At 41.6% G+C, this 72,089-nt stretch overlaps 1 protein-coding gene and 1 pseudogene across 1 annotated transcript; both read left to right on the forward strand.

The window, feature by feature from the left end:
• The first annotated feature begins 12,955 nt into the window (after positions 1–12,955).
• HRH3 (histamine receptor H3) lies at positions 12,956–54,121 on the forward strand. The gene is made up of 3 exons (XM_070744287.1): positions 12,956–13,193; positions 42,828–42,994; positions 53,273–54,121. The coding sequence occupies exons 1-3, from the start codon at positions 12,956–12,958 to the stop codon at positions 54,119–54,121; spliced, it is 1,254 nt and encodes a 417-aa protein (XP_070600388.1).
• On the forward strand, positions 45,216–51,896 carry LOC139163434 (serotonin N-acetyltransferase pseudogene; annotated as a pseudogene).
• Positions 54,122–72,089: the final 17,968 nt, after the last annotated feature.

Genomic DNA, 72,089 nt, shown 5'->3' on the forward strand with positions numbered 1-72,089 from the left:
TGAGTTCCATGCATCAACTACTTGGTAACTAAAGTCGTATTTCCTGCAGTCGAGTTTTGAGCGGTTTACATTCAGTTTATATCTGTTGTGTGCTTGTTTATTGTTCTGGTTGAAGCTGAGGTAGTCGTTGACGGGAAGGACGTTGTAGCAGATGATTTTATGGGCTATGCTTAGATCGTGCTTAAGGAGACATAGCTCAAAGCTTTCTAAATTTTATTATTATAAGCCTAGGATTGGCTGCATTCTTTCAAGGGGTTCAAGGTCATCCTATGCCCACCCACCTGGGCAGAAGCGGAGGAAGGACTTGCCATGCTGGCAGAATCTGAGTGGGCAATGTGTCAGGTTTGTGGGTGGGGGAATACAGGATGCGAATTTTCAACTGGGTAGGAAACTCAGATTCAGGTTTCCCAGTGTAGGTGCCAGAATGGCTCCAGCAATAAATTGGAACTTTCAGGAGTACTTTGACTTGGACTTTGATTTAGTTTGGATGCTACCTGGAACCTTGACAAACAGCAACCCCAAGGATTCAGATATTTCTTTACCCAGTAAAGGTAGTTCTTGACTTAGGATGACAATTCCGCCCAGAATTTCAATGGCTCGGTCAGACAGTGGTTAAGTGAATTTTATTCATTTTACGACAGTCCTTGCCACTGTTTGTTCTGCCTGACTGGGCTCAGGCAATTCGTAACAGTCCAAGGAAAAGAAATCAAACACACACGTGCTCTTCAAATCAGCAAACTTGTATTAAACAAACAAAAAAGGGTTAACCAAAACAGTCCTTAGTGTCAGGAAATAATGATAGTGCAAGGCGTAATTCAGCCAAATACAAAACACAGGAATAAGCAAACAAAGACAACCTGCATGAAGCAGAAACGTTTCAGGAGTCCTTTGAATCTTTAGAGCAAACAGCAAGTCCCAGAGGTTTCACCTCCCACGTGCCTGAAAAGGCTGGGTTGAAAACTCCAACGGCACGGAACAGAAACTTCAGAGCAGGAACCACAAAGTAACACAGATAAACAGCCACAGTTTGCCTTGTGCCTCTGTTCCCTTTTATACCTTTAGCCCTCATTAAGGGAACCACACCCAGCCCTCAGTATAAGAACCACACCCAGCCCAGGTGCTACTCTGATCACCTGTAATAATCCTTCAAGTGAGCCCTCCTTTGCATGGCTCTTCGGCTACGCATGTCTATGAATTGGTCTGCAGGGGAATCCAAGGAAGAGAGACTGTCTGAGTGACTGCATGCCAAATCCCCTGGGCTGTTTGCTGGGTCCTGCGTGCTGTCTGCCAACTCCTCTGAACCAGTGGCCTCATCCTCATGGCTGTCTGTCACGTCTTCCTGGCTGTCAGACAGGCTTTCGCACTCACTTTGTGCCACATCTCTCCCATCTGTGGGAGCAACGGCTGGCCCAAGCCCAAACACAACACTGTTGCTAAGTGAATCACTACAGTCGTTAAGTTAATAATGGTTGTCGAGTGAATCTGGTTTTCGCATTGGCTTTGCTTGTTGGTAGGTTGCAAAAAAAGAGGATCCCTTGACCTCAGGACATTGCAACAGTTGTAAATATGAATCAGTTGTTGAGTTTCTGAATTTTGGTCATGTGATCATGGGGATGCTGCAATGGTCATAGGTGCAAAAAATAGCCATAAGTCAATTTTTCACTGCCACTCTCACTTTGAAAGGTTACAAAAATTTGGAGCTCAATTGTGGTCGTAAGTTAGGACTAACCTGTAGTGTCCTAGCGCATTATTTTTTCTTCGTCCCTTCTCACGAACTGCTTCAGAGCTTATTAAACATGCCTCTTTTATAAGAGTTAGGACTCTGTCCATAACTGTTGGGTTGGCAATATATTGGCTGCAGGTGTTGCAGACACCACAAGAGGGAGCTAGAGTTTATAGCTTATTTCTCTTGAGTTACCCTCTCTGTTTCTTTGTATGGCTACTCACTGTTAGGTTAGCTCTGCAATCTCTCTGTATTTAGTTATGTATTACAGCCAAAATGTGTTTCGGCTTTATATCTTTGTTTGCTGATTATGACAAAGGAAACCGGTAAGAAAGACTATGCACTGTACTTATATAATATTTTGATTGTTATTCTGACTTTTTATGTGTATGACTTTAGACTGTTTATCTGAAGATGTTATTTCTTAAAGTAGACTTTAATTCAAGCTAGTACATCTGTATGTGGGTGAGTAGTTATTCATAACTAATCTCAATCTAAATGTTTCTGAGTGTGCACAACCTTGGTAAACAAGGATTGCAGTGCTCATATATTAACAATAAGCATTTTGTAAATTTTTTTAATGGAAAATTATTCAGATCAAACTCCTAATAATTAACACATCAGGCCCCCCCCTTTTCATATGTTTTCATATGTTTGGTGCAGCATCCAAATAAACTGGTTTGTTAAACATAACCCCCCCAAGATGAGATAACCATAGTGCTCCTTTTAGGAAAGAGAAGAAGAAAAGAAGATGAAAAAAAGAAAAGAAATAAGATTGAAGTGGAGCTGGCTGACGAGAATAGCGGGCGAGAAAAAGAGAAAGCTTAAGAAAGAAGTTGAGCCACCGGTATAATAATGCTCGGCTAAATGAGCTAATTCAGGCTGCATTAAGAGACACATAATTTCAAAATCACAAGATGTAATAACTCCCTTCTCTTCGATGTTCATGAGGCTGCATTTGATAGAGAGGGTTTTGTTCCAGAAAAAAACACCGACAGCTGAGCTCTTTCGGAAAATAGCTCCTTTGAAGGATAAATTTCTTCCAATTCGGATGCTATTAATTCAATTCTGTCCTTTTCCTAAAGAAATATTATCTTAATATATATTGTATTTTTCGGAGTATAAAAGGCACCTTAACTTTAGGGGAGGAAACAAGGGGAAAAAATTCTTCCTCTGCCTCCCAGCAATTTGTTTCCCAACCAGCCTCACAGATGATATACACTGTTTGCTATGTATTTCTGTGCATGTCTGCCTGACCCATAGAAATAGCAAAGAATTGGAGAAATGTACATTAAGGCAGTATATTAATGCCAGAAAGTTTTCTTAAAAGTAGCCACACTAACTTCTCCCAATTATTTAAATAGATCTACTCCAAACATAACTAAATCAAGGTTTAACTCATCTGTCTTATCTTAATACTAAGCCAGGACACTGTTACATTTTGGATTATACAGTGCTCAAAAAACAAAGGAAACACTTAAAAAACAGAATATAACTTCAAGTAAATCAAACTTCCGTGAAATCAAACTGTCCACTTAGAAAGCAACACTGATTGACAGTCAATTTCACACATTGTTGTGCAAATGGAACAGTTGTGCAAATGAAATATTCAATGAGAATATTTCATTCAATATCTATATATTCAATATATTCAATATTTCATTCATATCTAGGATACGTTATTTGAGTGTTCCCTTTATTTTTTTGAGCAGTATATTTTTACAGATCTTTAAAATTGATGTGGCTTTCTGGAAGTAGTGTATAGTTATTCTCTGCTATTTAAAATAAGATGCAATAGCACTGGGCTTCTTCAGATCAAGCATTTATTTTAAAAAGCTTCTTCATTTTGTTGTCCAGAACAATAATAAAGCAGTCTTTTAAAAATAAGTCTAATAATTTGAACATTCTACAGACATTTTATAGTTGTTGACTTACCTCCTTCAGCAGAAGTTCAGCAAAAAAATAAAAATCTGCCTTTCTCTCCCAGCAATTTGCCTCTTTGCAGCTAGTTTCAATTTCAATTTATCAGGTGGCCTCAAATCAGCTGAGGGTTGGGAAGCTGATAATGACTTGCTTGGCTTAACAGGCTTTGTTCTGTTTGCTGCAAGGAGGCAAATTGCTGGGAGGCAGAGGCCAAAGGGGTGTGTGTGACTGGGTGGACCTACATTTGGTATATAAAATGCACCCAAGTTTTCACCCTCTTTTGGGGAGTAAAAAAGTGCATCTTATACTCCAAAAATTATGATAACTTCTAAGAAAGGAGACCGTCTTTTGTGCATCATAATACAGAATCTTGCTTTCTAGAAGTTCAGAAAAAATCATCTAGAAGTTAACATAAGAAGACAATTGAACAGATCATACAGCCTGTTAGTTTAGCTATGCCAATGCAACTAAAGATGTAAAACATGATTTGTGGGCTTGATATTGGGGCAACACAATGCACAACTAACAACAGAGAAAACTAAAAGTAACCAACATGTAGCATTAGCTAATGGTTGGAAAATGAGAGCATCTGGAGAAGGTAATGCATATTGTTCATGGTTAAAGGAGAGTTTACCAATGTTTTATATATCCATAAACTAGTATAGAATCTGCTATGTGTTAGGGTTCTGGTGAATGCAGGATATGTAGTAACATTTGAGGGAGATAAATGTAAAATTGAAAAACAAGGAAGAGATGTTACTGCAAAGTTAGAAAATAGTTTGTTTGTGCTTAATGGCAATCCATTAAGTAAGTCTAGCTCAGTTTTATGTCAACAAAAAGCTACATGATAATTGTATCCATTTACTCTGTAGGCGTATTAGACATGTGAATTTTAAAGTTTTGCAGAAAACTGTTAAGTTGCCTAATGGTGTCAAATTAAAAGATTGTATAAAATATTTAAATTGCAATGTTTGTAATGTGGAAAAGAGCAAGGTAACTCCTGCAAATAGATTCAATGGATTTAAAACCAAAGAACCTTTAGAGGTATATTTGCTGATATCATTGGTCCTAAAAAAAACCTAGTTTAGATGGAGCCTGTTATATACTGTACTTAGCATAGTTGATCATTATTCTAGATTTGGTTTCTGTTGTTTGATAAATCTAAAGCAGAAACGTGTAAACATTTTTCTAATTGGTTTTTCTCTGTGTATGTCCTTGATAACTCATGGATTCTGCACGCTCCTTAACAATCCTTATAGAAATGACTTGTGATTCAATGTTAGTGCCTTATTTTACTGTAACAGAAAGAGTCAGAAGTCAATGCTTCTTTTTTTCTTATTTTTTCCTCACTTCTCCTTTCCTTCCTACTTCCCTACTGCTTTTCTATTTACTTTATATTTTGTGCTTTACAATATTTTACAATGCAATAAAAAAAATTGATTGAACAGTTGCAATCTCTCAGGATCATGTGACCACCATTTGCAACCTTTGATCAGAATCCTTCTTTGATTCCCAAAACAATTCTCCTTCGTGGTTGGAGATGGCTCAAAAGCTAGGGGTTCTGAAATCATATCTCTTATTTTAATAGCTGTTGAAGGCAGTAGCAAGGAGAAGTTTGCACAATTACATCTTGTGCACCAGTTGCAGACAGTTCTGGAAATAGAAATGTTCTTGTTCAATCATGCCCTTGTTATCTCAGAACTGGACTATGGCAATTTGTTCTTTATAGGGCAACCTTTGTGGACTCTTTGCAAGCTTGAGGTGGTGGATTTTTTTTAATTTTTATTATTATTATTATTATTATTATTATTATTATTATTATTATTATTATTATTATGTTCTGTCGAGCTCTCTGGTAAAATCCTCCCGAATTCACAGATACAAATTTCAGACACACACACGTTTGAAAATTCAAAACAGTGTTCTTTATACCGAAAATTCAAATAAACGAAGCACTCTTTCTGTATAGCAAAGAGCACTCGTCTCCAAACAAACTGGTAATTTGTACAAGTCCCTTATCAGTTCTGAGATACTTAGCTTGCAGCTGTGAGGCAATTCGCAGTCCTCCTTCTTTCACAAAGTGAAACACACTTTGCCCTGGTTTAGTTTCAAAGCGGGGAAAAATCAGCACACAAAGGTCGAATTCAGCAAGGCAGGCACGAAACACAAGGATCAGATAATCCTCCACAATGGCCAAACCCAGAGGCTGCTATTTATAGCAGCCTCACAAATTACCACAGCCCCACCCAACCACAGGTGGCCTCATTTTGTTTGATAATAATCTCTCAGTTGTTGCTGCCTATGCATCGCTCTCCGCATGCGTGGCTGTATCATTAACTCTTGTTCCGAATCCAAGGAGGAGCTAGATAATTGATCTCCTTCTGAGCTGTCTGCCACACTCTCCTCCTCCCTGTCACTCATGTCTTCTTGGTCAGAGGAGCCTTCATCAGCAGATTCCACCGGGAGCAAAACAGGCCACACAGCGTGTGGATGTCTCCCCCACATCCACAGTCCTTGGGGCAGGAGCTGGGCCAGAGCTAACCACAACATTATTATTATTATTATTATTATTATTATTATTATTATTATTATTTAGATTTGTATGCCGCCCCTCTCCGAAGACTCGGTATGCCTCAGTATAGCTATGGGAGTACCTATGTTCTGTTGTGAGTGGTCCTCAACCAACTTGGTGTTAGTGGGGGGTAAGAAGTTGACCTCTAGGTCTCTCCCTTGTGGGGTGCCTCAGGGGTCGGTCCTCTCCCCCCTGCTATTTAATATCTACATGAAACCGCTGGGTGATATCATCCAAGGGCATGGGGTGAGGTATCATCAATACGCCGATGATACCCAGTTATACATCTCCACCCCATGTCCAGCCAACGAAGCAGTGGAAGTGATGTGCCGGTGCCTGGAGGATGTTGGGGCCTGGATGAGTGTCAACAAACTCAAACTCAACCCAGACAAGACGGAGTGGCTGTGGGTCTTGCCTCATAAGGACAATTCCATCTGTCCCTCCATTACCCTGGGGGGAGAATCACTGACCCCCTCATGGGGGTCAGGCATGGGGGAATTGAGATCCTCTTTCCCCGTAGGCCTTTACAATTCTATGCATGGTATGTATGTATGTATGTTTGGTTTTTATATTAATGGGTTTTTAATCGTTTTTAGTATTAGATTACTATTGTACACTGTTTTATTGTTGCTGTTAGCCGCCCCGAGTCTCCGGAGAGGGGCAGCATACAAATCCAATAAATAAATGAATGAATGAATGAATGAATGAATGAATGAATGCATGCATGCATGCATGCATACATACATACATACATACATACATACATACATATATACATACATAAACAAACAAACAAACAAACAAACAAACAAACTCTGGTAATGATAGATCCTGAGGAGGATGAGCCAGGCCCATCTTGGCAATCTGGGCCAGTGGTTTTGCCAGTTGATGCAGAGAGTGAGAGGGAAGGAGAAATAGACCAGGATGAACCTGAAAAGACCACCAGAGGTGGCAGATATGGCAATGACAGTAGGGTCTGACTTAGAGGAAGAGGAAGACTATGAGCCTTTGTTAGATGTCTGCTTTAGAAGACTAAGAAAACGAATGCATGAATTTGGCCTGTATAAATGATGCTTTCTATATAAAAAGGTTGCTTTAAAATATCAGTGAATGGATTCTGCATAGGTCCAGGATAGATTATGTTCATTCATATAACATCATAATTGGGAGAGCTGCAATTGGTTAGCAGTCAAGTTTTAGAATGCTACGTGGTTTAATGCTTTAACTGTCTTTGAGGTCACCTTCTCTGAGTTGAATCAGACTGTCAACACCAAATTGAACCCAGCAGAAGTCATTTTCCTAGTTCATCATTGGGAGTGGGGAATGAGCTGGGAAATGCCTTACTAGACACAACATAGATCTTTGTCATGGGAAACAAAGATGATCTCCCAGGGGACAGACGAAGGAGAAGAAGAGTGCCTGAGGAACCCACCAATTAACCAAGTTGGCCAATGTAATTCAGTGATACTTGGGGAAGGGATTATTACTGGTTTTAATTATGCTGAAACTGAAGGAAAGATTCAGAGTTGGTTTTCCACTGTGTGTCAATATTATGTACCCAATAAAAAGGTTATTTGAAGAAGCAAGTGGCAAGTAGAGTCCTGATTTGCTTGGGTTCATTAGCAGGAACCTTGACACAGCCCTTCTAAGATCGGGCCCCAGGGGAAGAGCCTTCTCTGTGGCGGCACCGGCTCTCTGGAACCAACTCCCCCCGGAGATTAGAACTGCCCCTACTCTTCCTGCCTTCCGTAAACTTCTTAAGACCCACCTTTGCCGTCAGGCATGGGGAAATTAAACATCTCCCCTGGGCACGTTTAATTTACATAGAAACATAGAAACATAGAAGTCTGACGGCAGAAAAAGACCTCATGGTCCATCTAGTCTGCCCTTATACTATTTTCTGTATTTTATCTTAGGATGGATATATGTTTATCCCAGGCATGTTTAAATTCAGTTACTGTGGATTTATCTACCACATCTGCTGGAAGTTTGTTCCAAGGATCTACTACTCTTTCAGTAAAATAATATTTTCTCATGTTGCTTTTGATCTTTCCCCCAACTAACTTCAGATTGTGTCCCCTTGTTCTTGTGTTCACTTTCCTATTAAAAACACTTCCCTCCTGGACCTTATTTAACCCTTTAATATATTTAAATGTTTCGATCATGTCCCCCCTTTTCCTTCTGTCCTCCAGACTATACAGATTGAGTTCATTAAGTCTTTCCTGATACGTTTTATGCTTAAGACCTTCCACCATTCTTGTAGCCCTTCTTTGGACCCGTTCAATTTTGTCAATATCTTTTTGTAGGTGAGGTCTCCAGAACTGAACACAGTATTCCAAATGTGGTCTCACCAGCATTTATACATGGTATGCTTGTGTGTGTGTCTGTTAGTATATGGGGTTTTTCTTAAATCTTTAAATATTTTAATTAATTGGATTATCATGATTGTTTCACTTGTTGTGAGCCGCCCTGAGTCTTCGGAGAGGGGCGGCATACAAATCCAAATAATAAATAAATAAAATAAATAAATAAGCTCAGAGAACGGACTGTTACCAAAACTTATAACTTGAATTATGAATATTCTCAACAATTTCTATGTATATAACAGCATTCTTTAAATCCTGGAGTGAATGTCGTAGAAGACCATTTCTCCATTTTTCTGGAGTTCAGAATATCAAAAAATAGGTTTATGGCAGACCTCGGGGGTTGCAATGTTTTAATGGTATTCACTTTGATATTATGTTTAATGTAGTTAAGTTTTTGTAATGTGTAGGATAAAGAGGATAAAAAGTACATATTATTAGCATTTTTTTCTCTGAATTTTAACAAATCAAAGAGATATCATTAATTCACAACAGTCACAATTCAAAGTGTTGGTTATGACCCATAAATCCCTTCATGGCACCGGACCAGAATATCTCCGGGACCGCCTTCTGCCGCACGAATCCCAGCAACCGGTCAGGTCCCACAGAGTTGGCCTTCTCCGGGTCCCATCGACTAAACAATGTCGTCTAGCGGGACCCAGGGGAAGAGCCTTCTCTGTGGTGGCTCCGACCCTCTGCAATCAGCTCCCTCCAGAGATTAGAACTGCCCCTACCCTCCTTATCTTTCGTAAACTCCTCAAAACCCACCTCTGTTGTCAAGCGTGGGGGAACTGAGACATCTCCCCCTGCCTATGTAGTTTTAGTGCATGATATGACTGTATGTATGTTTTTTATATTGGGGTTCCTTGTTTTTAGATTTTTTAAATGTACAATTGCTATTTTAGATTTTAAATTATTAGATTTGTCAATACATATTGTTCTTTATCACTGTTGTGAGCCGCCCCGAGTTTGCGGAGAGGGACGGCATACAAATCTAATTTAAAAAAAATAATAATAATAATAATAATGATAATAATAATAATAATAATAATAATAATAATAATAATATTTTAGGCATTGATTCTGTGTGTTTTACTGCTTTACTGTACGTTGGAAGAAATATAAAGAAAATTTTATTCCCCCCTCCAAAAAAAAGGGGGTTTGGAGAGATAGATAGATAGATAGATAGATAGATAGATAGATAGATAGATAGATAGATAGATAGATAGATAGATACTGTAGATGGATGGATGGATGGATGGATGGATGGATGGATGGAGTACACACAGTTTTTTGAGCTTCATTACTGAAATCTAATAGACTTTTTTCAGTAATATTTTGTTCCATATTTAAGAATACAGTAAAATAAAAAAACTAAACCGGATCTACTTTCTCCATCGAAGTATAATCTGATACACACTTAATCCTACTTACTGAATTCAGACAGTTGAACTACAAATGGCCCATGTTCAAAAATGCATTACACACACATATGGTAACCACTAACCAAGCTTAGCATGTTGCAGGAATGAATCTACTACCTCTTTACCCGATGTAGATAAACACGCAATGGGCTTTGGATACTATAAGTGCTATATATAAATCAAATGGCTGAGGCTTCATGATGTTTCAACAGTGATCACTCATAAGTGCCTTTCCTGACAGAACAATCAATCAATGGAATGACTTGTCTCCAGAGGTTGTGGGTGCTCCGTCACAGAAGGTTTCCAAGAAGAGACTGGACAGCCATTGGTCTCAAACGTTACAGGCTTTCCTGCTTGACCAGAGAGTGGGATCAGAAGACCTCCAAGGTCCCTTCCAACTCTTATTGCTATTTTGCACATATACAACCACACATAAGCAGACTGTGTTGACACAAATCACTATTTGAGGTCATGAAAGGAGACATTGGCACAATGTCTTAAACATGGTTAGCGTTACTTCTTTTAAGTTCCTTTTGGCTAAGCATATCATCAAACCCAGGCCATTAAATTGCTTATGGCTTATTCAATTATCTGTATAATTTCATTCAGAAACTGATATTAACCATTCACAGTGTGTGTGTGTGTGTGTGTGTTTGTTTATATTTCTATGCCTCCCAATTCTCTAGGGACTCACAACAAAAAGAAACATGAATCAATATAAAAACATTTCAATTTAAAATAATTGCAGACACCATGGATTGCAATATAGTCATCAATTTGTTCATTTACAGTGTCCCTTTTCTTTTTGTCATTAAACCATTCATTCTTTTCTATGTTCATCTTTTCTTCCTTATTTATTTATTTATTTGTTTGTTTAATTGTTTGTTTGTTGGACTTGTATGCCACCCCTCTCCGTGGACTTGGGGTGACTTGCAACATATCAATAACCAAACAGTATACAATAATACAGGTAAATCCAATTAATATAAACAGTTAATTTAAAACATTATAAAAAGGCTAAACATTAAAATCAGTCATACAATCACAACTGTAAGCATACTAAACATTCAATGGCCAGAGGCTGGGATCTGATGTCCCCAAGCGTGATAGCATAAATAGGTTTTCAGGTTCTTAAGAAAGGCAAGGAGGGTGGGGGCAGTAAGAATATCTGGGGGGAGCTGATTCCAGAGGGCTGGGCCCCCCCCAGAGAAGGCTCTTCTCCTGGGCCCCGCCATCATCTTATCTTCTTGTTCTTTGTTCTCATCATTACAGATGATATTAAGCTCCGGTTTGTCCTTAAAGTCATTGTTGCCCTTTGGCTCTTTTTCTCTTTCCTTTACTGAATGTACTGAATGAGATTACAAGACCTTATTTCCTCCAATCATTTTTTCCCCCTGACTGGGCCTATTGATCATTCATCCACCTTATCCTAAAGCAAACAGACGGGTCCCACTGGTTGACTCGCTCCTACTGCCTGCTTGAGCCCCATTGGGAGATGCTTGAAAGGCAGAGATAAGGGAGTATCTGGGAAGGAGAGGGACAGCATATAAATCCAATAAATAAATAAATAGATGATAGATAGATAGATAGATAGATAGATAGATAGATAGATAGACAGACAGACAGACAGACAGACAGACAGATAGATATGGATGGATGGATGGATGCATAGATAGATAGATAAAATCTCTTCTTTTCACTTAAAGTAATAGGTTGACTTAACATATTAATAATGTATTCTTTTTTCTGTAATGCAATTTGACTTCTTGAACAAGCGGGGTACTGTATTTGCAACCCCAATTTTATGTTAAATGTGTGTCTGTCAATTTTAAGAAAATCAATAAAGTTTATTAAAAAAAGATAGATAGATAGATAGATAGATATGGATGGATGGATGCATAGATAGATAAATAAATAGATAGATAGATAGATAGATAGATGATAGATAGATAGATAGATAGATAGATAGATAGATAGATAGATAGATAGATAGATAGGCAGGCAGGCAGGCAGGCAGGCAGGCAGGCAGGCAGGCAGGCAGGCAGATAGATATGGATGGATGGATGGATGGATGGATGCATAGATAGATAGATAGATAGATAGATAGATAGATAGATAGATAGATAGATAGATAGATATGGATGGATGGATGCATAGATAGATAGATAGATAGATAGATAGATAGATAGATAGATAGATAGATAGATAGATAGATAGATAGATAGATAGAAGAGGAGCAGTGGCTGGCTCTGAAGCTGGCTGAGAAGGCAATGACTGCTCAACTTGACATGGTCCGAAATCACAGCCTAACCCCACCCTCTTAGATTTACTTCGCAATTATTTTCTCCCCGGGCTGAGAAGCAACTTGGCTCCACCCTTTGGAGAAAACTCTTCTCTTTGGCCCGGAGTCAGTCACTTCCGACGCTGAGCAAAGCAGGTGCTGCCAATAGCGGAGTCAGCCCCCACTCACACCCCCTCCGCGTCCTTCCCCGCCGTTCTCTTTCTTTTCCCTTTTCAGGAGAAGAAGTAGGAGGAAGGAGGAAGGAAAGGCTGAGTTTCATGGGGGGGGGGGACTCATAACCTTACAATCTCACGGGGAGAAAGAATAAGAAAGCAAGGGAAAGAAGACTTTTAAAAACCCAACTCGGTTTTAAAAAAATTGCTATTATTTAATTGAAAACTCGAGAAAGAAAACCAACCGCTTAGGATCGACGCTACTTAGCCTGATCTGCTTGAGACTCGGAAAGGAAAGAACCGGCTTAAGGGCGCAATGCCGAAGCGGCTCTCTCCGACTCCCTCCGTCCGCGAGAAGGCAAGTCCCGCTGGGTAGAGCCGTTTCAGTGCCCCTCGGAGTTGGTCGGCTCCAATAAATGCCAATAATCTAGAACCCAAAAGTCCCTGACGATGGCGCCGCGACTTCGTCCGGGCGTTTGAGTCGCGTGGTGCTGAAATGGACAGCGCCCGAGCTCCGAACGATTCGGAGAGCTCGGAGAAAGCGCCCGGAGAAGACCTCTCCGGCCACTTCTCCACCACCTGGACCATCGCCTTGGCGGTGCTGATGGCTTCGCTGATCGTGGCCACCGTGGTGGGCAACGCGTTGGTGATGCTGGCCTTCGTGGTGGACTCCAGCTTGAGGACGCAGAACAATTATTTCCTCCTAAACCTGGCCATCTCCGATTTCCTAGTAGGTAAAGTACTTCGCCTGGTTTCCGCTTCTCTTCCATATACTGTATTGAAAAGCAGAGGGACTGTGGTCAGGTTTAAAGCGTTTTGGAACCTTCGGGGTATATTGGGTTGGGTGGCCCTTCGGCTTTAACATACAACCCCCAGTGTGAGATTTTAGTGTCTGTTCCACCATCATTCTGAGCTTTGTAACAGGTTTTCAACTGGTGGTGTAGGGTTTCCTGCCTAAGCAGGGGATTGGACTAGAAGACCTCCAAGGTCCCTTCCAACTCTGTTATTCCATTCTAATTTTAATTCTAATTCTAATTCTAATAATTCTAATTCAGAATAGAATAGAATAGAATAGAATTCTTTATTGGCCAAGTGTGACTGGACACACAAGGAATTTGTCTATGGTGCATATATTCCATTCCATTCCAGAATAGAATAGAATAGAATAGAATTCTATCTATGGCCAAGTGTGATTGGACACAAAATGAATTTGGTTTTGGTGCATATGCTCTATTCTATTCTATTCCATCTCCTTTGGGGTATCAAGTTGCTAGTCCCCAATTCACCTCCTGGCTGAGTCTTCACTCTGATATACCTGGGGTAGACTCCCAAATCCACCCATATTTGTACCACTGTCCATCTTCAAAGGAGAACATTTGCAGCTCAGGACTGAAACGAGGGGTCCTTGATGCTCTTTGAATTTGGTTTTCTTGATGACTTTTCATTACCCAAGTACTTATGGTGTTACATAGCTTATTATCTATCTATCTATCTATCTATCTATCTATCTATCTATCTATCTATCTATCTATCTATCTATCTATCTATCTATCATCTATCTATCATCTATCTATCTTCTATCTATCTATCTATCTATCTATCTATCATCTATCTATCTATCATCTATCTATCATCTATCTATCTATCTATCTATCTATCTATCTATCTATCTATCTATCTTTATAAGCCTGGGTATAAATTTCTAAGTTTGGGTAATGAAACATCAGAATAACAGAATAAGAGTTGGAAGGGACCTTGGAGGTCTTCTAGTCCAACCTGCTGCTCAAGGAGGAAACCCTGTACTATTTCAGACAAATGGTTGTCCAATCTCTTCTTTAAAACCTCCAGTGTTGAGGCACCCACTACTTCTGGAGGCAAGTCATTCCACTGGTTAATTGTTCTTATGGTTCAGGAAATTTCTCCTTAGTTCCAGGTAGCTCATCTCCTTGATTAATCTGCAAGAAAACAACCATGCTCGGAGAGGATTAAGGACTCTCCACTATTGCTATTTTGCTATTCTGTTGCCTGTGAAATTCCTGAAGAATTTCACGAAAGCTTGACAGCGGGCTGTCATTTATAAGACATTTAACTACGCCCTGCCGATGATTTCTCTGGGCTCAAGGCACACATTCAGCAGGAAGAGGAAAGGAAGAAATATTTCAATATTTGTGCACTGTAAATATTAATGGGTTGTTTGTTAGATTTACAGCAGTTCTTTGCTTCTGAAACAAGGTAATTCACTGTCTCCTCCAATATTTTGCCCCCGTTGAGAGAAAGAATGGGATGAACTGGCCCAGAGTGATTTGGGTATATTAGATTTTCTAATCTAGTGATCCACTGGTTAATTGGATCCAGTTAATCCAGTGATCGACTGGTTAACACAGCCTTTGTTAAAATGGTGAGAGGCTGCAGATGTATTTCTTTGCAGCATCTTTAAAAAGTACAGATTTGGGAAGTTGAAGCTTCAGGTTATAATCCATTTAGATGTATGTAGTAATATTTATTTATTTGTTTATTATTTATGTATTAAATTCACATGCTGTCCACTTCCCCAAAAGTCGACTCTGGTCAGCTTAAACAATATGCTTAAATCTTAAGAAATAAGGACAGCTGCTCATACATTTCAGAGCTGTGAAAATCCTGCCAGCTGTATAAAACATTTTAAAAGTATTGTTAATGATGTTGGAGACTTCCCAAATTGAGGCTGGAGTAGAAAACCTCAAAAGGTTCATTTTTCAACCTGTAATTTAGTGATGTCAATGGGTGGTAAACCACAGCTTTCATCAGCCCAAATCCAATTTGGCTACTGGCTATGTAGATTTTGAATTTCTACCAAATACACTTGGATGACATTGAAGTAAGAAGGTCTATGCTGATTTTTTAAAAAGGCAATCAAATCACAAAATCACCTCCCCTTCTAACAAATAACCTCTGGGCAGAAGTTGAACTTATAACTAATTGAAAATATAACTGGACATTTTTCTTTACCATAGAAACAGTGCTACATAAACATAGAAACATAGAAGACTGACGGCAGAAAAAGACCTCATGGTCCATCTAGTCTGCCCTTATACTATTTCCTGTATTTTATCTTACAATGGATATATGTTTATCCCAGGCATGTTTAAATTCAGTTACTGTGGATTTACCAACCACGTCTGCTGGAAGTTTGTTCTAAGGATCTACTACTCTTTCAGTAAAATAATATTTTCTCATGTTGCCTTTGATCTTTCCCCCAACTAACTTCAGATTGTGTCCCCTTGTTCTTGTGTTCACTTTCCTATTAAAAACACTTCCCTCCTGAACCTTATTTAACCCTTTAACATATTTAAATGTTTCGATCATGTCCCCCCTTTTCCTTCTGTCCTCCAGACTATACAGATTGAGTTCATTAAGTCTTTCCTGGTACGTTTTATGCTTAAGACCTTCCACCATTCTTGTAGCCCGTCTTTGGACCCGTTCAATTTTGTCAATATCTTTTTGTAGGTGAGGTCTCCAGAACTGAACACAGTACTCCAAATGTGGTCTCACCAGCGCTCTATATAAGGAGATCACAACCTCCCTCTTCCTGCTTGTTATACCTCTAGCTATGCAGCCAAGCATCCTACTTGCTTTTCCTACCGCCCGACCACACTGCTCACCCATTTTGAGACTGCCAGAAATCACTACCCCTAAATCCTTCTCTTCTGAAGTTTTTGCTAACACAGAACTGCCAATACAATACTCAGATTGAGGATTCCTTTTCCCCAAGTGCATTATTTTGCATTTGGAAACATTAAACTGCAGTTTCTATTGCTTTGACCATTTATCTAGTAAAGCTAAACCATTTACCATATTACAGACCCCTCCAGGAATATCAACCCTATTGCACACTTTAGAGTCATCGGCAAATAGGCAAACCTTCCCTACCAAACCTTCCCCTATGTCACTCACAAACATATTAAAAAGAATAGGACCCAGAACAGACCCTTGTGGCACACCGCTTGTAACCTGTCTTTGCTCAGAATACTCGCCATTAACAATAACTCTCTGATGTCTACGCTTCAGCCAGTAAAATTTTACTTTTTGATCACTTCACAGCTGGATTCAATTTAACAATTTAAACTTAAAATTATGTATTGCTTGAGGCACAAAACCCTAAATGAATTGACTTAAAAAAGAAAGTCCTTATACTTAAAGAACTCATTTTCAAATTGTAGCAGACCTACTTAAACCCAGCGTTCTTTTTACCCTGCAGGTGGGCCCTTCTCGGTTATGAAATATGTTTGCATCTATAAAGACATGTTTGATTTACATAGAGATGAAAAATTGGGAAAGGACAAACCCAAAGACAGATGTATGAATTGGGCTTGGGAAAAAGCAAGGGGAAAGTTGAATCCATATCACAAGATATGCCTACTGGATCTCCGACTCTATTCTTAAGTTTCACTAAGGGGATGCAGGTAGAATAAAAGAACAATACCCTGTTTCCCCTAAAAGAAGTCACCCCCGAAAGTAAGACATATGAGAGGTTTCGTAGAATTGCCTAATATAAGGCATCCCCCGAAAGTAAGACGTAGGAGATGTTTCGTTTCGCAGCATTCCCAAACAGAACATATATAACACTGCTGTCCCATAAATTGCATCCCAAAACACTGCATCAATCAGATTTAAAACACATCCAACGCGGCAGTAGTACGTAATGGTACGGTAGTAGTAAGAAATTCTTGATAGGATTCAAAGTTTTCTGGTTATGCTGGTTTGTGATGACAACTACTATAAAGTGTTCTGTCGAGCTCTCTGGTAGAATCCTCCCAAAAATGCCCAGATACAATTTCAGACACACACATGTTTGAAAATTCAAAACAATGTTCTTTATACAGAAAAATGCAAATAAACGAAGCACTCTTTTTGTATAGCAAAGAGCACTTGTCTCCAAACAAATTGGTAATTTGTACAAGTCCCTTATCAGTTCTGTGATACTTAGCTTGCAGCTGTGAGGCAATTCACAGTCCTTATTCTTTCACAAAGTGAAACACACTTTGCTCTGGTTTAGTTTCAAAGCGGGGAAAAATCAGCACACAAAGACCAAAGTCAGCAAAGCAGGCATGAAACACAACCATCAGATAATCCTCCACAATGGCCAAACCCACAGGTTGCTATTTATAGCAGCATCACTAATTACCACAGCCCCACCCAACCACAGGTGGCCTCATTTTCTTTGATAATAATCTCTCAGTTGTTGTTGCCTATGCATCGCTTTCCGCATGCGTGGCTGTATCATTAACTCTTGTTCTGAATTCAAGGAGGAGCTAGATAATTGATCTCCTTCTGAGCTGTCTGCCACACTCTCCTCCTCCCTGTCACTCATGTCTTCTTGGTCAGAGGAGCCTTCATCAGCAGATTCCACCAGGGGCAAAACAGGCCTGCAGCATGTTGATGTCTCCCCCACATCCACAGTCCTTGGGGCAGGAGCTGGGCCAGAGCTAACCACAACATAAAGTATATGATAAATGTTCTTTTTTGTTGTTGTTCAGCAATAAACATGAATTCTTCTTTTCTGGGAAATTTTTAAATTTTTTTCTCCACACCAATCACACATGCAATATAATATACCATCAATCTTAAAATACAATACAATAATAAAATTTTTGAATTGGGTATTCATAATCCGTCCGTTGCTACCTCCTGTACTTTTGACATCTGGATAAAAAAATAATCATTCAAATTTCTTATATGCTTTTAAAAAGCTATTAACTAATACAATTTCTTTTAGCTGCTTCTTTTCTTATTACACCTGATCATTTAGGCTGTAATGCTTCAATCTCCTCATTATATTCTTAATATCAATTTTATATATATTTCTTACTTTTATTGTAATTGTCCTTTTAAAAAGAAAAGAAAGAAACCAGAATTCCCAATCATAACAACTAAGTCTTAAATTTTATCTAACTGTTACAGGGATCTAACATATATCAATTCAAAAGGGGAGAAAAATACAAATAATTTGTCCTAAATATCCCAATTAGCCAGATTAATAATAATTCCTTTTAGTAAGTAAATAATTTTTTAAAAAAAAAAAATTAAAAAGAAGAATATCCTACGAAAATAGACTAACAATCCTGGGTCTAGAAAGTCTAGAACTACGGCACCTAAAACACGATTTAAGTATTATCCACAAGAACATATGCTGCAACGTCCTACCGGTCAATGACTACTTCAGCTTCAACCGCAACCACACAAGAGCACGCAACAGATTCAAACTTAATACGAACCGCTCCAAACTTGACTGTAAAAAATATGACTTTAACAATCGTGTTGTCGAAGCGTGGAACTCATTACCGGACTCAATAGTGTCAACCCCTAACCCCCAACATTTCTCCCTTAGACTCTCCACAATTGACCTCTCCAGGTTCCTAAGAGGTCAGTAAGGGGCGTACATAAGTGCACTACTGTGCCTTTCGTCCCCTGTCCAATTGTCTTTCCTTTATCTCATATATCATATATATTTTCTTCCTTTCATATATCTTCTCTTCTATTTTCACTTTTATCCTTATATATATTACTTCATGTTTATTTTCTTCCTATGTATTTGTGTATTGGACAAATGAATAAATAGATAGATAGATATTATTATTATTATTTATTGGATTTGTATGCCGCCCCTCTCCGCAGACAGACAGACAGACAGACAGACAGACAGATAAATAAATAAATAAATAAATAAATAAGAATGTGAATGTGACTTCTTCTTCATTGAAAAAAAATAAGACATCCCCTGAAAATAAGACGTAGCACATCTTTGGGAGCAAAAATTAATATAAGACACTGTCTTATTTTGGGGAAAACAGGGTAGTTGAAAGGGATCTTGTAGTCAAACTCCCTGCTCAGGCAGGAACCCCAATACCATTTCAGACAAATGGATTTCTAAAAAATCTCCAGTGATGGGGCACCTACAACTTCTGGAGGCAAGTCATTCCACTGACTAATTGTTCTAATAGTCAGGAAATTTCTCCGTATTTCTAGATGACTTCTCTCCTTGATTAGTTTCCACCCATTGTTTCTCATTCTGCCTTTCAGATATATTGGTGAATAGTTTGACTCCCTCTTTTCATTGCAACCCCTTAGATATTATAAGATTGCTATCATGTCATCCCCTAGTCCTTCTTTTAATTAAACTAGACTTTTTCTTTTTTCTATTTTCATTTTCCCAGCTGTGGAAGGCTGGAAGTATGCTCCGGTTTCATATTCTTTACTGCATTTTATAGAAAGATAGAACATAAAGTTGGAAATAACATTAGAGACGATCTAAACTCTTATGTACTACAGAAAACCACTACGACAGCATTCCTAAAGAATGACCACCTAATCTTTATTCTTTAACAAAGAAGAGTCTATTACCTTCTGATACAGTTCATTCTGTTGTTTTTATTAGCATTCGCCTTCCTTGATATCCAATTAAAATCTTTTTTGCCCTGTAATATCTGCTAGAAGAAATCTAAACAACTCTCCTTTTCTACATGATAGCCATTCAAATTCTCAAAGACCGCATTATATCTCTTTTACTTTCCCCTCTTCTCCAGATAAACATATCCAATGGCTCCAACCGTTCATCATAAATTCACCACTCTGAGCTTATTCCATTTGGTTGCTTCTCTCTGGGTATTTTCCTCAATGTCCTTCTCCATATATAAACAAATACATGCATGCATGCATGCATGCATGCATGCATACATACTGTGAATGGTTAATATCAGTTTCTGAATGAAATTGCTCATAGAAACATAGAAGATTGACGGCAGAAAAAGACCTCATGGTCCATCTAGTTTGCCCTTATATTATTTCCTGTATTTTATCTTAGGGTGGATCTATGTTTATCCCAGGCATGTTTAAATTCAGTTACTGTGGATTTACCAACCACGTCTGCTGGAAGCATCTACTACTCTTTCAGTAAAATAATAGAATGCCAAGCATTCTACTTGTTTTCCCTACTGCCTGACTGCACTGTTCACCCATTTTGAGACTGTCAGAAATCACTACCCCTAAATCCTCCTCTTCACTTATTTATATTGTATCATCTATAGATTTAGTATTTTCTATTCCTCCAGTCGAGTCATTGATCAATATATTGAAAAGAAGAGGGTTGGGATAAGTTTGTATTCATGTAACATGCCTAACCAGACCTATCTATCTATCTATCTATCTATCTATCTATCTATCTATCTATCTATCTATCTATCTATCTATTTGTCATACAAATATAGTATTGTATTGTAGTGTGTTTAACATAATATAAATATAAAGTAGAGATAGACTGTAACTTCTTGCTTATATAGAAACATAGAAACATAGAAAACTGACGGCCGAAAAAGACCTCATGGTCCATCTACTCTGCCCTTATACTATTTCCTGTATTTTATCTTACAATGGATATATGTTTATCCCAGGCATGTTTAAATTCAGTTACTGTGGATTTACCAACCACATCTGCTAGAAGTTTGTTCCAAGAATCTACTACTCTTTCAGTGAAATAATATTTTCTCACGTTGCTTTTGGTCTTTTCCCCAACTAACTTCAGATTGTGTCCCCTTGTTCTTGTGTTCACTTTCCTATTAAAAACACTTCCCTCCTGAACCTTATTTAACCCTTTAACATATTTAAATGTTTCGATCATGTCCCCCCTTTTCCTTCTGTCCTCCAGACTATACAGATTGAGTTCATTAAGTCTTTCCTGATACGTTTTATGCTTAAGACTTTCCACCATTCTTGTAGCCCGTCTTTGGACCCATTCAATATCCTAAGATTTTTATTAATATTGCTTCTTCATTGCTTATTTGGCCCCTATGACAATCATTAAGTGTTGTACCACATGATTCTTGACAAATGTATATTTTATTTTATGTACGCTGAGAGCATATGCACCAAGACAAATTCCTTGTGTGTCCAATCACACTTGGCCAATAAAAATTCTATTCTATTCTATTCTATTCTAGAAAAGATAAAAATACATAAGGACAGGAACGGTAGGCACAAAGGTGCACTTATGCACGCCCCTTACAGACCTCTTAGAAAAGGCGAGAGGTCTATTGTAGACAACCTAAGGTTGAAGATTTTGGGATTAGGGGAAGAAATAACAGAGTCTGGTAGTGAATTCCAGGCATTGACCACTCTATTGCTGAAATCATATTTTCTGCAGTCTAGTTTGGAGCAATTTACATTTAGTTTGTATCTATTGCATGCTCTTGTGTTGTTGTTGTTAAAGGTGAAGTAGTTGCCAACAGGGAGTACATTGTGATGTATGATTTTATGAACAACAGTTAAATCAGTTCGGAGGCGGCATAGCTGTAAATTTTCTAAACATAGTAATTGAAGTCTGGAGGAGTAAGGTAATTTGTTGCGTGAGGAGAAGTGGAGGACTTTTCTTGTGAAGTATTTCTGGACTCCTTCAATTGTATTAATTGTATTAATGTCTGTTATGCAGTGAGGATTCCATACAGATTCCATACACAACAATAATGTTGTGTTTTACCTTTGTGTTTAATTTGGTTGATATTCCAATTTCCTACCATTTGGGTGTAGGCTTAAGACGTAGCATGATCCGTTCTGCTTAATTTGCCCAGGTTCGCCTGGTGCACCAGTTGCGGTCCTATTTGGACAGGGAGTCATTGCTCACAGTCACTCATGCCCTCATCACTTCAAGGTTTGATTACTGCAACGCTCTCTACATGGGGCTACCTTTGAAAAGTGTTCGGAAAGTTCAGATCGTATAGAACACGGCTGCGAGAGCCATTGTGGGGCTTCCCAGATTCGCCCACGTGTCTACAACACTCCGCAGTCTGCATTGGCTGCCGATCAATTTCCGGTCACAATTCAAAGTGTTGGTTATCACCTTTAAAGCCCTACATGGCATTGGACCAGAGTACCTCCGGAACCGCCTGCTACTGCACGAATCCCAGCGACCGATAGGGTCCCACAGAGTTGGCCTTCTCCGGGTCCCGTCGACTAAACAATGTCATCTGGCGGGCCCCAGGGGAAGAGCCTTCTCTGTGGTGGCCCCAGCCTTCTGGAATCAACTCCCCCCGGAGATTAGAATTGTTCCCACCCTCCTTGTCTTTTGTAAACTACTCAAGACCCACCTATACCGCCAGGCATGGAGGATTTGAGACATCTTTCCCCCAGGCTCCTTATAATTTATGTTTGGTATGTATGTGTTGTCTGGTTTTAATATGATAGGGTTTTAGTTATTTCTTTTAATATTAGATTTGTGCCACTATAATATTGTTTTTATCACTGTTGTGAGCCGCCCCGAGTCTTCGGAGAGGGGCGACATACAAATCTAATAAATTATTGTTGTTGTTGTTGTTGTTATTATTATTATTATTATTATTATTATTATTATTATTATTATTAATGGTTCAGTGATTTGAGCATGCCTTATAAATGCAGCCATAGGATGGAGGCATTTCATGCTTTGAGATGAACACTTTCATCCATGAGAATGCACCATTGTTAGAGCTTGCCAGGTGCGGCGGCAAAATTGCTCCCTTCTTTCTAAAAATGGTATGTTTTCAAAATACTTACGATGGGCTCCTATGGGTACGGTCAGGTGTGCTGACCCGGTAGAAAATTTTTGAATTTTTTTCTTTTTTTACCTTGTGGATTCTGGAAAGGTTTTTCTCATCGCAGTAAATGAGATTGAATATGTATAATTTTCGAAGAGCTGTGTATGTGTATGTGCATATGTATATTTTTGTATTTATAATGCATATTTTTGTATGCCTGTGTGTAATATGTATGTACACATATGGCATATATACATAGATTTAAATAGTATGTTTTGGATGTTCAGTAATAGTAAATAGATAGGGAAATTGTATCGCTTTGAGGCGAGAAGAGGCCAGGCACACTAACCCTAACCCAAACGCTTGATGTGAGTGATGTCATTTTGGCCACCTTTAAGCCAGTCACTTATTATTATTATCATTATTATTATTATTATTATTATTATTATTATTATTATTATTATTATTAATTAGATTTGTATGCTGCCCCTCTCCGTAGACTCAGGGCGGCTCACAACAGTAATAAAAACAATACATAATGACAAATCTAATAATTAGAATCTAAGATAGCAATTATACATATAAAAATCTAAAAGATTTTTTACATAACCTTTAAGACAACCCCAATCACATGATTGTCAAGCCACTACCACCTGGTCACATGACCAACAAGCCACACCTAAAAAATAAGCCACGCCCACAGTGTGGTAGTAAAAATTTTTTGCAGCCCATCACTGGGTAAGAAATACTACTAAATATTGTTTCCCTTAATGGACTACCACTCAATTAAATCTGCTTTCCTTAAAAAGTTAGTCAACAGTTAATGAACATTTTGACTATTAGTTAGATTTCTTATACTCTGGATTTCTTCTGCTTTGGATAATGCATCATGCAACTCCATCCTGGAACAACTTCCTTTTCTTCAAGACACAAATGTTCCATGTTCTTCATTCTTTTTCTGCAACAACAACAGCAATGACGATGACAACAACAACAACAACAACAACAACAATTTAAATCTTCCATTGATGAAACAACCATCTTCATTGCTGCTTTCCCCTCAAAATGTCTTCTAGTACTTCATGTACTAGAAGACATTTTGGGGAAAACAGAATATCCTACGAAAATAGACTAACAATCCTAGGCCTAGAAAGCCTAGAACTATGACGCCTAAAACACAATCTGAGTATTGCCCACAAGATCATATGCTGCAATGTCTTACCAGTCAATGACTACTTCAGCTTCAATCGCAACAACACAAGAGCACGCAACATATTCAAACTTAATACGAACCGCGCCAAACTTGACTGTAAAAAATATGATTTCAACAATCGAGTTATCGAAGCTTGGAACTCATTACAGGACTCAATTGTGTCAACCCCTAACCCCCAACATTTCTCCCTCAGACTCTCCACGATTGACCTCTCCAGGTTCCTAAGAGGCCAGTAAGGGGCGTACATAAGTGCACTGGTGTGCCTTTCATCCCCTGTCCAATTGTCTTTCCTTTCTCTCACCTATCTTATATATAGAAACATAGAAACATAGAAGTCTGACGGCAGAAAAAGACCTCATGGTCCATCTAGTCTGCCCTTATACTATTTTCTGTATTTTATCTTAGGATGGATATATGTTTATCCCAGGCATGTTTAAATTGAGTTACTGTGGATTTATGTACCATGTCTGCTGGAAGTTTGTTCCAAGGATCTACAGTGATCCCCCGTTTATTGCGTCCCCAACCATTGCGAACAGGGTACTTCGCAATTTTTCAACCCGGAAGTCAAAATACCATCTACGCATGCGTGCCCGTTTTTTCTATGGGCACGCATGCGTAGATGGCAACCGGGACATCAGCTGCTGGGCGGCTTCCCTGGGTCTTCCACCTCTTGCTGGCGTCAGCGAGGAGTTTCCCCACCGCCCACGCAAACTCCTCGCTGCCGCCCGCCCTTCGCCCGCCCACGCCGTTCATTCTCGCCGCTTTTGAGCTGAGTCCGGAAGCGAATTCGCTCCCGGACTCAGCTCGAAAGCGCCGAGAGCCAGCGTGGACAAGCCGTTCCTTGGCGCTGGCTATCGGCGCTTTTGAGCTGAGTCCGGGAGCGAATTCGCTCCCAGACTCAGCTCGAAAGCGCCGAGAGCCAGCGTGGACAAGCCGTTCCTTGGCGCTGGCTATCGGCGCTTTTGAGCTGAGTCCGGGAGCGAATTCGCTCCCGGACTCAGCTCGAAAGCGCCGAGAGCCAGCGTGGACAAGCCGTTCCTTGGCGCTGGCTCTCGGCGCTTTTGAGCTGAGTCCGGGAGCGAATTCGCTCCCGGACTCAGCTCGAAAGCGCCGAGAGCCAGCGTGGACAAGCCGTTCCTTGGCGCTGGCTATCGGCGCTTTTGAGCTGAGTCCGGGAGCGAATTCGCTCCCGGACTCAGCTCGAAAGCGCCGAGAGCCAGCGCCCCCCGGACCCCCAACCCGGGTTTGGGGGGCTGCTAGGAAGCCCTCCATGCCGGCGGCAAACAGCCGCGCCGCCCCCAATCTTCGGCTCCTCGCTAGCGCTGTGGGAGTAAAAACACCATCTGCACATGCGCAGATGGTGTTTTTACTTCCGCAGCGCTACTTTGCGAAAACCCGCTCGTTGTGGGGGGTCCTGGAACGGAACCCTCGCAACGAGCGGGGGATCACTGTACTACTCTTTCAGTAAAATAATATTTTCTCATGTTGCTTTTGATCTTTCCCCCAACTAACTTCAGATTGTGTCCCCTTGTTCTTGTGTTCACTTTCCTATTCTCTTCCTTTCATATATCCTCTCCTCTAAGTTCACTTTTACCCTCTTTTATATTATCACGTCTATTTTCTTCCTATGGATTTATGTATTGGACAAATGAATAAATAAAATAAATAAATAAAATAGGCTGAAGAGATCATGACAACATCCTGTGCTATCAAGATCCATTTGGCCGATATCAGTTTTATAGTGTGAAATCTCTAAACAAAAACCCCCAATGTTCATTTTGACAGTCTCAGGATGGAAGTAGAGGGGAGGATTAAGCAAAATAGATCTCTCTGCAGAGTTATTTTTAAATGCTGGACTGGAACAATATTATCCAAGAATATGGATACTAAAAGGGTGCAAAGCTGAAAGGGGGATGGTCAAATTATTTAGAAGCATCAGGGGTCTTTCCAAATTATTGCTCAGGTATAATAAGCCTTACAAAACAATATTTTAATCACACTGAAATTAAAAATGTAAATTCAAGAACTATGCTACGCATGTTTCTCTGAAAATAAGAGCCTGTCGTATATTTTTTTAAAATCCTAAAATAAGTATTTGGTCTTATTGCCATGCACTCAAAAGCCCAATTGGGCTTATTATCAGGGGATATCTTATTTTGGGAGGGAAACAGGGTACTTTGTAGCAGTAATTTGCTTTTATCTTGGGCTCATGTAATACTATAAGAGGTTGATTCCAGAAATCTCAATGCTTGGATTCTTTTCAGCCTGTCATGTAGATTTTGGCATTATATAATATTCTTTTCTGCATGATTCCTGCATATATGAAAGAGCCATCAGTAAAAAAAGCTTTTAGATGACTGCCTAAAAGGTATATAATTGGTTTTTGCTGCATAGCTGGGCATAGGTAGGTTGTATGGATATCATTAGAAATTAAGGAATTCAGATATTATAAAATATTCTCTACCTAAAAGCGTCTGCGCTATACGCAGATTTTCTTTTTTCTTTTCACATTTTCTTTCTTTCTTCATACTTTTATTCCCAACAATCATCCCTTTTCCAACACTTTAAAACTACAGGACATGAAATTGATTTTGACAGTACCAAATTAATTTCCGAAACAGAACACTACAGCAAAAGAATAATCATGAAAGCCATCGAGATAGAAAAACATCCCCAAAATATGAACAAGCGGGATGATACCTCCCGCTTACCAGACATCTGGAAACCAGCCCTCAAACATATCCCAGCCATAGAAACCAGACTCAGAACACACATTGCAAAACAATCAAGTAGCCTGCAAGTTCCGAATGCAAGCCTTCCTACTTCTAGCCCAGCACCTTCACCATTCCAATAGAAGAGAGTATCTGTAGCTCAGGGTTAAGCTGTGGGATCCCTGATGCTCTCTGACCTTGGTTGTTTGTTTGGAGATGTTTCTTTACCCAACAATATTACACTTTTCTAAGAGGTCTGTAAAGGACGTGCATAAGTGCACCATTGTGCCTACCGTTCCTGTCCAACTGTCCTATTATCGTCTTCTTTTATCTAATAGATGCTTGATGAAATAAACAAACAAACAAACAAATAATAAAACCCAAACAAACAAACAAACAAACAAACAAACAAAAACCAGGTAAGAAGAGCAGCAGCATTGATGATGTTACTCATAGGGGAAGGTTTGGTAGGGAAGGTTTGCCTATTTGCCAATGACTTTAAAGTATGCAATAGGGTTGATATTCCTGGAGGCGTCTGTAATAGGGTTGATATTCCTGGAGGCGTCTGCAATAGGGTTGATATTCCTGAAGGCGTCTGTAATATGGTAAATGATTTAGCTTTACTAGATAAATGGTCAAAGCAATGAAAACTACAGTTTAATGTTTCCAAATGTAAAATAATGCACTAGGGGAAAAGGAATGCTCAATCTGAGTATTGTATTGGCAGTTCTGTGTTAGCAAAAACTTCAGAAGAAAAGGATTTAGGGGTAGTGATTTCTGACAGTCTCAAAATGGGTGAACAGTGCAGTCAGGTGGTAGGGAAAGCAAGTAGAATGCTTGGCTGCATAGCTAGAGGTATAACAAGCAGGAAGAGGGAGATTATGATCCCGCTATATAGGGTGCTGGTGAGACCACATTTGGAATACTGTGTTCAGTTCTGGTGACCTCACCTACAAAAAGATATTGACAAAATTGAATGGGTCCAAAGACGGGCTACAAGAATGGTGGAAGGTCTTAAGCATAAAACGTATCAAGAAAGACTTAATTAACTCAATCTGTATAATCTGGAGGATAGAAGGAAAAGGGGGGACATGATCGAAACATTTAAATATGTTAAAGGGTTAAATAAGGTCCAGGAGGGAAGTGTTTTTAATAGAAAAGTGAACACAAGAACAAGGGGACACAATCTGAAGTTAGTTGGGGGAAAGATCAAAAGCAACATGAGAAAATATTATTTTACTGAAAGAGTAGTGGATCCTTGGAACAAACTTCCAGCAGACATGGTGGATAAATCCACAGTAACTGAATTTAAACATGCCTGGGATAAACATATATCCATCCTAAGATAGAATACAGAAAATAGTATAAGGGCAGACTAGATGGACCATGAGGTCTTTTTCTGCCGTCAGACTTCTATGTTTCTATGTTTCTACTCCAGCAAGGTAACATCAAAGTACATCCAAATAACATCAAGAAGTTGGGAGCTTTGTCACTGGAAGCTTTCAAGAAGAGACTGCTATCTGTCAGAAATGGTGTAGGGCAAGGATAGGCAAAGTTGGCTCTTCTATGACATGTGGACTTCAACTCCCAGGATTCCCGAGCTAGCATGGACTGCCTCAGGAATACTGGGAGTTGAAGTTCACAAATCATAAAAGAGACAACTTTGTCTGCCCCTGGTGTAGGGTCTCCTGCATGGCTGGGTGGTGGGGTTAGACTAGATGATCTACAAGGTCCCTTCCAATTGTGTTAATCTGTTGGGTTTTTTTAAAGTAAGTGAAGAATAGAGATAGCACTTAGACTTATATACCCCTTTACAGTGCTTTACAGCCCTCTCTAACTGGTTTACAGAGTCAGCCTATTTCCCCCAACTCTCTGAGTCCTCATTTTACCGACCTCGGAAGGATGGAAGGCTGAGTCAACCTTGAGCTTGGTGAGATTGGAACTAGCAAATTGCAGGCAGCCAACTGGCAGCAGAAGTATTTCCGGTCACAATTCAAAGTGTTGGTTATGACCTTTAAAGCCCTTCATGGCACTGGACCAGAATATCTCCGAGACCGCCTCCTGCTGCACCAATCCCAGCGACCGATTAGGTCCCACAGAGTGGGCCTTCTCCGGGTCCCGTCAACTAAACAATGTCGGTTGGCGGGCCCCAGGGGAAGAGCCTTCTCTGTGGCGGCACCGACTCTCTGGAACCAACTCCCCCCAGAGATTAGAACTGCCCCTACTCTTCCTGCCTTCCGTAAACTCCTTAAAACCCACCTTTGCCATCAGGCATGGGGGAATTGAAACACCTCCCCCGGGCATGTTCAATTTATATATGGTATGCTTGTGTGTGTGTCTGTTAGTATATGGGGCTCTTTTTTAATCTTAAATATTTTAAAGTTATTTGGATTATTTATGATTTGTTCTATCGTGTTGTGAGCCGCCCCGAGTCTTCGGAGAGGGGCGGCATACAAATCTAAATAATAAATAAATAAATAAATAAAATAAAGTAGCCTGCAGTACTGATTACTAACCACTATACCACTGTAGCGCAAGAAATTAGCGATTTCATTCTTGAAACCAGGACACCCATGCTAATGGTGTGATCTTATCTAGTGTTATTTACCAAACCGGCGTGGCGCCATCTCCTTGCCTCTATGTTCCTTCCAGGATGGTGCAGTGGTTAGAGTGCAGCCCTGCAGGCTACTTCAGCTAGCTGTAGTTCAGCAGTTCAAATCTCACCAGAGGCTCAAGGTTGACTCAGACTTCGATCCTTCCGAGGTGGCCAAAATGAGGACCCAGATTGTTGGGGGCAAAGGCTGATTCTGTAAACCTCTTAGATAGAGCTGTAAAAGCACTATGAAGCTGTACATAAGTCTAAATACTATTGCTATAGTTTATCTATCTATCTATCTATCTATCTATCTATCTATCTATCTATCTATCTATCTATCTATTTATTAGATGTGTATGCTGCCCCTCTCCATAGACTCAGGGCGGCTAACAACAATAATAAGACAATATAAACAAATCTAATATGTAAGTTTAAGTTAAATTAAAAACCCCTAATTTAAGAAACCAATCATACATACAGACATACCAAGCATAAATTTTATAAGCCTAGGGGGAAGGGAATATCTCAATTCCCCCGGCTTGACGACAGAGGTGGGTTTTAAGGAGCTTACGAAAGGCAAGGAGGGTGGGGGCAATTCTGATCTCTAGTCGCTGGGATTTGTGTGGCAGAAGGCAGTCCTGGAGATATTCTGGTCCGAAGCGGTCCCAGAGATATCTTGTTCTTTAATTCAGTCAGTTGGCCTTTGTTTCCTATGTCATCAAAACATTAAGCAGCCTCTTTTCTGAAAGTCTAACAACAACAACATAAACCCTTTGGTCCTTTGGAATTGTCACATTTTATTCCTTCTTAAATTTTTATTTATTTATTTTTATTTATTTATTGGATTTGTATGCCGCCCCTCTCCGTAGACTCGGGGCGGCTAACAACAGTGGTAAAAACAACATGCGACAATCCAATACTAAAACAGCTAAAAACCCTTATTTTAAAAACCAATCATACATACAAACATACCATACATAAATTGTAGAAGCCTAGGGGGAAAGAATATCTCAGTTCCCCCATGCCTGATGACAGAGGTGGGTTTTAAGGAGCTTGCGAAAGGGAAGAAGGGTGGGAGCTATTCTAATCTCTGGGGGGAGTTGGTTCCAGAGGGCCGAGGCCGCCACAGAGAAGGCTCTTCCCCTGGGTCCCGGCAAACGACATTGTTTAGTCGACGGGACTCGGAGAAGGCCCACTCTGTGGTGACCTAACTGGTCGCTGGGATTTATGCGGCAGAAGGCGGTCCCGGAGATAATCTGGTCCGGTGCCATGAAGGGCTTTATAGGTCATAACCAACACTTTGAATTGTGACCGGAAACTGATCGGCAACCAATGCAGATTCATGCAGATTTAAAGATTCATGCAGATTTCTTTTTAATGTCTCATGGCAAAGTTGTGTCCAAATGCTTGTTCATGTTGTTTTCAGATCTACTCTGTTGTGTATCTTTTTCTGTAACATCCTCTGGGAACAGACAGTTCCCAGGAAGGCTCATTGATTGAAAGTCCTAATGTAGTTGCTCGAAAATATTTCTTGAGTGCCATTATAGCAAAATCAACAGCACTTAGACTTACATTTGTTTTTGAAAAAGTTGTTTATTTTTAACACTCTCCAGATATACCGTAAACCATATCAAACTTTACATCATTATACGATAATATCCAATTAACAATTAACAAACATCCTAATTTAGCACCTTTTATAATCTTATGTCTGTCTTCCCATAATACAGTACCTCCTGTTGCAGTTAGCTCTGGCCCAGCTCCTGCCCCAAGGACTGTGGATGTGGGGGAGACATCCACATGCCGCAGGCCTGTTTTGCCCCCGGTGGAATCTGCTGATGAAGGCTCCTCTGACCAAGAAGACATGAGTGACAGGGAGGAGGAGAGTGTGGCAGACAGCTCAGAAGGAGATCAATTATCTAGCTCCTCCTTGGATTCAGAACAAGAGTTAATGATACAGCCACGCATGCGGAGAGCGATGCATAGGCAACAACAACTGAGAGATTATTATCAAAGAAAATGAGGCCACCTGTGGTTGGGTGGGGCTGTGGTAATTAGTGAGGCTGCTATAAATAGCAGCTTGTGGGTTTGGCCATTGTGGAGGATTATCTGATCCTTGTGTTTCGTGACTGCTTTACTGACTTTGACCTTTTGTGTGCTGATTTTCCCCCGCTTTGAAACTAAACCAAAGTGTTTCACTTTGTGAAAGAGGAAGGACTGTGAATTGCCTCACAGCTGCAAGCTAAGTATCACAGAACTGATAAGGGACTTGTACAAATTACCAGTTTGTTTGGAGACAAGTGCTCTTTGCTATACCAAAAGAGGGCTTAGTTTAAGTGACTTTTCCTTATGAAGAACATTGTTTTGAATTTTCAAACGTGTGTGTAGGAAATTTGTACCTGTGAATTTTTGGGAGAAGTTTACCAGAGAGCCGGACAGAACACCTCCCTTCCCTCTACCTCTCTCTCTTTCCTCTACCATCTTTCTCCTTCTCTCCCTCCTCTCTACTTCCCTCTTCTAGCCTCTTCCTCTTCTCCTATCTACACTCTTCCTTCTCCTCTCCTCTACTTCTTCTTCCCTCTTTTTCCTTCCCTGAGTAAGCCCATTTATAATCCACCTTGTGGTTAACAGAAAGCTCATCTCTCTAAGTTTACTTGTATTAAACTTGTATTTTTTTCTACATCTACATTTGTATACATTGAAATTTCAATTCCCCCTAGGCTTATAGAATTTATACATGGTATGCTTGTATGTATGAATGGTTCTTTAAATTGGGGTTTTTAAGATTATTTTTAATATTAGATTTGTTTTCGTTGTTTTTTCATTGTTGTTAGCCACCCCGAGTCTTCGGAGAGGGGCGGCATACAAATCTAATAAATAAATAAATAAATAAATAAATAAATAAATAAATAAATAAATAAATAAATAAATAAATAAATAAATAAATAAATAAATAAATAAATAAATAAATAAATAAATAAATAAATAAATAAATAAATAAATAAATAATATTTTTCTAGATATACAAAACGGTGCGAAGACGGGTGGCATATTGGTTTATAGATTCGGTGTCGAGCTGGCTCATTCTGGAGAATTGATGCCGGAAAACGATGGCCGGCTTGGTAGGTTTGAAGTGGGTGAGCTTGGTCTTCAAGGCGTCCCAAGTTACGGAGTTTGCCGGAAACGGGTCTGTCAGAGTCTGGGCGAGATCGTATATTTCTGAGCCGCAATAATTCAGGAAAATGGCTCTCTTCGTGTCGCTGTCGGCATCCTTCATGCCCGCAGCTTCTAGGAAGATGTCGAATTTTGATATGTAGTTGTCCCATGTGGATTTTTCTGGGTCGAAGAAGTCAGGAGCTCTTCCGACAGGCAGGTTGTCCATGGTGGAGATCGGAGGTTTGACCGTCCGACGTCGCCAGTGAAAAGTCTGAGGCAGCTCGTTTTTAAACGGTTCCTTTATTTGTTCAGCTCTTATCGGAAAGTGACTTCAGCCAGGAACGCGTCTGGCTTTTACACAGCGCCAGACGCTCCTTTTATACTTTTTGACTTCCCGCCGAAACCCAACTGTCAGCGTCTTAGCCAATCAGAGGCGCTTAACAAAATTCAACTATTTACATTGCTTAAATGCATACTCAACAATAAACATTTGGAGCACCGGAGAAGTTTAATCTTAATTGGTAATCAATTCTTTCCATCAAATTTGATTACCCCGAAGTGAAGCAAAGGAGGAATACTTCAAAGGAAATTGGATGGATGCCAGCAGATACTTTTCAGTTATACCTTTTCTATGTTTTTCAGCCTGGGAAATATCTTTCCATCCAACTTTCTGATTAAACAAAATCTTTTACTACATTCATGGTGTCCTTCTGAATCCTAATTCGTTCTCTCCGCTTGTCCCCAAGCTGGTTATCAGATTTCAGAACCCAACGGCTGGTGCAGATGGATTTTTATTTTAAGACTACTGTCTCTAGCGTTATAATAAGCCTTGAAATCTGGGATACATCTTTATAAAGGGGAAATTTGTTATGTTCCTAACATCTCTTTGCTCTTTTTCAAATGGCATCCGTCTGGGGATTTGAAAGGTTGAGGAAGGCAATCAAAGAGTTGAAATGCTGGCTCCCTTCCCAGTTATGGGGTCCTTAGTGCTTTCTGAGTTTTCCTGGTTTTTTTTACAAAAAGTTCATTACCCAACCAATGCAATGCTCTCAGCATGGGGCTACCTTTGAAGAGGGTTCAGAAACTACAAATTGTGCAAAATGCAGCTGCGTGAGCAGTCGCGGGCCTTCCTAGGCATGCCCTTGTTTCTCCAACACTCCGCAGATTGTATTGGCTGCCGATTGGTTTGTGGACACAATTCAAAGTGTTGGTTATGACCTATAAAGCTCTACATGGCAATGGACCAGACTACTCCCAGGACCGCCTCCTGCCGCACGAGTCCCAGCGACCGGTTAGATCCCACAGAGTCGGCCTTCTCCAGGTCCCGTCAACTACACCAGTGTTTCCCAACCTTGGCAACTGGAAGATATTTGGACTTCAACTCCCAGCAAATGCTGGCTGGGGAATTCTGGGAGTTGACGTCCAGATATTTTCCAGTTGCCAAGGTTGGGAAACACTGAACTAGACAATGTCACTGTTCTGTCTGGGTCACTCCAGAAGCCAATACCAACCCAAAAAGAGAATCCAGACACACTGGTAAAAGGCAAAGGCAGTTTATATAATTCAAGGAAAACACAGGTAACAGAAAATGTCCTTACAAACAGGAAAAACGCTGGAACTTCAAATATATACACGAAGGGAATAGTCCATGAAGCAATACCAGATTCTTGCTGCCAAGAAGAAGCTGTAGATAGCAAACAGATGCCTCTCACGAGTCTTCCAGACTGCGAGGCCACAAGCCAAGATCAGAGACGCTGAGAATCAAAACAGGTCACCGCAACTCCAATTGATAACACTCCACATGGCTTCAAGGCCTTGCTTGCCTTTTAAACCCTGCTGATGAGGACCACACCCAAACCCAGCTGTTTCTAATTCAATGGTGAAAATATTTCTTTAACTGCTCCTTTCGTTGCTGTGAACGTCTCTGTCTCATGTCAATGACAGCTTATGCGTCATCACCTAATGACTCCAAGCTACTGGCTGGAGAGAGCCCCCCCCCCGGGGCTCTCATGCTGTTCTCCTTCATCCCATTCCTGACTCTCCTCTCCCCCGTCCGACTGTTCAGCCCCCTCCTCTGCGCTGTCATCCTCCTCCAGGCATGGAGCCAGCAGAGACACAGCAGGTCCCTGAGCAGCGTCAGGCTGAATCACAACAGTCACTTGGCAGGAAAAGATTCAGAAGGTGAGACTATGAAAGAAAGTCTAGACAGTTATATATCTATAGGAACCAGTATACAACTCTAATCATTTGACCCTAAATCTAGCTCAAGTTAAGAGATTTAAAGGGTCACAAAAAGGAAGGATGGATAAACAGAGAGATAAAGAGATGGAGAGATAGAGATGATAATGCTAGAGATAAATAGAGAGAGAGGAGAGACAAGGGAGGGAGGGAGGGAGAGAGAGAGAGAGAGAGGTAATTTTCATTCCATTCAGCTCCATCTAATCTGACTCTCTTTTCCAACCTCGGCATGCATGTATTTTTATGTCGATGACTGTTTTTATGTTTCTAGTAGCTGTTCATTGCCTTCCAGGAAAAAAAAAATAAGGTTTATGATTTTGCTCCAGCCACTTTAGGAAACCTCTACTAATACATCTATTCACAAATGGCAGCCTGTCACTCATCACCTAATGCTTCAATGTTATCCTATTTTTTTCTTAACAATTGTTAGGAAGCAACAGACTCTCAACTGATTGAGAATAGAAATCAAAAGTATAGGGGGGGGAGCCTACTTTGTTTTCACTGAGCAAATTTTTTTACTACCACGCTGTGGGTGTGGCTTATTTTGTGGGTGTGGCTTGCTGACCATGTGACCGGGGGTGGCTTGAAGGTCATGTGACTGGCTTAAAGGTGACTAACCTGATGTCACTCACGTCAAGGGTTTGGGTTAGGGTGCCTGGCTTCTCCTCACCTCAAAGAGATACAATTTCCCCATCTATCTATCTATCTATCTATCTATCTATCTATCTATCTATCTATCTATCTATCTATCTATCATCTATCTATCTATCTAATTTGTATGCCGCCCCTCTCCGTAGACTCGGAGCGGCTCACAACAGTAATAGAAAAAACAATGTACAATACAAATCTAATAATTAAAACTAAAACCCCATAATTTAAGAAAACATACACACAACATACCATACATAAACAATATAGGCCTGGGGAAGTTATCTCAGTTCCCCCATGCCTGACGGCAGAGGTGGGTTTTAAGGAGTTTACGAAAGGCAAGGAGGGTGGGGGCAGTTCTAATCTCAGGGGGGAGCTGGTTCCAGAGGGTCAGGGCCGCCACAGAGAAGGCTCTTCCCCTGGGACCCACCAAACGACATTGTTTAGTCAACGGGACAAGGTGAAGGCCAACTCTGTGGGACCTAATCGGTCACTGGGATTCGTGCGGCAGAAGGCGGTTCTGGAGATATTTACTATTACTGAACATCCAAAATATACTATTTAATTCTATGTGTATATATATGCCATATGTGTACATACATATTACAGACAGACACACAAAAATATACATTATCTACTATATAAACTGTATGTGTATGTACACACCTACACACATGCACAGCTTTTCTAAAATTATACACATTCAACCTCATTTACTGTGACAGGAAAAACATACCCAGAGGCCAGAAGCGAAAAAAAGACAAAAATTCAAAAGTTTTCTATCAGTTCTGCATACCTGACCAAATTTTTTTTTACCGCTTCTGCGTACCTGACACTACCTGTAGGAGCCCATCACTGATGCCAGCCATGAGATAGAGCCATAAATCTATCATGAAACCACCTCTCTTGCAGAAAGAAACCATGTGGGCTATTTTGCAAAATTTCAACTCTTGCTGTTTGAAAGGAGGCGCTTGGAGGAATTGTAGTGCTTGCTGTTAGGTATAAAATCGAAATTAAAATTAAAATAAAATTCTATTCTATTCTAGGTACTCAAAGAAAAAGATGTTATTTCATGAGAAACATTTTTTTTAGCAACTTTAACCACATGATTTTCAAACCACAAATTCCATATTGAGCTTTAAAGGTGCTGTATGTTGCAACTCAGGCCTGTCACACCTCGGAGCAGGTTCTCTCGGTGGCGCCTAAGGTGCTGCCATCTTTTTTTTTTTAGTACTGCGCATGTGCGCCCAGCCGCCTGGTGCATCCCTGAGTGAACCGGCAGTAGCAGAATCGAGAACCCACCCCAGACTTGTTCTAAAGTTTGTGATATTTTCATGCCATTAACTTCACTGAACTAAAATAATGTAAATTATTTGATTGATTGATTGATTGATTGATTGATTGATTGATTGAAGTATATATAGGCAGTATATGCTGTATATACTCCCGTTCAGCCTGAGGATTATTCAGATTCCGAAGTGGAGAGCGATTTTGAATTGGCAGATGGGCCTGATTTACAGATAGAAAGGAATGTTAGTGAAGAGGAGGAGGAGGAGAAATGGGAGGCAATTGATGTAGAGATACATTCAGGATCAAGTTAAGAGGACTGGAGGTGGATTAGCCCTTACTTCAGATGTTCTCAGAAGAGGTTAGAACAAGTCTTAGGGAAGTGATATTAGACAGTGAGGAACTGGTTAATCAATTACCTCACATCCGGTTGTGAACGGAAGAAGAAGCTGATTCCGTTCAATCTTGTCATCCCAAAATGGACGCGTCCACAACAAGCTCTGGAGCAAGCTAACAAATGTGTGATTAATTACCTGCTTTTATGACTCCTGGCTAGCACTGATTAGCCCATACATTTTAGAATGACTTGTGGAATGTTTTTATGTTATTCTCAAGATAATTTACTTAACTACTAGAGATGAGAAAAGAAAAGTACTGCGTGCAAAGCTGATGTATGAATGGGAGAAAAAAGGAGGAATAAAGAAGATGTTGTGTTTTTACAAATATATGCATTGAGCAATCATTTATTCCAATTATTATCTGCATTAGCCTGAAACCAGAACAGTATACAAAAATATAACAATGTTTATATACATGATACTAGTAAAAGAGAAACATTAGGACAGGGGATGGTAGGCATGCGTGTGCACTTATGCACGCCCCTTACTGACCTCTTAGGAATTGGGTGAGGTTAACAGTGGATAGTCTAAGGTGTGTATGTTTTTTTTAAGCCAAAACTAATCAGAGGCCTGATGTAGTAAAAGTAATACATTGTTAGAAGAAAATTTTTAGTCCAATGGGGGCCAAATATTCCAAAGAACACAGGGCAGTGGCTAAAAGCAGAGGTAAAATTTACTTGATGCAACATAAACATGATAAATATAAATTAAAGCAGATGAAATGCTATAATAATCCCAAGAGTACATCTCCCATCAGTAAAATTAAAGTAATAATTTTCTTTAAATATCTCTCTGGTTGCAAGCAATTTTTAAGTACCAAGGCTCATTTCTGGATAAGCAGCCACAGCATTGTTAGTAATAGGGAACATTGGGTAACATTTATTATTTGCTGCATTATGTTTAATGGACTCCCTAAATGGTACCGACTGCCTTGCAAATACTAAATAAAAGGTGAATTGAAAACCGGTAGAGCACTCTGAATCGCAGAACCATTCGCTTAAATTAAAACTATGCTTTCTACTAAAACAGTGGAGTTTCTTATAGTTGTGCCATTATCTATCAAACAATATGAAATTTATAAAACAACTGCGTGAAACTAAAAGCTAGCAATGAGACTGAAAGAGAAAGGCACAGCAATAACTGAACTATTTTCTAATTTTAGTTTCATTTTAAAGGTTGATTCATTTTATCTCCCTATTTCCACAAAAATACGAGACTGTAAGTGGTCAAAGGTATTGTGGGAAGCATCGCCCACACCAAGAAATGAAACACTTTGGGAAATATCAAAAAAGGCAGACTGTTATATTTCCCTAAAGGCGAAATGGAGAAACATTGTATTGGCAGTTCTGTGTTAGCAAAAACTTCAGAAAAGAAGGATTTAGGGGTATTGATTTCTTAAAGTCTCAAAATAGGGGAACAGTGCAGTCAGGTGGTAGGGAAAGCAAGTAGAATGCTTGGCTGCATAGCTAGAGGTATAACAAGTAGGAAGAGGGAGATTGTGATCCCGCTGTATAGAGTGCTGGTGAGACCACATTTGGAATACTGTGTTCAGTTCTGGAGACCTCACCTACAAAAAGATTGATAAAATTAAATGGGTCCAAAGATGGGCTACAAAAATGGTGGAAGGTCTTAAACATAAAACATATCAGGAAAGACTTAATGAACTCAACCTGTATAGTCTGGAGGACAGAAGGGAAAGAGGGGACATAATCGAAACATTTAAATATGTTAAAGGGTTAAATAAGGTTCAGGAGGGAAGTGTTTTTAATAGGAAAGTGAACACAAGAACAAGGTTAGATGGGGGAAAGATCAGAAGCAATGTGAGAAAATATTACTTTACTGAAAGAGTAGTAGATGCTTGGAATAAATTTCCAGCAGACGTGGCTGATAAATCCACAGTAACTGAATTTAAACATGCCTGGGATAAACATAGATATCCTAAGATAAAATACGGGAAATAGTATAAGGGCAGACTAGATGGACATGAGCTCTTTTTCTGCCATCAATCTTCAATGTTTCTATGTAACATGTTTTTAGAGGCAGAAAGCAGACCACAGCAGATGGCAGCACTTAAGGAGATAAAGAGTGTATTGAAAGAGGAAGCCAACCAGTGGCTTCCACTCCCCACCCCCACCCCAGTAGCATTTGAGGACCTGTATAAAAATCCATGTATTCTGTTGGAAATGTAAAGATGGTGTAGGAACCTATTATCGTCTATGGTAGACGTGCCCAAAAGCTAAATGCTTCTGGACAAAGATAAAAAAGTTCTTGGAACAAGTTATTTTAAAACCGATCCCATTTAAACCGGATATTTTTCTCTTGGGCATATTCAGATAGGAAATAGGAAAAGAAGACAGATGCTATAAGTATAATAACTGGAGCTAGAATGACTTACCCCAAAACTGGAAAACTGACTCTATTCCCTCAACATTAAATCTAATTGATAAGATAATGGAATGTACTAAAATGACAAAAATGACTCTAGAATTACAAGAAAAAGAAAGAAAGAAAAAAAAAGAAACAAAATTTTACTTGGGACAGGTGGTGTAACTGGTTAAACCAAAAAACCCCCCTAAAAATTACAATAAAACCTTAAAATGAAACAGAAACAAATAAAAGACACTACCACCTGACTAATTATTCCACAAAATCCAGAATAATTTATAAACAGATAGGTAATCTTACAAGTCTAAGAGCCAAGAACTCAATATTAATAGACAAATTGATGTTAAAACAAAATATAGCTGATAAAGTAAGACATATTAAAGATAAAAATCAATTAAGGTAATATAAATTTATATTTGATGGAAAATAAGATAGAAAAACAGTTAATTGATTGAACGCTAGACATTAAAGAAACATACAGTGATACCTCATCTTACGAATTTAATTGGTTCTGGGATGAGGTTTGTAAGGTGAAAAGTTTGTAAGATGAAACAATGTTTCCCATAGGAATCAATGGAAAAGCGATTAATGCGTGCAAGCCCAAAACTCACCCCTTTTGCCAGCCGAAACGCTCGTTTTTGCGCTGCTGGGATTCCGTCCATCTCCGGACTTCTGTGTTTTTGTGATGCTGCAGGAGAATCCCAGCAGGGGAATCCCAGCAGCGCAAAAATGGGTGCTTTGCTGGCAATGGAAGTCGGGAGGTGGGGTTTCCCAGCAAGGGGAGCCTCAGCAAAATTGCAGCATCGCAAAAACACGGAAGTCCTCGAAACCCCACCTCCAGACTTCCGTGTTTTTGTGATGCTGCGATTTCACTGAGGCTCCTCTCGCTGGGAAACCCCACCTCTGGACTTCTGTTGCCAGCGAAGCGCCCATTTTTGCACTGCTGGGATTCCCCTGTAGCATCGCAAAAACACAGAAGTCTGGAGGTGGTGTTTCCCATGGAGGGGAGCCTCAGGGGAATACCAGCAGCACAAAAACGGTTGCTTCACTGGCACAATTCAAAGTGTTGGTTATGACCTTTAAAGCCCTTCATGGCATTGGGCCAGTATATCTCCGAGACTGCCTCCTGCCGCACGAATCCCAGCGACCGATTAGGTCCCACAGAGTGGGCCTTCTCCGGGTCCCGTCAACTAAACAATGTCGGTTGGCGGGCCCCAGGGGAAGAGCCTTCTCTGTGGCGGCACTGGCTCTCTGGAACCAACTCCCCCCGGAGATTAGAACTGCCCCTACTCTTCCTGCCTTCCGTAAGCTCCTCAAAACCCACCTTTGCCGTCAGGCATGGGGGAATTGAGTCATCTCCCCCTGGGCATGTTTGATTTATACATGGTATGCTTGTGTGTGTGTCTGTTAGTATATGGGTTTTTTTAAAGCTTTAAATATTTTAACTGATTGGATTATTTATGATTTGTACTGCTTGCTGTGAGCCGCCCCGAGTCTTCGGAGAGGGGCGGCATACAAATCCAAATAATAAATAATAAATAAATAATAAACAGAAATCCGGAGGCGGGGCATCCCAGTGGCGGCGGCTTCGGTTTGTAAGGTGAAAATAATTTGGAAGAAGTGGCAAAAAAATCTTAAACCCCGGATTTGTATCTCAAAAAGTTTGTATGACGAGGTATCACTGTATATAAATATTTAGGATTTTTATAGCAAGCCATTAAAAGGCTGTAGGATTTGATAGTAAACAGAAAGGTTGACTTTTCTACGCACACCCCCCGGAATTTCCTACTGCGACAGAGCACCTGAGCACACCGGCTGCTGCCCAAAACTGCACCCATGCCACAGGTGGCACACGGAGCCATATCTGCTGGCACATGAGCTGTTGCCCTAGCTCAGCTCCACCGTGCATTTGTGTACGGCCAGCTTATTTTCAGCTTGCGTGAAGACTCTGGGAAGGCATTTTCGGAAGGCCTCCGTGGAGATGGAGGAGGGCATGTTTGCCCTCCCCAGGATCCAGGGAAGCCACTGGAGCCTGGGGAGGGTGAAAAACAGACCTACTAGGCTGACCAGAAGTTGGGAAACCAGCCATTTCTGGCCACCATTTGTTTTCACCCTCCCCAGGCTTTGAATTATATGTGTGTACAGTAATAGGCCGGCAAACTTTTTACTGCCATACTGTGGGTGTGGTGTATTTTGTGGGTGTGTCTTAATGGTCATGTGACTGGGTAGGAGTGGCTTGCTGGCCATGTGACCAGGTAGAAGTGGCTTGAACAATCATCATCGTTCAAGTGAACTGCTAAGTCCTTGACTTACAATCTTACCAGTGTTGCTCGCTGGGGTGACAATTTGCTTTGCGTTTCCCGCGCTCTCCTTCCTGGGTTGCCCCCCCCACCTCAGGCTGGGTAGCTAGGCAAATGGGTGCTGCCAGAAGCATAAATGCTGCTGGCGCCACTTCCACCCACTCCTGCTTGCATCTCAAGCGGGAGAAGACCGTGTAAAGCTGGAACGGAGCTGGGCAGGAGAGAGGGAAGCTCGTCCAAGGCCAGGAAGGAGGAAAGAGGAAAAAAGCAAGGAGCGCAGACATAGTAGCAGCAGCAGGGGGAAAAAAGGAGAGCCGAGATGAGACCGATAATCCAGGAAGTGATAGCCACCAATCAACTGGAGCTGTGCACACATCTTCATTTCTGCCGGTGGAACTGCGTTCCACCCCGTCCTGCCTGCTGCCCACACCGGGTGTGTACACTCGTGCATGTGCAATAGCGTACGTACAAAAGCTTTCAGCACCCAAGAGAAAAAAGGTTCGCCATCACTGATCTAATACCTTTCTCATGACACCTTTACCCAACTGAATTCTGTAGAAAGACCACTGTCACCAAAATAGAAGTGCCTCCACATTTTTTTAGCCTTTATCTTTTCCCACCATCTAGTTCAATTAAGAGTTGGGTTGGGGTGTTTTTTTAAAAAAAATTGCCACTTTAAGAGACGATCAATACTCCATGGCTGATCTTGCAACAAGTTCTCAGCAATTTCTGGAAGAGCCAAAGCAGTGGGAGATGACAGCTAACAAGTGACACCCGGTACTTACTGTTTTGGTATGCGATAAATGCCTTGACTTGTGTTCAACCCATGCCCTTTGATGCTGTCAGTGGAAGGAAGGTTTGAAAAGCATGAATCACACTTTCTCGTTTGTTTCAGGTGCCTTTTGTATTCCTCTGTACATCCCCTACGTCCTCATGGGAAGATGGGCCTTTGGAAAAAGCTTCTGCAAACTCTGGCTGGTGATGGATTATCTTCTGTGTACCACCTCAGTCTTCAATATTGTTCTGATCAGTTATGACCGATTCCTCTCGGTGACCAGAGCGGTGAGTTCTATTCCAGCCGTTCAAAAGGTTGACAAATGATTGTGATCTGATTCTGCTTTCTTCCTCCTCCTCTTCCTCCTCCTCTTCCCCCTCCTCCTCCTCTTATTTTTTTTTTTTTATTTATTTATTTATTTATTTTTTATTATTTATTTATTTTTTGATTTGATTTGATTTGTATGCCGCCCCTCTCCGTAGAGTCGGGGCGGCTAACAACAATGATAAAAAACAACATGTAACAATCCAATTAATAAAACAACTAAAAACCCTTATTATAAAACCAAACATACACACAAACATACCATGCCTAACTTGTAATGGCCTAGGGGGAAGGAATATCTTAACTTCCCCATGCCTGGAGGCATAAGTGAGTCTTGTGTAGTTTACGAAAGACAGGGAGGGTGGGGGCAGTTCTAATATCCGAGGGAGTTGGTTCCAGAGGGCCAGGGCAGCCGCAGAGAAGGCTCTTCCCCTGGGGCCTGCCAAATGACATTGTTTAGTTGACGGGACCAGGAGAAGGCCAACTCTGTGGGACCTTATCAGTCGCTGGGATTCGTGCAGTAGCAGGCGGTTCCGGAGGTAATCTGGTCCAATGCCATATAGGGCTTTAAAGGTCATGACCAACACTTTGAATTGTGACCAGAAACTGATCGGCAGCCAATGCAAGCCACGGAGTGTTGAAGAAACGTGGGCGAATCTTGGAAGCCCCACGACGGCTCTCGCTGCTGCGTTCTGCACGATCTGAAGTCTTCCTCTCCCTTCTCCTTTTTGTTTTTATTATACTGCCCTTTCTCTTAGTGAAGAGCTGCAAAAGGTTTTACTATGGGCGTCGCTTATTTTGTGGGTGTGGCTTGCCGGCCATGTGACCAGATGAGAGTGGCTTGATGATCATGTGACTGAGGTGGGTTTAAAGTCATGTGACTGGCTTAAAGGGGGCCAACTTGACATCACTTATGTCAAGGGTTAGGGTTAGGGTGCCTGGCCTCTCCTCACTTGAAAGAGATACAATTTCCATATCTATTTTCTATTACTGAACATCCAAAATATACTATTTAATTCTATGTATAGATGCCATACGTGTACATACAAATTACACAGGCACACAAGAATATACATTATCTACTATATAAACTGTATGTGTATATAAACACACACAGAAACGCACAGCCCTTCTAAAATTATACACATTCAACCTGATTTATTGCGATAGGAAAAACATGTCCAGAGCCCATAAGAGGAAAAAAGAAAAAAAATCACATTTTTTCTACCAGTTCTGTGTTCCTGACAGTACCTGTAGGAGCCTATCACTGCTTTCTCTGGCTTTTCATCCTCCTTCCCTCCTCCTCATTTTTCTCTTCCTCCCTTTCCTTCTCTGTCTTCTTTGCCTTCTCTTTATTCTCATCCTCCTTCCTTCCCAATTCTCTTCCTCCTCCATCTCTTCTTCCTCCTCCTTCTTCCTCTTCCTTTTCTTCCTTCTCCTTTTTGTTTTCATTATCCTCTCCTTTCTCTGATTTCTCCTCCTCCTTCACATCTTCTCCTTTTTCCTTCCTTTGTCCTCCTCCGCATTTTCCTCTTGCTCCCTTTCCTTCTCTTTTTCCTTCTCTTCTTTTTCCTCCTTCTTCCCTCCTTCTCTTCTTTCTCCTTCTCCTACCCCTTCTTCTCCTCTTCCTTTTTTCCCTCCTCCTCCTCCCTCCCTCCTCCTCCTCTTGTTCCTCCTCCATTGCATCTTGTTCCAAAATCATAAATCAGTTGCTTCTCAGAAACCCAGGATGAAATATTGACACATTTATTTATTTTTTCCTGTAATGGAAAATATGGTTAGAGCTGGAAAGAAACATTTGGAGCAAGTTAGAGCAATGAAAAAAAACCTGCAAAGACTTAGGGCTTGGAAAATATTCTTTGCAGACAGTAACAATGAAAGAACCAGCAAGATAAGAGCTGGAAAGATCGTTAGCATCTAGTTTGGACTGGGGGGCTCCATTCCCTCTAAGCTGTGCACGTCTGCGCACGCGCACCCCAAAACACCCCCCGCGCACCCTTTTCCAAGGGCGCGCAAGGAGCTGCCCTGCCCCCCGTGCCTCCCGCCCCCTCGCGCCCCTGGCTTCTCACTGCTGTCCCCCGCCCGCCTGCCCGATCCGCCTCTCTTTCTCCTGCTCCGCTTCCCGCCTTGGAAACTGGTGAAGGTTTTTCTTATTTTGAATGTTCCGAGCGGGCTGGCAGGGGGATGGGGAGCACGCACACCCGCGTGCCCGACATTGTAAATCACCTTCGCCGGCCTCCGCTGTGAGAAGAACAGAGAGAGAATGAGAGAGAGTGAGAGCAACAGACAGAGCAAGATAGAGAGAAAGTGAGAAAGAGAGAGAGAGAAAGAGGGGAGAGAGAAAGAGATAGCAAGAGAGAGAAAGAATGAGAGAAAGAAAACAAGAGAGAAAGAGTGAGAGAGAGAGAAAGAGAGAGAGAAAGAAAACAAGAGAGAAAAAGAGAGAGAGAGCAAGAGGGAGAGAGAGAGAGAAAGAGAGAGAAAGAAAGCAAAAGAGAGAGATGAGAGAGGAAGGAAGAGAGTGAGAGAGAGGAAGAAAGCAAGAGAGAGAGAGACAGCGAAAGCAATAGAGAGAGAGAAGAGTGGAAGGAAGAGAGACAGAGAGAGAAATGATAGAAAAAAGGGGAGAAAAAAGATAAATGAGAAAATGATTGAGGCAGAGAATGACAGGAAAGAGAGAGAAACAAAGAGAGAAGTGACTCTTGATTTAAAGCATATGGTAAAAGCACTTAAATAATAACAGAGAAAAAAAACCCCAGCCCTCACCTGTTTTTATTAATAGTTTTGCTGGTTGTTTTAGTTTTAATAGTAATGGATTTTGGTTTTTTAAAATTATTAATTTCTTTTAATAAAAAAGAAGGGATTTTTTTCTTATTTATTTATTTACTTATTTATTTTCTATGCCACCCAGTCCCAAGGGGACTGCCGCTCAGACACTATACTTTTCCGCCCACACCGAAAAAAAATTAGAGGGAACATTGCTGGGGGGGAAAGAAAGCTTAGAAAAAAAGCTGTATTTAGAGTATAAGAGGCACCTGAATTTTCAGCCTCTTTTAGAGAAGTGCGTCTTATACTCCAAAAAATATGGTAGATAGATAGATAGATAAATAGATAATAATAACAACAAAACAAAACAACAACAATAATAATAATAATAATTTATTAGATTTGTATGCCGCCCCTCTCCGAGGACTCGGAGCGGCTCACAACAAGCAATACAAAATACAAATCCAAAATTAAAAACAAATTTAAAACCCTTATTAAATAACAATCATACAACCGAAACAAATCATACATAAAACGGAACAGCCAAGGGGTATATCAATTTCCCCATGCCTGGCGACATAGGTGGGTTTTCAGGAGTTTGCGAAAGGGGGGAGTTGATTCCAGAGGGCTGGGGCCGCCATAGAGAAGGCTCTTCCCCTGGGTCCCACCAGACGACATTGTTTTGTCGATAGGACTTGAAGAAGGCCAACTCTGTGGGACCTAATTGGTTGCTGGGATTCGTGCGGCAGAAGGCGGTCCTAAAGGTATTCTGGTCCAATTTCATGTAGGGATAGATAGATAGATTACATAGATAGATAGATAGATAGATAGATAGATAGATAGATAGATAGATAGATAGATAGATAGATAGATAGATAGATTAGATAGATTAGATAGATTAGATAGATAGATAGAAACAGCTAAACTCTCTTTGTGAAGAAGAACTGATTAGTACAGTATTCTTGGAGAAGGAATAGAATCAAAAGATTGATGCAGCCATTTTCAGCTGAAATGCATTCTGCCAGGCACCTGAACATTCCTTGCTACGATATGATTTCTCTACCCCACGGCCAACATTTTCTGATGCAGGAAACAATTTCATACAAAACCATTCTTCTGGGAACATCCAGTTTCAAAGACTCATTTTAGATGAATGCGCATCTAAAAGATATTGCATTCCGGAAAATAATCACTTGAGGAATATGTAAACATATTACTGGCCTTTTTGATTGCAACAATAAATATGATTGGATCTGAATATGCATACATTAAAGTAAATAGACCAACTATTTATATCTTTGTGGAAAAGTGGACTAATTTTCATACTGATGTGGAACTACTGCAGTGATAAGGCATATTGCCTCCTGCAGCCTGAATCCCAGCGGCTGGTGAGGTCCCACAGAGTTGGCCTTCTACAGGTCCCATCAAGTAAACACTGACCTAGACAATGTCGTTTGGCAAGACCTAGGCAAAGAGCCTTCTCTGTGGGGGCCCCGCCCCTCTGGAATCAGCTCTCCCCAGAGATTTGCACTGCCCCCACCCTCCTCGCCTTCCATAAGAGCCTAAAGTCTCATCTATGCCACCGAGCTTGGGGTCATTAGATTCTACCCCCTTGGCCAATGAATGTATAGTAGGTTTGTTTGAATGGGTAGGTGTACATGTTAATAGGCCTTTTAGTTTCTTTTTAAATGTAATTTTTAATTTTAAGTTTAATTATTATCTCAATGTATACTGCTTTTATATGTTATAAGCTTCCCCGAGTCTTCGGAGAGTGTTCTGCCGGGCTCTCTAGTATGAGCCTCCCGAAAATTCAAGGGTACAAATTTCAGACACACACACATGTTTGAAAATTCGAAACAATGTTCTTTATCACAAAATTCAAAATAAACGAAGCACTCTTTTTGTATTGCAAAGAGCACTCGTTCCAAAACAACCTGGTAATCTGTACAATTCCCTTAATCAGTCCTTAAGTACTTAGCTGGCAGCTGTGAAGAAATGTCACAGCCCTTCTTCTTCCACGAAGTGAAACACACACACACTTTGCTCTGCTTTGGTTTCAAAGTCGTGAAAAATCAACAAACAAAGTCCGGAAACAGCAAGGCAGTTCTGAAGAACAACGATCAGATAATCTTCCACAACGGCCAAACTCACACGCTGCTATTTATATCAGCAGCACTAATTACTGGAGCCCCAACCAAACACAGGTGGTCTCTCTTATCTCCTGTAATATGCCCTCAATTGGTCTCTTCTACGCATAACTCTGCGCCTGCGTGGGTCCAAGACTTCCGCATCCGAATTGACCGAAGATAATGGAGATTGACTTCCTGGGCTGTGTGCCAAGCCCCCCTCTTCCAAGTCACTCCCACCTTCTTCTTTGTCCAGGGAAACTGAACTACCTGACTATGTCGGCAATAAAACAGGCCTATGTGTTGTGGTTAGCTCTGGCCCAGCTCCTGCCCCAAAGACTGTGGTTGTGGGGGAGACATCCACATGCCGCAGGCCTGTTTTGCTCCCGGTGGAATCTGCTGATGAAGGCTCCTCTGACCAAGAAGACATGAGTGACAGGGAGGAGGAGAGTGTGGCAGACAGCTCAGAAGGAGATCAATTATCTAGCTCCTCCTTAGATTCGGAACAAGAGTTAATGATACAGCCACGCATGCGGAGAGCGATGCATAGGAAGCAACAACTGAGAGATTATTATCAAAGAAAATGAGGCCACCTGTGGTTGGGTGGGGCTGTGGTCATTAGTGAGGCTGCTATAAATATAAATATAAATAGCAGCCTGTGGGTTTGGCCATTGTGGAGGATTATCTGATCGTTGTGTTTCATGCCTGCCTTGCTGACTTCGACCTTTGTGTGCTGATTTTTCCCCGCTTTGAAACTAAACCAGAGCAAAGTATGCTTCACTTTGTGACAGAAGAAGGACTGGGAATTGCCACAGCTGCAAGCTAAGTATCTCAGAACTGATAAGGGACTTGTACAAATTACCAGGTTGTTTGGAGACAAGTGCTCTTTGCTATACAAAAAGAGTGCTTAGTTTATTTGAATTTTCGGTATAAAGAACATTGTTTTGAATTTTCAAACGTGTGTGTGTCTGAAATTTGTATCTGTGAATTTTCGGGAGGATTCTACCAGATAGCTCGACAGAACACCTATGACATGTTGAAGTTTCCCCTGCATCCACCTCCACATAGAAAGATAGAAACATAGAAATCTGACGGCAGAAAAAGACCTCATAGTCCATCTAGTCTTCCCTTATACCATTTCCTGTATTTTATCTTAGGATAGATATATATTTATCCCAGTCATGTTTAAATTCAGTTACTGTGGATTTATCTACCACGTCTGCTGGAAGTTTGTTCCAAGGATCTACTACTCTTTCAGTAAAATAATATTTTCTCATGTTGCTCTTGATCTTTCCTCCAACTAACTTCAGATTGTGTCCCCTTGTTCTTGTGTTCACTTTCCTATTAAAAACACTTCCCTCCTGGACCTTATTTAACCCTTTAATATATTTAAATGTTTCAATCATGTCCCCCCTTTTCCTTCTGTCCTCCAGACTATACAAATTGAGTTCATTAAGTCTCTCCTGATACGTTTTATGCTTAAGACGTTCCACCATTCTTGTAGCCTGTCTTTGAACCCGTTCAATTTTGTCAATATCTTTTTGTAGGTGAGGTCTCCAGAACTGAACACAGCATTCTAAATGTGGTCTCACCAGCATTCTATATAGCGGGATCATAATCTCCCTCTTCCTGCTTGTTATACCTCTAGCTATGCAGCCAAGCATCCTACTTGCTTTTCCTACCGCCTAACTGCACTGTTCACCCATTTTGAGACTGTCAGAAATCACTACCCCTAAATCCTTTTCTTCTGAAGTATTTGCTAACACAGAACTGCCAATACAATACTCAGATTGAGGATTCCTTTTCCCCAAGTGCATTATTTTACATTTGGAAACATTAAACTGCAGTTTCCATTGCTTTGACCATTTATCTAGTAAAGCTAAATCATTTACCATATTACAGACGCCTCCAGGAATATCAAACCCTATTGCACACTTGTACACACATTCCCTGGGGCAGGAGCTGGGTCAGAACCACCCACAACAGAGAGGGGCGACATATAAATTTAATAAATAATAAATAAATAATAATAATAATCATACTTAATTTAAAATAAGATACAGATAGTCCTTTACTTATTGGGCCCAGAAACTCCATTGCTAAGCAATGTGGATGTTAACTGAATCACATTCGATTTTATTACCTTTTTGGTGCAGTCAATTAAATGGATTGCACAGTCATTGTGTTGGTGCAGTGCTTAAAATGTGGTACTGCAGGCTAAGTCACTACTCACTGCCAGAAGTTCGATCCTGACCGGCTCAAGTTTGACTCAGCCTTCCAGCCTCCTGAATTGGGTAAAATGAGGATCCAGATTGTTGGGAGCAATGTCAACGACTACTTCAGCTCCAACCAGAACAACACACAAGAACGCAACAGATACAAACTTAAAGTAAACCACTCTAAACTAGACTGCAAGAAATACGACTTTAGTAACCAAGTAGTTGATGCATGGAACTCATTAATGGACTCTGTGGTATCATCACCTAACCCCCAAATTTTACCCCTAGACTATCCACCGTTGATCTCTCCCAATTCCTAAGAGGTCAGTAAGGGGCGTGCATAAGTGCACCACCCTCCCGCACTCCCCCCCCCCACTTTTGGCACACAAACCAAAAAAGGATCACAATTATTGGTACAGGCCAGCAATGGACTACGAGCCGGAATGCTAAATTGCGCTCGCCACGGCAGCTCATAAGTTCTTGCAGGACGAGTACGATTTTGCTGTTGCACCTGGGAGGTAGCAAAATTGCGCCCGTGTTTCGGCGAAGTTTTACCTGTGGCTCTGTTTGCGATTTTGCTCTCTCCACAGGTGCAGCAGCAAAATCGCCCTGGTCCCGCAAGAACTTATGAGCCACGGCGATGAGCACAATTTAGCACACCACTGGTATAAGCCCAGTGATGGTGAACCTATGACACAGGTGCCCCAGCTGGCACGCAGAGCCATATCTGCTGGCACACAAGCCATTGCCCTAGCTCAGCTCCAAATGCATGTGTGTGCCGGCCAGCTCATTTTTGGGTTGCACAGAGGCTCTAGGAGGGCGTTTTTGGCTTCCAGAGAGCATCCGGGGGGAGGGTGCTTTTATCCTCCCCTAGCTTCAAGTGAGTTTCACGTTTCAAGTTTTATTGGATTTATATGCCGCCCCTCTCCGAAAACTCGGGGCGGCTAACAGCGATCATAAACAGTATACAATAATAATCCAATACTAAAAGCGAATTAAAAAACCCTTAATATACAAAACCAAACATACATACAAACATACCATGCATACAATTGTAACGGCCTAGGGGGAGAAGAAATCTTAATTCCCCCATGCCTGGCGGCAGAGGTGGGTTTTAAGAAGCTTATGAAAGGCAAGGAGGGTGGGGGCAATTCCAGCGTCGACACACTCTTCCTGCAAGCGAATTCCGGTGTCTCACACCTGAAGATGCCATTGGAGTATTTGAAATTGAGAGAGAAGCCTTTATTTCAGTGTCAGAAGACTGCCCCCTCCACCTGGATGAGTTTCGCCATTTTCTTAAGTTATGTCCTGAGTTGTCACTTGGCTTGTTTGAAGAAGGCCAACTAGTTCCTTTCATTATTGGCTCCCTCTGGGACCAGGAAAGACTAAGCCAGGATGCACTGACTCTACACAAGCCCGATGGTACCACAGTCCACATACATGTTCTGGCAGTACATCGCACTTTCCGTCAGCAAGGCAAAGGATCTATCTTGATGTGGCGCTACCTACAGTACTTATGCTCTTTGCCCTATGTGCGTCGAGCCACACTGATGTGTGAGGACTTTCTCATTCCCTTTTGTACTAAGTGTGGCTTTAAAGTGATAGGCCCCAGTGAGATCACTATTGGTTCATTAAATTTTATTGAGATGAACTGCGCTATTCGGGCTCATGCATTTATGCGCAGAAATAGTGGCTGCTGAGATATTTCCCCTTCTTGTTAATTTCCAACTATCTGGTTAGAAAATAAAATAATATCTGCTGTGATTCTCAGTCCTTCGGATGGAACTGAAGTCTGATGAATCCATGAAGAACTAAAAGGCAAGACCTTAGTTGTCCTTGAGTGTAAGCCACCCCGAGTCTTCAGAGAGGGGCGGCATACAAATCTAATAAACTATAAACTACTATAATAAACTAATCTCTGGGGGGAGTTGGTTCCAGAGGGCCGGGGCCGCCACAGAGAAGGTTCTTCCCCTGGGTCCCGCCAAGCGGCATTGTTTAGTTGACGGGACCCGGAGAAAACCCACTCTGTGGGACCTAACTGGCCACTGGGATTCGTGCGGCAGAAGGCGGTCCCTGAGAACCTAGGGAGGGCAAAACACGAGCCTACTGGGCCCACCAGAAGTTTGGAAACAAACCATTTCCGGCCTCCAGAGGCCTCCAGAGGGCAAGGAAAACTGTTTTTGCCCTCTCCAGGCATTGAATTATGAGTGTGGGCACTCGTGCATGCGTGATAGCATCTTCACGCACTCTTTCGGCACCGAAGGAAATAAAGGTTTGCCATCACTGATATAGGGTTTCCTGCTGAGCAGAAGTTTGGACTAGAAGACCTCCAAGGTCCCTTCCAAATCTTGTCATTCTAGTTCGGAAACTTCAGATCGTGCAGAACGCAGCTGCGAGAGCAGTCATGGGCTTTTCCAAATATGCCCATGTTACTCCAACACTCCGCAGTCTGCATTGGTTGCCGATCAGTTTCCAGTCACAATTCAAAGTGTTGGTTATGACCTATAAAGCACTTCATGGCATCGGACCAGGATATCTCCGGGACCGCCTTCTGCCGCACGAATCCCAGCGACCGGTCAGGTCCCACAGAGTTGGCCTTCTCCGGGTCCCGTCAACTAAACAATGTCGCCTGGCGGGACCCAGGGGAAGAGCCTTCTCTGTGGTGGCTCTGACCCTCTAGAATCAGCTCCCTCCAGAGATTAGAACTGCCCCTACCCTCCTTGCCTTTTGTAAACTCCTCAAAACCCACCTCTGTCGTCAAGCGTGGGGGAGCTGAGGCATCTCCCCCTGCCTATGTAGTTTTAGTGCATGATATGACTGTATGTATGTTTTTTATATTGGGGTTCCTTGTTGTTAGATTTTTTTAAATGTACAATTGCCATTTTAGATTTTAAATTATTAGATTTGTCAATACATATTGTTCTTTATCACTGTTGTGAGCCGCCCCGAGTCTGCGGAGAGGGGCGGCATACAAATCTAATAAATAAATAAATAAATAAATAAAATCAATAATACTAAGCAGCAAGAAAATATTGGACAGGGATAATCAATTATTTTCCTTTGAACTGAATATCTCTGCAGGGAGAGGATGTTCTGTTATTAAACGTGGCCCATTGTTTTCCCTTTTCAGGTCTCGTACCGAGCCCAGCAAGGAGACACCAAGCGAGCCGTATTCAAGATGGTGATGGTCTGGGTTTTAGCTTTCTTGCTCTACGGACCTGCAATTATCAGCTGGGAATACATAACCGGCCGGAGCATTATTCCCGACGGGGAATGCTACGCGGAATTTTTTTACAACTGGTACTTTCTCATCACGGCCTCCACCATTGAGTTCTTCACCCCTTTCCTCAGCGTGACGTTTTTCAACTTGAGCATCTACCTGAACATACAGAAACGGACCAAAATCTGTCAGGAGATTCTTCACGACAACCAGAATTTCGTGGAGGAGAACGAAATGAACATGGGGCCCAAGCTTTCCGTGAAATGCTGTAAGTGGGAAGGAAAAGACCCAGGAAGCCTGAACCTTCCAAAATGGGACAACCCAGAAGACGATGCACGAGGAAGTATCAACGCAAAGGGTTTGCGGGACTCCTTGGCAGAACCGAAACCTTCTAGCAAAAGGAATTACAAAGATTGGGCAGCTAACCTTTCTTTAGAGAGAGGGTTGAAGGTTACCTCCCAGAATGTGACGCAGCGATTCAGGCTGACTAGGGACAAGAAGGTAGCAAAATCACTAGCGGTCATTGTGGGCATTTTTGGCCTTTGTTGGGCACCGTACACCCTTCTCATGATTATCCGTGCTGCTTGCCATGGTCACTGTATCCCTGTGTATTGGTACGAGGCTTCTTTCTGGCTCTTGTGGGTCAATTCGGCCATCAACCCCGTCCTTTATCCGCTCTGTCACTACAGCTTCAGGAGAGCCTTTGTTAAACTCTTGTGTCCAAAGAAACTGAAGATCCAGCCCCATAATCAGCAGTAGCACTTAGTAATAGCACTTAGACATATACCACTTCACAGTGCTTTTACAGCCCTCTCTAAGTGGTTTACAGGGTCAACATATCGCCCCCAACCATCTGGGTCCTCATTTTATCCACCTCGGAAGGATGGAAGGCTGAGTCAACCTTGATCCTGGTGAGATTTGAACTGGTGAGCCACAGCCAGCAGAAGCAGCTTGCAGTACTGCACTCCAACCACTATGCCACCAAGGCTCATAATTCTCTCCAGAAATGTTGGAAGTAATTGAATTAGGTAGAAGTAATCGCATCAAGATTTCTTTGAAGATGTATTGATGGTAAGAGCTACAAAGGATGAAGAAGATACCAAATTTATCTAGGTCTTGGGTTTGTGACCTTTGAGATCTGCGCGTGCTGATCCACCAAGGCTACCAGACATTGGAGGCCAGAAGAACATTCAGAGCAGAAGAGAAGTGAGCACTCCGCAAAGCCAGAGCTGGAAATGATGTGACAATGGTGTCCACACCTGTCTGCCCAACATGTGGCAGAACATTTCGTGCCCATATAGGCCTTGCCAGCCACCTGCAGACACATTGTAAACAGCCCACAACCCATTAGATGTCAAGTTCCTCTTTGAACACAATGGACGAATATCACATATGTGGATTCAATGTGGTCCTCCTGTTCTCTTTTTGTGTCTCTGGAGCCCTGAAATTGCATTGCTGAAAGCTGACCAAAAAATTTGAATATGTGTAGGATGGGGAAAAAAAAAAAAGACTGAGTACCATAACTCTGGTAGACGTCTTGAAGATCTTTAGAAATTGAGTCAAACTTTTCCAGAGTCATTTTTTCCTGTTTAATTCTGTCCAGCCAAAAATGGATTTCGGAGTAGATCCGGATACATCAAGTTGAGTTTGAGCAAACACGCATTTAAACAATAGGAGATATTTCCTGACATTGAGAACAATTGATCCATGGAACAGCTTGTCCCCAGAAGTTGTGAGTGCTCTAGCACTGGAAGTTTTTAAGAAGATGTTGGATAAAAATGTTATAGGGTTTCCTGCCTAAGCAGGGAGTTGGACAAGAAGACCTCCAAGGTCCCTTCCATCTCTGCTATTCTGTTCTGTTCTGTTCTACTCCATTCCATTCTATTCCATTCCATTCCATTCCATTCTATTCTATTCTATATTCTATTCTATTCTACTCTACTCTATTCTTTATTTATTCTATTCTGTTCTACTCCACCCCACCCCACCCCATTAAATTCCATTCCATTCCATTCTATTCCATAACATTCTATTCTATTCTATTCTATATTCTATTCTATTCTATTCTACTCTACTCTATTCTTTATTTATTCTATTCTGTTCTGTTCTATTCCACCCCACCCCATTCAATTCCATTCCTTTCCATTCCATTCTATTCTATTCTATATTCTATTATACTCTACTCTACTCTATTCTTTATTTATTCTATTCTGTTCTGTTCTACTCCACCCCACCCCACCCCATTCAATTCCATTCCTTTCCTTTCCATTCCATTCCATTCTATTCTAAATATACACTCTTCAAATCCACATTGTTAAAATTTTCAGATACAACGAAGGGAAAGAAATGTCCAGCGATGTCCAACCTACAGGCATCCCTTGATTTACAACAACAACTGAGACTGGAATTTCCGTTGATAAGCGATGTGATCTTTGGGTGGGTCATTCCCCAACAGTTGCTGATTTTGCGATCTTTTTTGCTGTGGAACCAATCCGGCTTTCCCCATCTTGACTTTGCTCATGGGAAACCAACTAGAAGGTTGTGAAGGGTGATCACATGACCCTGGGATTCTCCAATTGTCATAAAGGCATGCCAGCAGCCAACAAAAATCATGTGACCAAAGGGACACGATCAGGCAGAGGTTACACTTTCCGGTACGCTCTGCGAGACTGTCATGGCAGCGCAAGATTCAACTTCTGCCATGCACAGCAAGAACAATCTTATGCAAGGACGCTCTCACATGTGAGTTTTCACCTATTTTCAGTATGTGCAAAAGCAAAAAACCCAACCAAAGTCAGCAAAATCTCACGCATGAAAGTGTCCTTGCACGAGATTTCACTTGCTGCGCATGCACAGAAGCCAAATCTCATGCGGTGCACGTGCATGCACACGTCGGGGTCACTGAGATGCGTGCACATCTCCATTTCCGCTATCGGAGCCCCGATCCCAGCCGTTCCAGCTGCAACCCATTACTGGACACGATGATGGTCGCAAGTGCAAAGACCAGTCACATGTCACTTTTGTTAGCAGAGTTGTACTTTTGAACGGTCACAACCAAATCAGGGGCGGGTGCCAACTTACCTCGCTACTGGTTCACTTCCTCCTGCGCCACATGACTATGTCTCGCTATACAAGAATCCCTGCATTTTTTTTAATTTAAAAAAGCTGAAAACAAAATAGCGACCGTACGCACAGTGGTGGAAACTCGGCTTCTGCACATGTGCAGAAGATAAATTTTTGAAAAATTTGCATAAGAAATTTCAAAAACAAATTCAATTTTTAAATTTTAAATGGCTGCGTTCTGTCTATAAGATGTACCAACATTTCTACCCTCTTTTGGTGGTGGAGGGAAGTTCGTCTTATATTCCGAAATACGGTAATTAATTATGAACGATAATGCAAAAAAAAAAAATCAAATCTGAATATTACTAAGTCAAAATTCTATTTTCAATTTAACTGTGAGATTTATTTATTTGACTTCTATTCCGCCCAATCCCGAAAGACTGAAGATCGCAAGTGTTTTCTGTTGCTGATATTAATAAGGATTTCCCCAACCTATTTTTCCTTTTTCCTTCCTAAATTTCTGTGATGAGAAAGAGATTCGTTTTCAACGGCTCCATTCACAAGGGAACTACTGTCAACGCTGCATGGATATGAAAAGATTTATTTATTTATTTATTTATTTATTTATTTATTTATTTATTTATTTATTTATTTATTTATTTATTTATTTATTTATTTATTTATTTATTTATTTATTTATTAGATTTGTATGCCGCCCCTCTCCGCGGCTCACAACAGTGATAAAGAACAATATGTATTGACAAATCTAATAATTTAAAATCTAAAATAGCAATTGTACATTTAAAAAATCTAAAAACAAGGAACCCCAATATAAAAAACATACATACAGTCATATCATGCACTAAAACTACATAGGCAGAGGGAGATGTCTCAGTTCCCCCACGCTTGACAACAGAGGTGGGTTTTGAGGAGTTTACGAAAGGCAAAGAGGGTGGAGGCAGTTCTAACCTCTGGAGGGAGCTGATTCCAGAGGGTCGGAGCTGCCACAGAGAAGGCTCTTCCCCTGGGTCCCGCCAGACGACATTGTTTAGTCGACGGGACCCAGAGAAGGCCAACTCTGTGGGACCTAACCAGCCGCTGGGATTCGTGCGGCAGAAGGCGGTCTCGCAGGTATCCTGGTCCGGTGCCATGAAGGGCTTTATAGGTAATAACCAACACTTTGAATTGTGACCGGAAACTGATCGGCAACCAGTGCAGACTGCGGAGTGTTGGAGTAACATGGGCATATTTGGAAAAGCCCATGATTGCTCTCGCAGCTGCATTCTGCACGATCTGAAGTTTCCGAACATTCTTCAAAGATGTCATTATCCCACAGTGATGACATTTTTCCTCATTTGCTCAGGTTGTTCAACAAAGTATTTATTTTTCCTCCTGCACCTCTTATATTGTTTTTGGTTTCATTGGGAGGAAAAGCTATCTTGATAACAAAAGGAGCTGGAAGCTCTCAAATACAAGAGGTCACGTTCAGTTCATTTTTAAAAACTAAATGAAATTTACTCTCATTAAAGGACTAAATTCGGAGTCTAACAATACCTAGCTACAATTCTGCAGGGTACCCAGCATTCTTCAGGGAATGCTGAAGAGTGGAATATTGAATTTTTTAGCCTAGTACGAAAGAAACTAAGTCACTGAAGACCTAGCTTAGCTCAGCAATCGTTCGGTAAAGAAATATAGAAGTGGCTTTGAAGAAGGGATTCAGCTGTATAAATATCAGCTTAGCCCTGATAGCTTCTGCCAACCTAGCAGTTTGAAACCACATTAAAATATGCAAGTAGAAAAATAGGGACCGCCTTTGGTAGGAAGATAACATTGTTCTGTGTGCCTTTGGCGTGAGTCATGCCTGCCACATCACCATGAAGACGTCTTTGGACAGTGCTGGCTATTCGGCTGTTCTGTCGAGCTCTCTGGTAGAATCCTCCCAAAAATGCACAATTTCAGACACACACACGTTTGAAAATTCAAAGCAATGTTCTTTATACCGAAAATGCAAATAAACAGAGCACTCTTTTTGTATAGCAAAGAGCACTGGTCTCCAAACAAATTGGTAATTTGTACAAGTCCCTTATCAGTTCTGTGATACTCAGCTTGCAGCTGTGAGGCAATTCACAGTCCTTCTTTCACAAAGTGAAACACACTTTGCTCTGGGTTAGTTTCAAAGCGGGGAAAAATCAGCACACAAAAGGTCAAAGTCAGCAAAGCAGTCATGAAACACAACGATCAGATAATCCTCCACAATGGCCAAACCCACAGGCTGCTATTTATAGCAGCCTCACTAATTACCACAACCCCACCCAACCACAGATGGCCTCATTTTCTTTGATAATACTCTCTCAGTTGTTGTTGCCTATGCATCGCTCTCCGCAAGCGTGGCTGTATCATTAACTCTTGTTCTGAATCCAAGGAGGAGCTAGATAATTGATCTCCTTCTGAGCTGTCTGCCACACTCTCCTCCTTCCTGTCACTCATGTCTTCTTGGTCAGAGGAGCCTTCATCAGCAGATTCCACTGGGGGCAAAACAGGCCTGCAGCATGTGGATGTCTCCCCCACATCCACAGTCCTTGGGGCAGGAGCTGGGCCAGAGCTAACCACAACATTCGGCTTTGAAACAGAGGTGAGTATTGCCCCCTAGAGTCAGGAATGAGTATCAGATATGTGTGAGGGGAGCCTTTACTGTTACCTTTCAGCCCTGATAGACAGGAAAGTGTGAGGAAGAAACTCAAGATGGTCCTCACTTGATCCTCTTCAGGAAACGAGGAGTCAAATCATCTTTGCTGGGCTTTCAGGTTTTTGTTATTATATCCTATGATGGGCTGCCCAAAGTTTTACTGCCACACTGTGGGCGTGGCTTATTTTATGACTGTGGCTTGATGGGCATGTGACCCGGTAGGAGTGGCTTGACAATCATGTGACCTGGGTGGCTTAAAGGTCATGTGACTGGGCGGGAGTGGCTTACCGACCAAGATAAGTTTTCAAAGAGGTGCTTGGACTCTTTTTCAGTTGATTAAGTCACATTATTTGAATAGCCACAAAAAGGAGAAATGATAGACAGCGTTATTTGTTGAGGAGCACAGTAACATTTGAAAGTTTTGTACTGAAACCACAAGGTTCAGTATTATAAGAGATTAGGCAAGTAGCTCAATTTTCTTTAATTGCTATATAAGTTCAGTTCTAGATAATGATTAAAATAATTAAAGTGTTTATGGGTAAAAACATGCTATTTAATTATTTCCTATTTTAAAAGTAATCAAGGATTACTTTAAAAAGTAATTAAGAAAAACGTGCTAGAGAAGGAAGGACAATTTAAAAACTATTAAGTATTCAATAAATAGTGTGCAAACCTACTACCTCCACTGCGTCCCGCCCATTACTGCTTGTAACAGTAGTTAATTGGCAACCTTAACAGATAGATCTAAGCGGAACCATAAATAGATTAGCTCATTCTACTAATTCTAAGTTTACATTAACAGAATATTGCGAGTTTGAAGGTAAATTCTGATCCCATGTCCTTTGCACCCCACAAAATCAGGGAGGGTCTCTTTTGAGTGTTTTGCTTTGCCCTATATCCAGTTGTGGACTATGTTGTCCCTTATCTGACTGTTCCCTAAGCTCTGGGTCGAAAGCTCTCAATGTCATTCCCACATCCTGCAGGTTCCTCGAATTACAACCACAACCGAGCCCCAAATTTCTGTTGATCTCTGATACCAATACACATCTGTCTCCTGGTCCTCGAAATCCGTGACCAGCTGAGCCAGACGTGAACCAATCACAACAGGTTATGACAGTTTGTGAAGCCCACTTCTGATTATATTGACGACCCAAATCAAATTTTCTCTATTCCATGATGCTCGAGGGTCAGTTCTGTTCAAGAACTTGTCGTTTCACCGTTCACAAGAATGGTCAGCACTATTTCCAGGCCACATCAATAACTGAACATCATTCTTCATTTTACATCAATTTCAGTGATAGATCTTCTGTCAACAAATTCAGGGAAAATGATGGTCAGAATAGCAGTTCCCAATGTTCTTTCAGGAAAGAAATTGAAAGAGAGAAACTGAATATTTGAGATGCGGTATTGCTTGTGTGTGTGTGAGAGAGAGAGAGAGAGCAAAAGAGAGAGACAGAAAATTTTATTTGTAGAACAAATGGCAAAGTTTATTTCTGCCACAAGAACTTCAACCTGCTTTCTCTATTATTGCTGACTTTTATGAACTTCAAGTGTAGATTCAACATTACCATATTGTTACTTCAAATTAAGTTAAATATCTCTTCCTGAAAATCTGGAGAACTTTCTTTCTGAGCATTGTATGTAAAATATAATGATAGTGATGAAAAACACTATTGTTCTAATTGTTTTTTCACAATCCAGATCAGCTTTATTAGTAATTATAAATGGTACAGTATTTTAAAATCTCTGCTAGGAATTTCAGCACTGTTTGGACTACCCGTTTATCCTCTGTAGACTAGATAAATATGCCTTCATCAGTAAACTTAACATTTTGTGCCACTTATGCAATATTTGGTATTGAAAATTGACTCGATCTGGTGAGGAACTGCATATGAAATTTACTGAGTTTTGGGAACAGTATCACCACGTAAAAAAATTTTGGCCTGCAAGTTTGTCCAGCTTTTATTGTATGCTTTTTATCCTGTATGTTAACAGCAGTGTGTAAGAAATATAATAAAATATTTTCTTAAATCGAGAGTCATCAGATTCTTGGTAGAAAAAAAGAACGGTTAAAGCAAGTAATCCACCCTGTAGCCACATCTAGCCTTCCTTTCAAAAGTCAGTTCAAAAGAGTTTTTAAAATGTATTTTTAAGTCTAGTTGCTAGATATGAAAACCACCCGGGAGAAATTAAACGTTGAGTGATAGCTGTCTTTGAAGCAAATTGATCAGGTCCAACGGATGTACTATAGTAGCTTAAGTTAATCAAGCCACAATGAATCTGGAGAGATCAAAGCAACTTTGATAATTATTGTTTTGAAAAGAAGTACCGTATTTTTCAGAGTATAAGACACACCTTCCCCCACCTTTAAAAGAGGCTGAAAATTTGAGTGCGTCTTGTTGTGAGCCGCCCCGAGTCTTTGGAGAGGGGCAGCATACAAGTCTAATAAATTATTATTATTATTATTTGTTCGGTTGGGTTCTCTGGTAGACTCCTCCCAAAAATACACAGGTACAAATTTCAGACACACACACGTTTGAAAATTCAAAACAATGTTCTTTATAATGAAAATTCACTTAAACCAAGCCCTCTTTTGGTATAGCAAAGAGCACTTGTCTCCAAACAAACTGGTAATTTGTACAAGTCCCTTATCAGTTCTGCGATACTTAGCTTGCAGCTGTGAGGCAATTCACAGTCCTTCTTCTTTCACAAAGTGAAACACACTTTGCTCTGGTTTAGTTTCAAAGCGGGGGGAAATCAGCACACACAAAGTCAAAGTCAGTAGAGCAGTCATGAAACACAACGATCAGATAATCCTCCACAATGGCCAAACCCACAGGCTGCTATTTATAGCAGCCTCACTAATCACCACAGCCCCATCCAACCACAGGTGGCCTCATTTTCTTTGATAATAATCTCTCAGTTGTTGTTGCCTATGCATTGCTCTCTGCATGCGTGGCTGTATCATTAACTCTTGTTCTGAATCCAAGGAGGAGTTAGATAATTGATCTCCTTCTGAGCTGTCTGCCACACTCTCCTCCTCCCTGTCACTCATGTCTTCTTGGTCAGAGGAGCCTTCATCAGCAGATTCCACCGGGGGCAAAACAGGCCTGCAGCATGTGGATGTCTCCCCCACATCCAGAGTCCTTGGGGCAGGAGCTGGGCCAGAGCTAACCACAACAATTATTATACTCCAAAGTTTTTCAAAGCTTTTTTTCAAAGCTTTTTTTCCAGCTCTAATAAGGGTTAACGATGTTCCCAGTTTGCAAGCTTGTTTTCATTGCTACTCTGTCCAAAGTTTTTTTCCAGCCCTAAACCTTTGTTTTCATTGTTAATCCCTCCTGAAGAAGATGTTTTTCAGCCCTAACCAGGGGATAAAATAATGTGCTGAAGCTGACCAGATTAAAGATGCTAGCCAGATGAATACCTGGTGTTGTGGTTAGCTCTGGCCCAGCTCCTGCCCCAAGGATTGTGGAGGTGGAGGTGGGGGAAACATCCAAATGTCACAGGCCTGTTTTGCTGCCGACAAAGTTGGCCAGTGAATTATCCTCTGAAGAAGGAAGTGTCGGTGAGATGGATGAGGGGGGCTTAGCAGACAGAAGAAGCCAATCCTCATTATCGTCGATAGATTCTGATGAGGAAACAATGATAGACCCACGCATGCGTAGAGCTATGCATGGGAGAGAACAGCTTCAAAAGTATTACAGGCTTTAAGAGAGTCCACCTGTGGTTGGGTGGGGTTCAAGTAATTGGGGCTGCTGTTAAATGGGCAGCATGCAGGCCTCGCACTGTGGAAGATTATCTGATCGTACTTGTTGGACCTTTTGCCGTTTCAGGATTTGATTTCAGGACTCTGTATGGATTTCAGGACTTTGGCCATAAATCATTGTGAGTTTTACAACGACTGAAGAATTGTGGCTGTGACGAATTTCACAGTTACTGTTTAATGGACTGGCGTTTTCTTGTCTTTGTTATCTTGCTGCATTCAAGTGAGCTTTGTGTTTACAAGAGATCCCTTTGAGTTTAAAAAGGGAGTTTTGCTTCTATTTTGTTTTAGATAAAGAAACTATTATTGCATTTTCCCGTGTGTGTGTCTGCTTTGGCTATTTTTACCTTTAATTGAAGGCTTGTGTCATAAGCCAGCTGAACACCTGGTAGGCAGATTCTTTCCCCCCTGTTTTCCTCCCCCAAAACTAAGGTGCCTATACTGTGGTGTGCCTTATACTCCACAAATATGGTAAACAGGAAACAGAATTATAGCTGTCTATCAGCATCTTCAGAGGTAAAAGAGGCATCAGAGGCAGAGATAGGGTCCACCCAGTTTGCACTGGTTGTATAGAACCGGTAGCAAACTGCTGTTGACATCATGGAGTCAGTTTTGCTGGTCTTTGGCCGCCACTAACTTTTTTGGGATTTTTTTTGTTTGTTTGTTTTGGGAAAAAATATTTTTGGAGGAATTGTTTGCTGATTTCTTTTCTTCTGCACATGTGCAGAAACCAATTTCCTGACACTGCACATGCACCACTCTACTACGCCCTGGTCCGACCACACCTGGAGTACTGTATTCAGTTCTGGTCACCACACTTCAAAAGAGACATTGAAACTCTGGAGAAGGTGCAAAAAAGAGCTACCAAGATGACTAAGGGATTGGAAACCAAGACTTATGAAGAGAGACTGAGGGAACTGGGCATGGATAGCCTAGAGAAAAGGAGGGCCAGAGGGGGCATGATAGCAGTCTACAAGTATATGAGGGGATGTCACAGAGAGGAGGGGATCACTTTATTCTTCAGGGCACCAGAGGGCCGGACGAGGAACAACGGCTGGAAGCTGACCAAGGAGAGATTCAACATGGAGATAAGGAAGAACTTCCTGATGGTCAGAGCGATCAACCAATGGAACAACTTACCAGCGGACGTTGTGAACTCCTACACTCTGGACATTTTTAAGAGAAGATTGAACTGCCACTTGACTGGTGTACTATAGGGTTCCTGCTTGGGCAGGGGGTTGAACTCGATGGCCTTCATGGTCCCTTTCAACTCTAACAATAAATAGATAGATAGATAGATGATAGATAGATAGATAGATAGATAGATAGATAGATAAACAAATAAACAAATAAACAAACAAACAAATAAATAAAACCATCATCTTGTTTTCAGATTTTTAAAAGAATTTTTTGTGAATTTTTGACACGCTGCATGTGGGTCCGCATGAAGTGCGCCCAGATGGCGCGTCCATGCAGCACGGGAGGAAGTAGACCAGTGGCGAGGTAAGTTAGAACCCACCTCTGATCAGAGGTGAAAATGCTTCACCTGCTTCAAAAATTAAGTGACTAAATCCCTGCAGTGATTTAACTGTGTCAAGAAAGGTCATAAAAATGAGGCAATAAATTGATGGAACACAAAACCCCTAAAAATAAATTTGTACCCTCCTCAGAAATACCCAAAATGAATACAATATAATATACAGAACTAAAGAAAACAAGCGCACAATTCCACACACTAGAAACAAACACTTAATATTAGGTCGCTTGATAGTGATAGTTAACAATAAGGTTTAGAAATTATGTCTTTTATATAACAAATAAATATATGTATGTACTGAAAGAAAATATTAATTGATGATAAGCAAATAACTATCTATGTGCATAAATTGAACACCACTGAAACTGAACACTTTATATGTTGTTTAAGTTTATAAGTTGATTTGTTTATCCACTTTTTTCATTTTTCTTTCTTTCTTTTTTTCTCTTTGTATATTTTGTCTGTTTAAATTGTTTTTATATGTAGAAACTTAATAAAGATTATTTAAGAAAAATGAGGAAAAACTCATTTAACAAATGTCTCACTTAACAACATAAATTTTGGGCTGAAATATGGTCGTAAGTTGAGAACAACATTTATAAGGACTTGTTTATCTATCTATCTATCTATCTATCTATCTATCTATCTATCTATCTATCTATCTATCTATTTATTGGATTTGTATGCCGCCCCTCTCCGTAGACTCAGGGCGGCTAACAACAGTAATAAAAACAGCATATAACAATCCAATATTAAAACAGTTAAAAACCCTTATTATAAAACCAAACATACATACAGACATACCATGCATAAAATTGTAAAGGCCTAGGGGGAAAGAGTATCTCAATTCCCCTATGCCTGGCGGCAAAGGTGGGTTTTAAGTAGCTTACGAAAGGCAAGGAGGGTGGGGGCAATTCTAATCTCTGGGAGGAGTTGGTTCCAGAGGGCTGGGGCCACCACAGAGAAGGCTCTTCCCCTGGGTCCCGCCAAGCAACATTGTATAGTTGACGGGACCCGAAGAAGACCCACTCTGTGGGACCTAACTAGTCGCTGGGATTCGTGCAGCAGAAGGCGGTCCCTGAGATAATCTGGTCTGGTGCCATGAAGGGCTTTATAGGTCATAACCAACACTTTGAATTGTGACCGGAAACTGATCGGTAACCAATGCAGACTGCGGAGTGTTGGTGTTACATGGGCATATCCGGGAAAGCCCATCATTGCTCTCGCAGCTGCATTCTGCACGTCCTGAAGTTTCAGAACACTTTTCAAAGGTAGCCCCATGTAGAGAGCATTGCAGTAGTCGAGCCTCGAGGTGATGCGGGCATGAGTGACTGTGAGCAGTAACCCCCGGTCCAAATAGGGCCGCAACTGGTGCACCAGGCGAACTTGGGCAAACGCCCCCCTCACCACAGCTGAAAGATGTTTCTCTAATGTGAGCTGTGGATCGAGGAGGACGCCCAAGTTGCGGACCCTCTTCGAGGGGGTCAATGATTCCCCCCCCCCAGGGTGATAGACGGACAGATGGAATTGTCCTTGGGAGGCAGAACCCACAGCCACAGCCTCCAGGCACCGGCACATCACTTCCACTGTGCGCAAAGATCTAATAATAATCAAATTATTTCTCTGCCTTTTTGTCTCCTTCCATCTTTTTTCTGACATGAAATGCTAAAATAAATGTATCCGCATCACCTGTTTCTCAACCCACGAATGGAACCGAATCAAACCAATCCATTTTCCTAAATTTAACTCTAATTAACCTCCTGGCTCCAGTTCTAAGTATGTGCTGTTCTCGGCTTGAAAAAACCGTGGGTATCCACATCCATATATAGGTTTCAATTTGAAGGCTTCTGTATAGTTAGTCATGATTTTCTCCCCCCCTCCCCATATCAACAGGTAGTCCTTAACTTATTACCACAATTGAGCCCAACATCTGTTGCTAAGCAAGACAATTGTCTAGGGAGCTTTTCTCCCTTTTTATGAAACATAGAAACATAGAAGTCTGACGGCAGAAAAAGACCTCATGGTCCATCTAGTCTGCCCTTATACTATTTTCTGTATTTTATCTTAGGATGGATCTATGTTTATCCCAGGCATGTTTAAATTCAGTTACTGTGGATTTACCTACCAAGTCTGCTGGAAGTTTGTTCCAAGCATCTACTACTCTTTCAGTAAAATAATATTTTCTCACGTTGCTTTTGATCTTTCCCCCAACTAACTTCAGATTGTGTCCCCTTGTTCTTGTGTTCACTTTCCTATTAAAAACACTTCCCTCCTGAACCTTATTTAACCCTTTAACATATTTAAATGTTTTGATCATGTCCCCCCTTTCCCTTCTGTCCTCCAGACTATACAGATTGAGTTCATTAAGTCTTTCCTGATACGTTTTATGCTTAAGACCTTCCACCATTCTTGTAGCCTTTCTTTGGACCCGTTCAATTTTGTCAATACCTTTTTGTAGGTGAGGTCTCCAGAACTGAACACAGTACTCCAAATGTGGTCTCACCAGCGCTCTATATAAGGAGATCACAACCTCCCTCTTCCTGCTTGTTATACCTCTAGCTATGCAGCCAAGCATCCTACTTGCTTTTCCTACCGCCCGACCACACTGCTCACCCATTTTGAGACTGCCAGAAATCACTACCCCTAAATCCGTTTTTGCTAACACAAAACTGCCAATACAACACTCAGATTGAGGATTCCTTTTCCCCAAGTGCATTATTTTACATTTGGAAACATTAAACTGCAGTTTCCATTGCTTTGACCATTTATCTAGTAAAGCTAAATCATTTACCATATTACAGACGCCTCCAGGAATATCAACCCTATTGCACACTTTAGAGTCATCGGCAACTTTCCTTGCCACAGTTGTTAACTAAATCCCTGCCGTTGTTCAGTCAATAATACGGTTGTTAAGTGAATCTGGCTTCTCCATTGATTTATCGGAATGTGGCAAAGGAGGAATCACATGATCCCAGGACACTGCAAACATCATAAATACGAACCAATGGCCAAGCATCCGAATTTTGATCATGTGACCACAGGGATGATGCAAGGGTTGTAAGTGAAAAGAATAAGTCACCTTTCCCGGGGCTGTTGTAAGTTCAGTCATTAAATGAATGATTGTGAGTTGAGGATTAACTAGATGTAGACATTGCCAGCAGTGTGCAGTGGAAGCCAAAAAAAAGCCAATGCAATCCTAAATTGCATTAATAGAGAGATACAATACCACTCTATAAAGCCTTAGTAAGACCACACCTAGAGTCCTGCATTCAGATGTATTTATTTATTTGTTTGTTTGTTTGTTTATGTTTTTTTTTATTTATGTTTTTATTTATTTATGTTTTTATTTATTTATCATCTATTCATCTATTCATCTATTATTTATCTCTTTATCTCTTTATCTATCTCTTTATCTCTTTATCTCTTTATCTATTTAGAACAAGTATAGAATTATAGTTTGGATTAACATAAAATAAGTAGAACGTAGTGATAGAAAGGACAAAAAGACACAAGGAAAGGGATGGTAGGCACATTAGTGTGCTTATGCACGCCCCTTACAGACGTCTTAGAAAAGGGGAGAGGTGGACTATAGACAGTGAAGGGCTACCAAAACTTTTACTACCACACTGTGGGCGTGGCTTATGCAGGATGCCCTGCATTTTCTTTCATCTTTCAGTGCAAATTGGATGCTCTGGGGTGGAGCTCCATTTTAGCTACCGCACTGCGTCCCCCCCATGTCCGGGCAGCAGCCCACCCCTGACTATAGATAATGTAAGGTTGAAGATTTTGGGGTTGGGGGAAGAAACAACAGAGTCAGGTAGTAAATTCCAGGCGTTGACCACTCGATTGCTGAAATGGTATTTTCTGCCGTCGAGTTTGGAGTGATTTACATTTAGTTTGTATCTGTTGCGTGCTCGTGTTGTTGTTGTTAAAGGTGAAGTCATCACTAACAGGGAGGACAATTTGGTGTATGATTTTATGAACAAGAGTTAAATCAGTTTGGAGGCGAAGTAGTTGTAAACTGTCTAAACATAGTATTTGAAATCTGGAGGAGTAAGGTAATTTGTTTCGAGAGGAGGAGTGAAGGACTCTTCTAATGAAATATTTCTGGACACTTTCAATTGTCTTGTTATGCAATGAGGGTTGCATACAGGTGAGCTGTATTCAGGGCCGCCATCAGGAATTTTGGGGCCCCATACAGCCTAAGTGTCTGGGCCCCCCCTCCCCGCCATTTTAAGACTACTTTATTTTGCGACATACCAATTATGTATGAAATTTACCTTTTTTGGGGAGGGGTGAAAGGGGAGAGTAAGAGAGGAAGGAGTGAAAGAAGGGAATGAGGGAGGAAAGAAGGGAGGAAGGAAAAGGAAAGCAAGAAATGGAGGGAGGAAAGGAAGGAAGGAAAGAAAGAAAGAAAGAAAGAAAGAAAGAAAGAAAGAAAGGGGGAAGGGACAGGAACAGAGGAAGGAAGCAAGGAAACTTATGAAAGGGGAGAGTAAGAGAGGAAGGACTGAAGGAAGGGAGGGAGGGAAGAAGGTAGGAAGGAGAAAGAAAAGAATAGAGGAAGGGAAGGTAAAAGAGAGAAAGAAAAAGAGCAAGAAAGAAAGCAAGCAAGAAAGAAAGAGAATGAAAGAGAAATAAAAATAGAGAGGGGGAATGAAAGAAATGGAAGGAGGGAAGAAAGGAGAGAAAGCAAGAGAAAGAAAGAAAGCAAGAGAGAGAGAAAAGAATGAAAGAGCAAGAGAGCAAGAGAGCAAAAGAAAAGAAAGAAAGAAAGAAAGGCAACTTCAAAGAAAGGCTCACTGAGCATACTCTCACTCTCTTTCTATCCCCTCTTTCTCTTCTCTCTCTTCCTTTCTATCTCTCCTCTTCCTTTATCTCCTCTCTCTCTCTCTCTTTCTCTTCCCCCCCTCTCGCCCCCCTCTTTTCCCTATCTCCCTCTCTTGCTATCTCTCCCCCCTCTCCCTCTCTCTTTCTCTCTCTCTCCCTCTCTCTCTACTTTCTCCCCCCCTCACTCCCTCTCTCTTTCTCCCTCTCCCTCTCTCTTTCTCTCTCTCCCTCTCTCTCTCTTTCTCCCCCCCTCTCTCCCTCTCTCTTTCTCTCTCTCCCTCTCTTTCTCTGTCTCCCTCCCTCTCTCCATCTCTTTCTTCCTCTCCCCTCTCTTTCTCACTTCTCTCCCCCCCCTCTCTCCCTCTCTTGCTATCGTCTTTCTCTCCCCCCTCTCTCCCTCTCTCTTTCTCTCTCTCCCTCTCTTGCTATCTCTTTCTCTCTCTTTCTCCCCCCTCTCTCCCCCCTCTCTTTCTCCCTCTCCCTCTCTTTCTCTCTCTCTCCCCCCCTCTCTCCCTCTCTCTTTCTCTCTCTCTCTCTCTTGCTATCTCTTTCTCTCCCCCCTCTCTCCCTATCCTCTTTCTCTCTCTCCCTCTCTTGCTATCTCTTTCTCTCTCTTTCTCCCCCCCTCTCTCTTTCTCCCTCTCCCCTCCACTCATCCATCCCGGGGGTCTTTTTCGGACTTCCCAATCCAAGTCACGCAGCCTTGCGGAACTCCTGGTGGTCTCTCATCCCCGAATCAGCCAGGTAAACACGGCCCCCTCTTCCCTGGCCCGAAACCAGCGAAGGTCAGGGGAATTTCTGTGCAACCCCGGCCACTTTCGAGGGGTTAAATTCCTCTCCCCGCCCTCTCCGCACCTCCGAAGGGAGCAGGGCAGTCGTTGCTGGGCTGGCCAATTCTGGGCAGGGGGCGAATTCCTCCCGGGGGGGTGGAGGGGGTGGATGTGTGCGTGCGCCCGGAAGGCGTCCGAACTTTTGCCCGGCGGAGCTCTGCAAACGGGAGGGAGGCTGTTGCGCTCGGCCAGCGGGCACCAAACAGGGCAGGGGTCCATGGGAGGGGAGGGGGCGCCCCCATGTGAGACCCCCCCCCGGCGGCTCCGTCCGGTCGGGAAAAAGGGGGGGGTAGGGGGTTTCTACCGGCTGGGGCGGCGCTGGGGGGCGCTCTGCACATGCTCAGGGGGCCCGAAGCTGCGTGTGAAAGGGAAGGGGAGGGGGCACCTCACGTGGGACCCCGCGACGGGCTCACCTGCCTGCCCTGCCTGCTAGCCCCCGGGGATTGGGCCGTTCTCAGGCGGCATATTCGGCTGTGGCTACGTGGCTGGCTTTGTCCCGCCGGGCTGGCGCTGGCAGAGGTGACAGTGACGGATTTAGGGGGGAATGGGGGCGGATAGACAGGCTTGGCTATCTCCCCCCCCCTCGCCTTTCTTTTCCTCAGCCAGTTCCGCGCGGCACCGCTGAGCAGCCCCCCGGGATCTGGGTTGTTCCCGGGTGCGCCTTTTTTTTTGTAACCCCCATAAACGGGCATCCCCTGGGGCTAGGGGGCCTCTGTTCGGCAGTCCACCCCGTTTTTCTCATGGAGTGCCCCCCCTCCCCAATACTCTGTCTCCTTACCTGGCCAAATTGGCGCCTCCCTCCCTCGCCGGAAGAGCTGCCCATCTAGCACAGTCCCGCTGCCCCATTGCCCCCCCCAGCAGGGGGATGATGGGCAAGGGATGCCTCGGGGAAGGAGGGCGGGAAGGGAAGGAGGGGGCTGGTGGGGGTTTAGGAAAGGGGAGCCCGCCGGGCACAAGGGAATCACTGGCCGCGCGGGGGCTACCGAGGCCAGCCTTGCAGCTCCTCGGCGGGAGGAGCTGAGAAGCCACCGGGAGAGAGACCTGGGCTCAGCAGGAGAAGCGCCGCCCCCCCCCATTATTCAATTTTCCCGGGCCCGGTACGCCCCTCCCAGTAATACCCATCTATCGGCGGCCCTGGCTGTATTCCAAGGATTAGTCTGATGAATGTTTTGTATGCTCTGATTAGTGGTTCAGTGTTCTAGAGAAGAAGCTACATAAAATTAGATACTTTTTTGGCAATGCTGTTACAGTGGGCTCTAGCACCTAGGTCATTGGATATGAGTACTCCAAGGTCTTTGACTGAGTGAGGGTCATCTACGAGTTCAGTTCTTCCAAGTGACAAAAAAGACATTGAAACTCTGAGAAAGTGCAGAGGAGAGCAACCAGAATAATTAGGTGACTGGAGACTATAACATATGAAGAGAAGTTGCAGGAAGTGGGCATGGACAGTCTAGCGAAGAGAAGGACCATGGGGAGATATCTGCAGAGCTGCCACAAAAGAGTAGGTCAGGTTGTTTTCCAAGGCACCAGAAGGCCAAACAAGTAATAACGGATGGAAACTGAGCAAGGAGAGATTCAACCTGGAAATAAGGAGAAACTTTCTGACAGTGAGAGCGATCGACCAGTGGAACAGCTGTGAGAGCTCCAACACTTGAGACTTTTGAAAGGAGATTGGATTGCCATCTGTCTGAAATGGTGTAGGGACTCCTGCTTGAGTCAGGGGTTGGACTAGATGACCCACAAGGTCCCTTCCAACTCTAGTAATCTAATCTAAAACACTGATTTAGCAAAATGCAAAGGGGACTTGTTTCTCATTACAATTCTAAGTTCCCTTATATGTTTCCTCCTCTCTACGTTTTCAGTTGGTGTGTTGTAATGGCCATTGTGATGGACGACTTCCCAAATTCCTCCTCAAAGGTCAGCTCAAGGGAGGATGAAGCCATTCCTGGCATGTAAGGAACGGAGTTGATTAATGGATCCGAACACCCCTCTGAAAGGAAATTGGAGGCTGGGGA

The sequence above is a fragment of the Erythrolamprus reginae genome, chromosome 3, assembly GCF_031021105.1.
Source record: "Erythrolamprus reginae isolate rEryReg1 chromosome 3, rEryReg1.hap1, whole genome shotgun sequence".
NCBI lineage: Eukaryota > Metazoa > Chordata > Lepidosauria > Squamata > Dipsadidae > Erythrolamprus > Erythrolamprus reginae.

Coding starts and splice junctions, on each gene's coding strand:
- HRH3 (XM_070744287.1), top strand. CDS start 12,956: ATGGACAGCGCCCGAGCTCCGAACGATTCGGAGAGCTCGGAGAAAGCG. Junction 13,194..42,827: donor CATCTCCGATTTCCTAGTAG/GTAAAGTACTTC, acceptor CGTTTGTTTCAG/GTGCCTTTTGTATTCCTCTG. Junction 42,995..53,272: donor TCCTCTCGGTGACCAGAGCG/GTGAGTTCTATT, acceptor TTCCCTTTTCAG/GTCTCGTACCGAGCCCAGCA.